The 72089-nt window shown below is 48.0% G+C and overlaps 1 protein-coding gene across 1 annotated transcript; it reads right to left on the bottom strand.

The window, feature by feature from the left end:
- Window positions 1–19870: 19870 nt before the first annotated feature.
- On the bottom strand, window positions 19871–58165 carry LOC146198863 (neprilysin-like). The gene is made up of 9 exons (XM_084591994.1): window positions 58060–58165; window positions 54442–54631; window positions 52645–52966; window positions 46447–46664; window positions 44834–45056; window positions 42764–43000; window positions 34161–34454; window positions 30498–30623; window positions 19871–20089 (listed from the first exon to the last, which is right to left on the bottom strand). The coding sequence occupies exons 1-9, from the start codon at window positions 58163–58165 to the stop codon at window positions 19871–19873; spliced, it is 1935 nt and encodes a 644-aa protein (XP_084448120.1).
- Between the last annotated feature and the right edge of the window lie 13924 nt (window positions 58166–72089).

Consider the following 72089-nt stretch of genomic DNA (forward strand, 5'->3'; position numbering starts at 1 on the left):
GAATTATTACATATTTATTGGCTCCCGCAGACGGATGGCGCTCATTCCCGCGAAAGCAAGTAGCACACGCGTATTAAGGCGAAAGTCTATTTATACGCTCATGAATATGTACAGAAAGTGTCCGTACGCAAAAAGTGTGACACTGTCCCTGTCAAAAAATAACGTGATTTATGAATAAAACAATGTCATATGTGGCAAAGGATGAAAAAAGATGTCTCTATGTACAAACTTTTGTTGATGTGGAGTAATTAATTTAATATAGCCAAAACATTCATATCGACGTCGAAATAGCTATGGATGTCGATATAGTGTGCAAGCGTCAAAACGGCCACGGACGTCGAAATTGTGCAAAATACGTCAAAATTTCGCAGAAAAACGTTCAAAAACGTCGAAAAGCTTTAATGCCAGGCCTCGTAATTGCGTTGCAGCTTCGAAGAGTCAGTCGAGAGTAAAAGAGGAAAATGTAGTATGAGAGAAATAGCAATAAAAACAATAAAAAAGAGAAACAAATTTGAGTAAAAAGAAAAAAGAGAAAAAAAAAAGAGAAAAGATGTACAAATGAATGAAAAAGACAGCAAATTAGCCCAAATATTCGCAGAACAGGTTATCGTCTTACCGCGCTTAAGAGAGATCTAAGTGCCTCCAACTATTTTTTTATTTCCACTGGCCTATTTTGCGGCTGTATTTACAACTAAACATATTGGTTTACAGAAGCCCAAACAACAAAGTAAAAGAGTGAGAAATAAATTTTCCACACCGCTAATTAGTGAGGCTTTAAGGGTTGATGTGGGGTTGTGTACGCTGTCCGGTTATTCTATATGGCACGCGATAGTCCGCTTAAGCCTGTTAATTAAGATACTAGTACAATGCATAGTCACCGGATGAAGACTGAAGCCTGATATAGACGTGCTCGGACATACCTGTGAGCTGCTCCGTTTCCTCCTGGTGAACGCAGGCTGTGGAATTAACCGTATACAAAACTTTCTGACCTACAGAACTGAAGTAGGGCGCGAAATCCCACTCAGCTGCGGTCCAGTTTACATTGAATAGACGGGACGCTGCATTGATAAGTGTCTACAAGAGCGGAATAATTCCTTGGGTTTTACAGCGGCATGCGTTTGCCAAAACACTGTCTTTCGTTAAAGATTACAGGAGACCATTTAAGCATACAAATATAATCGGAGGCACCAAGGATAAGAAAATAGGTGAAATCTTCTAAGCAATGCAGATAGATAAATATGGGCCAGAAAAGTGTATCAACGAGGCCTTGATCCTCCTGTATAAGAAAGAACTGAGTCCTTAAATATGATGAAATAGTACTGCTTGGTGCGCGTGCGCAAATATTGTCGACAGAGGATTTAGGCTGTGCTTCAATAAACAGTTGCAAGTCTGCACCCGTCCTGCTTGTTTCTTTACTGTGTCTCGCCCTTTGTGTGGTTTTCGTTATAAGTTCCCTTATCTTTTCCTGCCCCTTATTTGCAGGCCACATTTAGGATGTTTAAGATAGGGAATGCCAATTGCCACGGTCATCAATATGTAGCGTGTGCAACAGCAGCCGCTAGGCGGCAGCTCATCGAGAGTCTCGTGCGCGGACTTGAAGAAGTGGTCTCGTGACGTTTTGAGAAGAATCTGAAGTCGGCTGCTGTCTCTCAGTGCTCTCTGGACCTACTCTTCTGTGCCTTCTAGGTCAACCCCCCTATTAAAACCAACCTTCTGGTTACGGGCCTAAACGGCTACGTGACACTGGTGGAGGTGAGGCCTTGAATTACATGTCTCGGGCCTCTCGCAGCCGCTCATCGAGTCCCAACCGGCTTCCGCTCGTGTCGACACCCGTTCATCGCTGCAGCCGTCGCCTCCGAGGTCTGGCGCCGGAGTTCGCTCCTCTACCTGAACCGACGCCAGCTGATCAGCAGTTCGAGACTTCTGTAATGGCACAGGCAAGTCAGCACCAGTTGCTGCTTCAGCACCCTCGTACGCCCCCCAGTTTCCATGGCGCTACTGGGGAAGATGTCGACGACTGGATCGACCAGTTCGAGCGAGTGGCGCAATTCAATCAGTGGAGCCCTGCTGTGTGTATGTGTATTTCGCCCTTGAGGACTGCGCAAAAACATGGTATGAGAATAGGGAAGCCAGTCTTCAAAGCTGGGATTCCTTTCGCCAGCAGCTGCGGGACACTTTTTCCAGCCATGACCGCCGTGATCGCGCACGCCGCCTCCTAGAAGCTCGTGTACAACTACCAAACGAGAGCGTGGCCATGTTCGCTGAGGACGTGACGCGTCTTTGCCGACGGGCTGATCCCGACATGACGGAATCAGCGAAGTTGCGCCACCTGATGCAGGGCGTAAAAGAACCCCTCTTCGCTGGTCTGGTTCGGAGTCCACCTCAAACCGTCGCGGACTTCATCAATGAAGCTACCCTCATTGAGCGAGCCCTGCAGCAAAGATACCGGCGCACGGAGTCTGCCTGTGGTCAGCCCTTCAGCAGTGTGGCCACATTGAACGGATCCACTGACGATCACTCTCTGCGTGAGCTGATCCGCGAGGTAGTTCGCGAGGAGCTCCTCAAGTTCAACCTTGGATCACCTAACCCGACTGCCGTGGCTGTCACCGAAGCCGTGCGGGAAGAAATACGTCAGACATTGTCCCCGCCTGAGTCACCGTCGGAGCCACGTTCTATGAACTACGCAGCGGCTCTTCGTCGGCCTGCAGTGCCTCCTGCGCAACAGCTTCGATTCGAAGCACAGCCGCCACCCACTTTGCAGCCACCGTTCTACCAACCGTCCTTTCAGCCGCCATACCAGCAGAGCCTCGTCATACAGCCGTCCGCTCCTCAGCCACTATACTACCAGCCTTCCTACCAGCCACCGCCCCAGCAGAGCCCCGTCATGCAGCCACCGGTTCGGAAGGCAGACGTCTGGCGCACTCCTCGCCAACGGCCGCTGTGCTACCACTGTGGAGAACCCGGCCACTTGTACCGTCGTTGTCCATACCGTGAGGTCGGTCTTCGGGGTTTTTCTCGTGATTCCCCGCGTCCCCGGGTCGGCGAACGCCCTCCAGAAATCGAGGAATACCTCGCAACCCGTGCAACCTCTTCAGGCAGCCGTACACCGTTTTCTCCCGCGCGCTACTCGTCACCTAGCCGCCGTGATTTTAATGATGCGCCGAGGCGCCGGTCGCCAAGCCCACACCGGGGAAACTGAAGGCGGCGACCTCAGGGGGGCAGGTTGCTGACGAACAGAACCGATATCCCGAAGACCCCCCCGTGACGACTCAGTCCGATGCTGTGACCAGGATGCCGCCGCCGCCACATGAATCCGAAACTCCCAATCAACCTCAAGCCGATCAAGTTGTTAGCGCCGACCTTTCCGTTCTCGTCGACGGACACCCAGTAACAGCTTTGGTAGACACCGGAGCAGACTTCTCAATAATAAGCAAAAATTTCGCAGATCGGCTCTCTAAGGTGAAAACTGAATGGCTGGGGCCGCAAATTCGTACTGCTGGCGGTCACCTTATGACGCCGATCGGACGATGCACTGCCCGAGTAACCATCGCCGATTCAGCCTTTGTAGCCATTTTTGTTATCCTGCCACACTGCTGCAAGGATCTCATACTCGGCATGGACTTTTTACGTGAGCATGGGGCGATTATTAATGTTCCTCGCCGTACTGTAACGTTTTCGACGCCTGAAGCGATGACCGCTGACTCAGAAAGACGCCACGCACCTTTACGCATCGTTGACGCGGATGTATTCATGCCGCCGCGTTCGTCTGCTCTCGTCGCAGTCAGATGCGACGATCAGTCCTGTGCTGCCGGTGTTGCCGAACAGAACATAGAGCTTCTGTTACATCATGGAGTCTGTGTTGCACGCGGTATAGTTCATCTGACTAATGGTCTAGCTAACGTACTGATTACGAACTTCGGGAACGAACGGCAACGCATCGAGGCACCACGGTAGCTTACTTTGAAGGTGTCGCAGAAGCAGCCCACGGCTGCTTTGTTCTTGAGACCAACACGTCTGCCAGCCAAACGCCCAACTTCAACCCTGATGTGAATCCCGCTCTATCACCGGCAGAGAAGGACAGACTCGTTGGGCTACTTTTTCAGTTTCAAGACTGCTTCTCATCCGCCTCCGCGGTTAAACAGACGCCCTTGACCAAGCACCGCATAATAACCGACGACCGCACCCGACCAGTCAGACAGAACCCCTACCGAGTGTCACCGCGGGAACGCGAAGTCATTGCTCAACAGGTCGACGAGATGTTAAATGACGGTGTCATCCAGCCATCGAGGAGTCCCTGGGCTTCGCCTGTTGTCCTCGTTAAGAAGAAAGACGGAAGTTTAAGGTTCTGTGTGGACTACCGTAAGCTCAATCAGGTCACAAAAAAAGACGTCTACCCGCTGCCACGCATTGATGACTCATTAGACCGGTTGCGCCACGCGCGCTACTTTTCATCGCTTGATCTCAAGAGCGGTTACTGGCAGATCGAAGTCGATGAACGTGATCGCGAGAAGACAGCGTTTGTCACGCCCGATGGACTTTATGAATTCAAAGTCCTACCTTTCGGATTGTGCTCCGCTCCAGCGACATTTCAGCGAATGATGGACGCAGTTCTATCCGGTCTTAAATGGCAGATGTGTCTGTCTACCTGGACGACGTTGTTGTGTTTTCACCAACGTTCGAGGAACACCTCCAACGTCTCTCCGCTGTGCTACGGGCTATCAGATCTGCCGGCCTCACGTTAAAACCACAAAAGTGTCACTTTGGCTATGAAGAGCTCATGTTCTTGGGCCACGTCGTCAGCCATCGAGGAGTTCGTCCCGATCCCGCTAAAACAGCTGCCGTCACCAAATTCCCTACTCCATGTAACAAGAAGACAGTTCGCCGTTTCTTGGGCCTCTGCGCCTATTACCGCAGATTTATTGAAAACTTTTCACGCATTGCCGCTCCGTTGACACGTCTCACCCGGGATGATGTCACCTTCACCTGGACGGACGAACAGCAAAAGGCATTCGACGAGTTACGGCACCGCTTGCAGACAACACCTGTACTTGCCCATTTCGATGCGAATGCCGAGACTCTGGTCCACACAGATGCCAGCAACGTGGGTCTAGGCGCTGTACTCGTCCAGTGGCAAGACGGTGCCGAGCGAGTTATCGCATACGCAAGCCGGACTTTGTCCCGTGCCGAATCAAACTATTCAACCACCGAAAAAGAATGTCTGGCCGTTGTATGGGCGGTGATGAAATTTCGACCCTATCTTTATGGCCGGCACTTTCGGGTTGTGAGTGACCACCACTCTCTGTGCTGGTTAACAAACTTGCGAGACCCCTCCGGACGCCTTGCACGATGGAGCTTACGGCTACAGGAGTTCGACATGACCATCGTGTATAAGTCTGGACGTCAGCACAACGACGCTGACTGCTTGTCCCGTTCACCTGTCGAGGCTGCGCGGGAAGACGAAGAACCAGACTTTCCCCTTATCGCAGCCGTCGACGCGCTCACTGTTTCGCAGCAGCAACGTAATGATCCGGCTCTCGCACCACTTATTGATTTTCTAGAAGAGCGCACTACAGAAATTCCCCGTCTCTTCGCCAGAACGCATTCGTCGTTTTGCATGCGAAACAATGTTTTATACAAGATCAACTTCGCTCCGACGGGAAGAGATTATCTCCTCGTCGTACCAGAGTCTCTTCGCGAAGAAATCTTACAGGCATGTCATGACGAGCCCACCGCGGGTCACCTGGGGTATGCTCGAACTCTGGCCCGAATTAAGAAGAGTTATTATTGGCCAAACCTTGCGGCCGCAGTACGCCATTACGTGAGAACATGCCATGATTGCCAGCGACGAAAAACACCGCCTGTGAAACCGGCCGGTTTACTACATCCTGTTCAAGTGCCAAGATACCCATTCGAACAAGTTGGCATGGATTTGTTGGGTCCTTTTCCAATTTCTGATTCCGGCAACAGGTGGATAATTGTCGCTACAGATTACCTTACGCGTTACGCTGAAACGAAGGCCCTCCAGCGTGGTACGGCAATCGAGGCAGCGAAATTTTTCATCGAACGCATAGTCCTCAGGCACGGCGCCCCGAGAGTTATAATAACGGACCGAGGCACTGCTTTCACTGCCAAGCTACTGGAATCTGTCATGCAGCTAAGCGGCACTACCCATCGCAGGTCAACAGCCTACCATCCACAAACTAATGGCTTGACAGAACGTCTGAATAAAACTCTCGCCGACATGATGTCCATGTACGTGGATGTTGAACATCGGTCTTGGGATGACGTCCTCCCGTACGTCATGTTCGCGTACAACACGGCGCAGCAGGAAACAACGCAAATGACGCCTTTCTCCTTATTGTATGGCCGTGAAGTTTCGACAATGCTCGAAGCCATGTTGCCCCACGACGGCCGTGACCTCGAAGTTGGCGCCGAGGAGTTCACTCAACGCGCAGAACAAGCGCGACAGCTGGCGAGGGCACGCATCCGGAACCAGCAAGGTCGAGACGCCCAGCGGTACGATCACCGCCACCGTGTAGTGACTTTCGAACCGGGCGACAGGGTGTGGCTCTGGACTCCGATTCGACGTCGGGGACTATCCGAAAAACTTCTGAAACAGTACTTTGGCCCATACAAAGTGCTCCGTCAGCTGAGCGACGTGACTTATGAAGTGCTTCCGGACGGTTTTTCTTCTACTCGTCGTCAGCAGAAATCCGAGGTTGCTCATGTCGTGCGCATGAAACCGTACTTTTCGCGAGAAAATTAGCGCACCGCCTACCGCATGTTTCTTGCTTTATTTTTTTTTTCTTTCTGCTTTTGAATTCATCAAACTCGCATTTATTTTTTTAGAGAGGGGGGTAATGTAGCGTGTGCAACAGCAGCCGCTAGGCGGCAGCTCATCGAGAGTCTCGTGCGCGGACTTGAAGAAGTGGTCTCGTGGCGTTTTGAGAAGAAGCTGAAGTCGGCTGCTGTCTCTCAGTGCTCTCTGGACCTACTCTTCTGTGCCTTCTAGGTCAACCCCCCTATTAAAACCAACCTTCTGGTTACGGGCCTAAACGGCTACGTGACAATATCTTATCCTTTCATTTGTTTTGTTGTTGTTGTTTTTTAGAAACCACACAAAGCTGCTAGGGCTCGGTGCGCTTTTTTGGGCCCTATGTACGTGAATTTAACACATGTAACCCTATGGGACCGGCTCGCTCAATGACTGGCGGCATGACGCATCGGAACAAAAGAAGTACTAGGACTTCTCTGAAAAGGGTGCTACTGCGTGAGCTCACTTGAGATTTACTGCCTCTCATGACATCCGCTGAAAACAGCTCTGCAGAGCTTCTCAGGAGGGCCGAGACATAATGGAGGACGGCGTTTGGCAAGTAGCACCTTGGATTTCACATCAGAAGCGCCTTCGTTCTTCTTCGCGCCCCCATCTGGTACTCCGCAACAAAGGCCGGGAGGAATTGCTGAGGCGAGTATCCTCCGAAGGACAAAGGGATGGTTTGGACGTTTCCCGTCGTTGGTAACAATGCCTGTGCTTGAGCAAGCTTTCCATGCCAACATTGCGCAGTGGCTGCGCAATGTTGCGTGCTGCGCTAACTGCGCTAACTGCGACAACCTGACGACCGAAACGCTCCGCGTATGCGCACCACTTGGCACAGAACACGTTTTTTTAATCCACTCCTTGTTGCTAAGACGTGACATACATATTGCGAAAACACAAGGCACGAGGATCGAAATCGAACTTTCTAGCAGTTGCGAAAATCCGTCGACTGACAATCAACAGTAGCGTGTGTGTACTGCCGAGCGTCGCTGTACTAAACTTGAAAAAACAAGAAGAAAAAAACATTTTTCTCCAACTCTAAATGCTATATTCTGGGCAGACATCTCCAGCTGTGCAATTATTACAACTACATATTTCTTAGTTTCTTTTTCTTTTTGTAGAATGCTTGCTACGAATCAAGAGATTCTGATGTAGGTGACCTTCCTTTGCGAAGCGCTCCACAGAACACCATTTTGATAACCACTGCCACGTAAGAAGACGTGTACCGAGGTCTTGCCAGTTTTGCCTCCTTTTATTATGGAATCCTAATCCGCGACTTTCCCTGGACCCTGACCTTAACCGCACGTCAAACGCGGCTGCTATTATCAGCACACAAGGTACGATAGTAACAGCAATTGCAAGCTCCACTGAGCCGTTTAGAATCACGACACCGTCATTAAATTCAACAGTCTTCTCAGCAGAAATCTTACTGACGGAATAAGCTTACGTCCGGAAAAAAATTCGGAGGACGATTACGATGCTCCCTGAAGCGAAATTCGAGCACTGTTATGTAAGCGTTTTTACGATGTTTTGATGTAAAGAAATTGAGAGGTTGTATGTATGTATGTATGTATGTATGTATGTATGTATGTATGTATGTATGTATGTATGTATGTATGTATGTATGTATGTATGTATGTATGTATGTATGTATGTATGTATGTATGTATGTATGTATGTATGTATGTATGTATGTATGTACGTACGTACGTACGTATGTATGTATGTATGTATGTATGTATGTATGTATGTATGTATGTATGTATGTATGTATGTATGTATGTATGTATGTATGTATGTATGTACGTACGTACGTACGTACGTACGTACGTACGTACGTATGTATGTATGTATGTATGTATGTATGTATGTATGTATGTATGTATGTATGTATGTATGTATGTATGTATGTATGTATGTATGTATGTATGTATGTATGTATGTATGTATGTGCTGTAAAAACCACTCTATTTTTCTCAAGAGCCAAATAGAATTTCTCAGAAGAGAAATAAGAACCATAAGCTAGCAGAGCAGAGCTCGTGGCTCTTCTTTCTCTTCTTCTGAGAAATTTTCTCCGGCTTGTGACTCTCGCTCAGTTACTCCAGCAATGACACCAAGGGTTACGCGGCCGAACCGCTGAACGGGCACGTAAGAGCAGCGGTCTAAACAATGCTCTGCATAAGCGTACACAAAATTAGAAAAATTTCTCGTGTCCGCGCTCCGTATGAAAAAAAAAGGAGCACGTGTATCCTAAAATTATTACTAGCCCGTGCCTACAATTCGCCGTCTCACAAGGAGATATGTGCGCTTCTATGCAAAGAGCGAAACTGAAAAGGGTGCAAGACGTTTTTTTTTTTTTTTTTTTTTTTTTTTAGACAATTAAAGCAGCGCTAAAAGAAAAACCGCTGAAATTCTGCCGTGAAATTTTTGCGTCGAAAGGAAAAAGTAAAAAGAATATATATATGAAACAGATAAGGAAGAAACAATACGCCTTGCCTAACAGTCTCATTTCGAATCAATGTTTCCAAACGACAAGCACAATTAGCGTAACAAGCCACCCCAGCTCGCCGCGCTATATAGCTACAGAAGACAAACCCGTTTGAAGAGCAAACGCATGTCTCGGGCTTTTCTCGTAGAATACGAGCTTCAGCACTTTCGATAATGGCGCATAAGCTATACGCGCGGAAACAGAGCGGATTTCCGATGGGAGAGAAGGATAGGGACGAGAAAAACAAATAACAACAAAAGAAAGAGAAAAAAGGAAACGCCCGCCGCCGCGACACGATCGGCAGCAAAGGGCTCACCATACATACACAGCGACGGAGTCCTGGCACTACAAAGTGCGCCCGGAGTCCTTTTTGTAACGCGATGACCCGTAAAGCTACCACTGCGCTTCCGAGCGGGGATGCGTGCAACACTTCCGTTATCTCCGTTATGTCAGCACTGCCCCTTTTTCTTTTCGTCGTCTGGCGGCGACGGCTGCCGAGCATTGCCTTCGTTAGAGATATGTCCCGTTCACCGCGGTACATCGTTACTCCTCCTGCTCCTCGACTTAATGCCCGAGCTCGCATGTATGGCTTCCTGCCCATTCAAAACGATTGTTAGCCGCGCTCGTTGTCGTACCATTGTTAGCCGGTTCCTGGCTCTAACGCGAGGCGGCGCTGTATATGTCCAGCCGTCTCGTATTTTTTTTTTTGTTTGTTTTTTCCACAACAGACCTAATACACTTTTCCGATGCCCGCTGCAAAACAACAACAACACAAAAAAACACTCTCGTCTATATCTGCTGTTTAAAAGTCGTTTCGCACTATCAAAAGATAAGTCGTATAAAAAAAAAAGTTATTTGCTACACTTTTTAAAGCCGAGGTTTATTATTTCTTGTCGCAATTGTTTTTTGTTTTTGTTCTTTTTTTTAATGCGGAGGCAAGTTTCTCTTTAAATTGCTCTTATCGCGAAATGGCGACACGCGATGCGAAGCTGGAAATGACACACTGGAAGGCAGAGCTGGAACATCATGCATGTTCTTAATTAATGTAACGCATCATATTCACTAGACTCTTGCACTGTTTAGTTTTTTGTTAAGAATTCGCAAGGGTAGTCTACTAGCGATCAACGCCAAACATCTCGCTCTGCTTAACAGAAACTTGTACGAGTCTGAACTTCATCGCAGTTTTGCGGTGCTACCTAAATGCAGTCGAATGTTAGTTACTGCATTGGCAATTGTTTGCAAGCACCTCGCGTTTTGCCTTCTTTCCTCTCTCGCAAGGCGATGCACTAAGGTACCGCAACATTCACCAATAAGTTCAGAACGACTGATGAAAGATAATGCGAGAATTTTTTCTTTATGGAGCGGAATGACTGCCGGGTGATCGATTCCCATCAAGCTGTAAAAAGCAGGCATACAGAATGAACAACAATAACACTGTCTTGCTCGCGTAGCAGATGATATAGTAACGCCAGCTGTAAGCCGAAAAGCGGCCCTTGGCCGTACGCTCACAGTGGGAAAATATGGTAAAGCCAAGCGCCAACACTGTAGGGCAAACGTAAACGCGTCGTGTATGCAAATATGGATGAGTTCTAAAGCGACTAAAATGTGAAGGGAATGGCGGCTCGATTAGGCCAACCAGTATGAATTTCAATAAGGGTCTCTCAATCACAAGTGAGCAGTACGGTATCCTTTCGAACTTTTCTCTATTTAAGAAGGCAGAGATAAATGCGCATATGCCATAAAGCAATTTGCTAAGTATGAAAAATTCAACGTGTAAATTATTCACTTCATCTACTTTGACTTCAAAAAAGTTTGCTCCTCCAAAACACACACAAAAAAAAATAAAGTAAATGGTGGTTTAGCTAGGCCAAGCATGTATATATAAGCAGCTAAGTTGTGAACCACTCGTTTAGCTTTGTTTTCCCACTTCTTGCTGTGTTTGAGTTAAGTATTTTACGGATGCTTCAGACATTTGTTAGGATCAAGGAGGCCTAAATAAAGTATGTAGTGCAACCTTATTAAAGGAAATGATAACGATGACGTGAGAAGCGTAACGTGGAAGAATGGTAGCTTAGCATGGAAAAAAAGCTCTTCCCGAGGAGTCACAGTGGTCTGGCGCATGGTTTAACGCAGTGACCAACGAATGAGATGCCTTCGCCTCGGCCAGAGCTCGAAACCTTTGGTTGGCTTGTGGGGTTTAACTTCCCAAAGCGACTCAGGCTATGAGACACGCCGTAGTGGAGGACTCCGGAAATTTCGGCCACCTGGGGTTCTTTAACGTGCACTGACATCGCACAGCACACAGGCGCCTTGCTTTTCGCCTCCATCGAAAAGCAGCCACCGAGGCAGGGATTCGATTCTGCGTCCTTGGGAACAGTAGTCCAGCGCCGTAACCACTGCGCCACCCCGGCGGGTTTTTGGTGGAGAGTTTCGTTCCTTTAAGAGCGGACGTTGGAAGAAACTTTCCCAACTACAAGCGAATTTTAAGAATTTCCGCCACAGTGGTTCGGTATTAAAAATACAAACGTCTCATCACAGGATAACTTCGCCACAGGGATGGGTGAAGGGCGGCAGTTCCTTGCCCTACGGAACTGGGACGGTAGGTGGAGGAGGAAACAACTTTATTAAACGCATTGCATTAAGCGTTAAGAATGTCCTGGGCCAGGGTCACCAAGGCCAACTGATCTTGCAGCTGGTCAGAGGCTAACCAAGCCCGCCACGTTGGGGGAGGAGGGTGTGGAAAGTAAGGAGATTGGAGGGCGACAGGACATGAAAAGATGCAATGCTCCAAGTTTGCATAGTGTTCTGGGCAATTTGGGCATGCAGGGGAATGTATGATTCTGTATAGAAAAGATCGGGCAGGAGTAAGCAGTGTATTTAGTTGTATGCGTCTAAGAATGCGGATTTGCGTGGTAGTGAGAGATTTATCAGGAAGAGGAAGTGTACGAAGTGTTTCTCTAATGTTGTCGTAGTGAACGTTGATTTCTTTTTTGTAGTGAAAAGTAGTGTCCCACGTTGGTGGATAAGGCCAGGGAATCCCAGGCGCCCGGTGTTGAAGTTCGCGGGCGAGGCGATGCACTACCTCATTGCCTGGGGTTCCAGCGTGACCAGGAATCCACCTCAGTGTTACAGTGTGGGGACGTAGTTTGGTAAGGGCTCTGTGTAGATCATCGTGTAGTTCTTCAGGAATGCGACCCGTGTGAATGGCGCGTATAGCTTGTATTGAATCAGCGTATATGGTATATCCTGAAGGGTTAGGGGGTGCTTGTGCGAGGTCTTGAATACTGGTAACTATTGGTAGGGTCTCGAGAGTCGCTGTAGGAGGAAGATCTATGTAAGGGCCGAGGGTATGCGTCACTACATCGCTACAGCTCTGAATTGAGCAAGCAGCCGCTCCGACGTTAGTTCGTGATGCATCTGTGTAGATGATCGTGGAATCTGTCGGGTGAACATGGTTGGAAACGCGAGCGGAACGTCTGCCTGTGTTAGTGTCGGGTGCAACGTTTTTTGGAATTGGGATTATTCTGAGGTTATCCGGGAGCGAAGAAGGGAGGGTAATTATAGGGAGGTCTATAGGTTTGAGTGCAACCTGCTGTAGTATCCAATGTCCTTGTTTGGTGCTAGAAAGACGTGCCATTTGCCGGTCGCGATGTTGTTGTATGAAGTCTCCCAGGGGCAAGAACAGCCCCGTAGAGTATAGGCGCTCCGTGGACGTAGGTACAGGGACGTTAAGGGCGGCCTTGTACAATATGTGAAGCGCAACCTCAATCTGATGTCTTTGGCGACAAGTTAGTGTAAGGTAAGGAATCGTATATAAAATTTTGCTAAGTGCTAATGCGTGGACAAGCTGCCTGACTTGACCCTCTCGCAGCCCGGCGTGCTTATTGACTATGCGGCGAACTAGATGCGTAAGCTGACTGCAAACTTTAACGGTTGTAGATACATTGGCCTGATTGGTTGACTCATGGATATGAAGTCCGAGGATCCGGCAGGATGATGCACGAGGGATGGGGTGACCTGCCATTGTGAGATTGATCAGCTGGTTATGTTGGCGCTGATAGCGAGTTTTTGCAATCAGCAGCAATTCGGATTTTTCAGGTGCGGGAGATAGCCCTACTTTATCAAGGTAACTAACGACTGCATCGATACCTTGCTGTAGGGTCTCCTCTACTGCTCCAGAAGACCCAGAAGTGCACCAAAGAGTAAGGTCGTCTGCATAGAATGTGTGTTTTAGGTTTGGGATAGACGCTAAAGTACGAGATAGGGGAGCCATTGCAAGGTTAAAAAGGGTGGGTGACAGAATAGCGCCCTGAGGAGTACCACGTGTGAAGGGGAAAGGATCAGATGTCGAATCGGGGTGACGGAAATACACGGGCCTGCTACTGGCTCTGTAGCTGAGCCACCTCCACTGCCTCGTGCGGACAGGAAGAGAAAATAGACAAGATAGAAAAAAAAGAGGTAGAGAAGGACGCGCGCCGCAACAGCAGCCGTCGTCCGCCACCATCGAAGCGGTGGCGGGTGCAATGACGGCCTACAACAGATAAGAATCGGGGGCTAGCCAGCCACTGATTCTTATCTGTTGTAGGCCGTCATTGCACCCGCCACCGCTTCGATGGTGGCGGACGACGGCTGCTGTTGCGGCGCGCGTCTTTCTCTACCTCTTTTTTTTTTCTATCTTGTCTATTTTCTCTTCCTGTCCGCACGAGGCAGCGGAGGTGGCTCAGCTACAGAGCCAGTAGCAGGCCCGTGCATTTTCTTTTCTTTTTTCCTACAGCCACAACAACAACAACGTGGAAACACTCGGTTTTTCCCCTGTTGTTCGTGACAACCACTGTTACCCCATGCCTAGTGTATGCAACCGCAATACAAAAAAAAATTCTAGATGACACTTTGGACCACTAAAGTGCGATGTGGCGAAACCCAAATTATTTTTTTTTCGAAGAGTTTGCCACAAGGCATAAGTTGAACGGTGGATCGAAGCCCTCCACTACATCACCTCTTTCTCACTTCTTTCACTCTCACCTTCCTCTCTTCATTTGGGGCGCGGTTCAGGTGTCCGCGGAGAAGTGTGACAGATACTGCACCTTTTCTTTCCTATTGTAACGGGTATTGCGCCGAACGTCCAGGCAACGCCCTGAGCCTAGAAGACTGCCGAAGTCCGAGAGCGGTCCGAGCAGCGGTCTGAGCGCGGTTCCAGGCAACCAACTTCATCGTCTACGTTAACTAGCCACTGATTGTCTCCGCTTCGTCGTCGACTACAGTTTGTATCACTATTATCCAATTTGAAACGCTGCTAATGCCTGCTGTACTGCGTCTGCTTCTCTTTGCTCTGTGTTGCGGTGTTAGAGGAAGCGGCAAATGAAAGGCGCCGCACGGACGCCTGGATCGGGTGCCCGGCGGGGCCAGCTTCGTATATGCGTGAATCGCCTCGTGGCGTCATGAACAGTCGTGATAGTACATCGCACGCACCGTGTCGAACACAATCAGCGTTCCTCGAACGCATCAAAGTTCACCGCGTTTTATAATTGGTTTACAGGAAAGAAGAGGCGCAGTATCTGTCACTCATGGAATCCCGCTATCATCAACCTCACGGTAGACAAGGAGGATTATGACGCGCGTTTCACAATCCCGGGCGTGGCGCAGTTGGTTAAGGCGCTCGGCTGGGGATCCGAGGAATGGAGGTGCGATTCCCGGCGGAGACAGGATTTAGTCTTCCTCACGGTAGACATGGCCGATGACATAACCAGGTGATGAATGTAAGTACATTGAGCTCCGCCTTTCAGTGTATGACGCGAATTGCCGATCCCTGTTCGTGTACATGCATTTTGCTACGCGCTCAATTAATGATACGTACTACATACTATTTAGCATGCAACCGTAAGCTATACGTACCACATTCTGTGAAAGACCACCAGACATAGAGACATAAAACCCCGCGGGACCAAGACGTAGGAACGTGCCTGAGTGGCCTATAGCTGTAGCATGCCTGACTCGGAATGAAAGGGACCCGGAGGCCTCGTTTACCATAGGCTTACTAATAGAATTGAGAAATCCGAGTTGGCAGCTCCTGCCAAATCGACCGTGTCGCGTGGCCGCGTGACGTCACTCAACCCTACGACCAATCAGGGCAGGGCCATATGTGAGCTGCCTGGCATAGCCATGCCTGCACTTTTTCGCTAACGGCCGACGCAGGATTTCCCGCAGAACGGGACATTACCCGCTATCGCTTTAAAACAACAAGGCAAAAACAAGCTTTACACGTTGGAGTGCATTACAGCGTCATTATTCTTCTGTAAAAGGTTATGTTACAAGATACAAAAAAAAGCGAAAATGTGAATGCGCCTTGGTGAAGGCATTTAACCTCTACACTCTGTAATCATTTAAATGCAGGCCTCATCGTCTAAAAGAATGCTCACACATTCAGCAAAGTGCAATTATCCGTGTGTGAACAGGCGCTCTTATTTTAATCATGCAGAAAAAAATGAATGTCATCGTCGCTGTTAGGCCGGGACGGCAGCCGCTCGGAGTTTTCTGACGATAGTTTTATTGCGAAAGCAATACTAAGCCAGGTTTCAAGCCTTCAGCGTAGCGTGGTCCGGTAGTTACGATTTACACCACGTGACTACTGGCGTTATACCAGCGCGAGAGCTGGGCTACCAAGTCGTCTCTTCAGCGTAGCGTGGCTCGTAGCCACGGCGGGCGTTTCGCGCTTCTCCCACTAGATGCACTGTAGTCTAACAGGTGGTGTCGTCTTCCATTGGAGACACTTCGCATGTCTTCTCTCTTCGGTAACTAGAGGAGGAGAGGCTGCGCTGTATAAAGCATGCAATTTCAGCGCTTGTAAGACAGTTCGTCATACTGTCTCAGAAGCAGAGGGAGAAGGCGGTTCGCCAGTGTGAAGCCAGGAAGTGACAGCGAGCTACGGAGACAAAGGAACAACGAGAAGAGCTTTCGCAATCTCCTAGGCTTAATTACAGCTAAGGTTCTGTGAATTTTTTAAAGGTGACCTCATGCGTATAGTTGGGAATCCTCTTGTCACCGGAATCTGCATTGCACCATGCAAAAGCGGTATATTGCTAACAACGGCCTCGATGCAGGCGTAGCGCTCGTATATTTGTACCTGATCGCGATCTTACGTGCAGTTGAGTTAGCACATTTTATTTTGCTCTCTTGCGTCTTATACTTTAGCACTGTGCTTGCTTATTCTAAATACTTCTGTTTCATGCTCGGCAAAGCAAACCACTGAAACTAAGAGACTGGAGCGATAATAGACGACCGCACTTGAGAAAGTAGGAACCCAGTGGGCAAGAAAAAAAAAAGTCCGGCTAGGAAAGTTGAGGCTTGGAAAAGAAGGGTAAGTTTGTGCACTATAGACCCCGTCGGTAAAATGCACTCCATCCGTTTCACGCATATGGATTACCAGCAACTGTGAGCAGAAACAGGAAGAGAAGCCCGCGTCTACCCGCGCCGTTCAGACTCCGAGCGCGCCGCGAGTTTACGTCGCAGCGTCAGCAAGAATGTCTCGAAGCGCTCAAGCATCCTCTGCAGAGCAAGCGAAGCGAAATATTCCCGCATATATGCTCGGTGTTGCAGTCTGTGCTCGCGCTGTAGAAAACCGTGGGACGAGCACATCGTCCTAGTATAGTAACAGTAAAAATATTTATTTCAAAAAGAAAGAGGGGACAGGGATTGAGGGAAAGAGAGAATTAGAGCTTCGGCAGAGTCTTCCTAACACCTCCTCTATATGTAAAACTAGGGGAGGCATGGTCTTTCCTGTAGTCTGTGAACAACCAGTCGTCCGTCGTCGCGGCCTTGGCACGCGTCACCAGCGTGAGCTGTGTGCTCGGATCGGAGTCTGTCAGGAGGGCCTTCCACTAATCTAGACTTCGTCGAAATATTTGGTCATAAAGGGTTCTTTTCGCAGGTCCAGGTGACTCGGTACGTCGCAGTAACGTGTTCCACGTCTTGCTGCCTATGTCTGCCTTAATTGTCTTCGCTCGCGATTTCTGCCGTGTGTCCCAGCTCTACTATAGCAGTGCCTTACCAGTAGCCGCTCTTTGAAATCTGAACCTTGCCTCACTGTGCTCATCGCCGATACCTTATTACCCCATACCCATATCTTCTCCGCCTCGGTCAACGAGTTCATGGCGCACAAGGCTTGCGTATATGCCTTTGTGATGAATTTTTCCCTTTTGTTAGCTTATAGGAGCGATGTTTTCGGCCTAACACAATGGCGAGCGAAGTCGATCACATTACCTTAAACACAGCAGTTGCGAACTAGGATTTGATCCGCAGCACACAAATCCGGCGCCCAATAGCAGTCTTCTCACAACTGTGCTTAAAGGGTTGCTCAACCTAAGCGATGGCCACACGTAAATAGCACTGCAATTCGACTCTCTGTATTGAAATCTGAGCAGATGACAGGAAAAAGCGAAACCATCGCAAATCTTGCTATGCTTTCCTGGTCAAGCAATATTTCGCAACGACCTACATGTTTCCATCGGTACTTTGTTTTACACTGACTTTTAGATGGGACTAAGCACTCACCTTACAATGAAACGACGAGATTCCTGCTTGGCCTGCAGGAACAAGGCTGTGTATTCACGTTAGCACAGATGTGCTGTAACGAACCCGTGAGACGCTTTAATGAGCCTTCCACTCCACAAGATATGCGCTGCGTTCGGCTCTGGTCAATCTTGACAGCCGTCCTTTCACAGAGGAGAAAATCCTCGGCCCATGGCCACAGAAGGCGTCTAACAGCAAAGCCTTCAAAGCACTTATGTGTTTTATGAGAGACAAACTTGATTGAGAAACTGACTGTGCTCCTCGCCGCCTTACCTTTCCTATCATTCCCATCTATCTTTCTCCTTTAAACTCCTCATTCCCCTTCCCCAGTGCAGGGTAGCAAACCGGAAGCTTTCCTGGTTAACCTCTCTGCCTTCTCTTTCTCTCTCTCTCTCTTTTAAGGCTACTAATCCCAACCAGCCTTCGCTGATTGATGCGCCAAGCCGTTAATCTCAGCTCTTCTAACGCTCTTTTCCAGATAGCTACTTCGAGACTAAGTTTATCGCAATTAAAACTACTTAAAACTAATTTTTAGAGTATATTTGAAAATTTTATTAGACATTGGCTATAAAAAGTGTCGCAATCTGAAGACATCGGTCCAGGATACAGCAGCAAGGCAAACATGGCGCATCTCTTTGGCGGAGCGACTTCTAGGCCAAAGGAATAATTCAAATGTGTGGCAATAGCAATATGCTGCATGCGGGTCTGTGCTTGCATTGCACTGATGTCGTTTGAGTTTGGAATTGAGCGATAAGCAAGCAAGTCGCAAATCAAAGAGCAGCTGTAAGCGAAAGCTATTGCCATCGCCGCTGCCGTAGTCGACAGAGTGCCGAAGAGAAATGGTAGCGAAAGTAGCTATTCGAGTGCGGGCATTATTTTTGGTTCATAACTTGAAACAGATGCCGCCCGTTAAGAGACACATTCAAGAAATTAGGATAAAGACTTCAAGACAAGTTTAAAATATGCACTACTTAGGTGCACTGTTGTTGAAACTACATACTCGCATAGCTGGATAAAGTGAAGTGAGATCGCCGAACTCACTACGGCACGATGGCGTTCTGCAAGGAGTAACTTATTGAAAGGGATACTAATGTGCTGTGGGACAAGGGTGTCATTTGATGTATCTAAAAGACTTCGTCTTTTCCAAACATTCGTTACCTTCATTGGAGACACCCTGCAGTTACTTTTATTTTATTTAGAATATACTGCGGGCTGAGCGCCCAAGTAGGAGTGGCATACAGTTACATACAATTCAAAAAAGCATGAAAGCACGATGTACAAAACACAACACATTTAGTAGACTGTGAACGTTAGCTCAAGTCGACGAACAGTCCTCGGCTGGCTCGGGGAGAAAAATTCACTAAGCACAGTTCCCTTCATCGGCTATCCGACTAAGCTTCCATATCTACATTCAATCCATTTGCCGACATATTTTCCTTTCACCATATCACCACAGTACTAAGCTGAGGGACGAATGGGTAGTTCCTAACTCGGAAGTGACGATAAATCTTTCTCTCTCCAACGAGCAGCTTTCCTGGAACTGACGCACGCCACGAACAATGTTTTCAAAACAAAGGGAAACGTTCGTTATCAACAACAGTCAGCGTACGATTCTGCTTAAATTAACCAGCAGCAAAAGTTGATAATTAAGTTGTTATGTTTCCACAATTAATATCAACGAATATGAAAGAGAGTAACTCGATAAGTTCGTTTTAAAAACTCTACCTACGTAAAAATAATGATAAATGTAAATAATGTCCTGTCATATTATTTCCCAGAATGTTTTCGTGGCCGAAGATAAATAGGCCGAGTGCTTAAAATGTCACGCGCACAATGCGTATGCGACGTCCTTCGTCAAATTTACGACGTGATAAATGTGACGCGTTAGGTGACGCGCTACACAATGTCAGAAGTAGGACAGTAGTTGATGTGACGCCTGAGGCGCAGCATCGAGTCGCCGGCGACGTCACGGATGTTGCGAGAGCCTTCTGCAGGTGGCTTCACCAGAAGGCGCACCTCTCCTCCGGGTTCATGCGCGCGTTCTGCCCGCACCCGAAGGCGGCAGAGAACCAGCGGTTGTGACGGAAGGCGGTCGAGCAGGGCGCCTCGGAGCTGCAGCGGACGTAGCATCCCGCGATGAAGAAGGTCTGCTCGTTGCTGAAGTCCTGGAAGCCTAGCAGTCGCACATCGTGCGGCACGCTGCGGTTGTTCACCTGGCCCTGCACACCATGACAAGGCGATGAGCCGCAAGGATCTTGCAAAATCAGTCGACAGAAGGCGAGGGCGTTATGTGAAAATGTCTTGACGTTCCACCCACTTTTACGAAGATATCAGCGCACTTTGTGGGCGGCTTTTATAGACGATTTTACGCATGGAGGAAGGAAACAACTTAGGAGAGGCTCTTGCCACTCCCATTGCATTGGAGAAAGTGTGGCGGAAGTGACGTCAAAATTTAGGGTTAGTGGAGTCGGGCCCTTAGCAACGGCGACGCTGAATTGCTATGAAAACTCGGGCCACTAGCAACAGCGTTGCTAAGGGTCCTAGGTACGTGAGCGTCGCGGAGAAAGGGTAAAGGAGGAGGAGAGACGTTGCAGCGTCCGGTCGCGGCGCGGCCGCACCGGCTTCAAAGAAGATGACGTCGGGGCCTCTCCTTTTCCTTCCTCCATGATTTTACGGAAGGGTGAAGGGTGCTGCCATAATGGGGCGCTGGGCTGTTTTTGTAGCTAAGGAAAGAGTTGACGACACTCTCCCTTAACAGCCCAGTCAAACCGGTTTCTCCGAGGGTCGTAAAATGGTATATACTTAGATTACGTGCTGTCAGACTCAGACTCTTCCCCTGCACGATGCAACACCTGTCAACTGCGCGGAGGTGTGGTAACAACTTATATAAATTGCGCTCATGACGCTGGCAGTAGCCGAACAGTGTCAACTGCAGATCTATAGCTCGTAAGACAAGGCCAAACGATGAAAATAGCAAGAACAAAACCAATCACAACTGGCACCTCTGCAGTGCCAGTTCTGCTCACATGTGTATCGCCTTGTTTCCATTGTTCAAGACAGTTGGAGAAGACTTTCCTCTCATCTTTTTTGACACACCAGATGTATACGACGACTGCAGCTCACTGCGCGAGAATTTGTGTGCATCATATGCGCGCCAGATTACTTTACTAAGAGATGTATTTGGAGTATTTTTGAGAAAGGTGTCATTTTTTGAGAAGCGCTGTAGGTGTTTAATTTTGACTGAGCCAGTATTGGAGTCAAAAATGTGGCCCCAGAAAACTTAAAACGTCTACATGAGATAAATGAATCCTCTTAACGTCTTGAACTCGAAGCAAACCTGGACATTTTCACAATGACTAGGACTCTTCACAAAAGTACTTTAACAGTATTTACCCCAGATCACTGAGCACTTTTATTTTCTTTTTTCGAGTGACATTGCAGCATGAGTATAAAATTGGGGAAAAAAACCATACGAGGCAAAATTGAACGCGTTTGCGTGAGTTAAACGACAGCGACCAACATGCGAGCGGATATCTGAACACGAAAAAATATAGCTTGATGTTTGACGCTTTAGGCGAAGCGAAAGCGCCGTTTTGCTTGGTTTTTCTTTGGTTAGGCTTAGATTTAGACATGGGCAGACATGGGGTTTCAGCAATAAAATTGCCGAGACTATGGATTCGAGAACACCGTCAACTACATGAGGGAGCCCGTGAAGCTGTGTCTACTGTCAAAGGGCAAATGTCTAGTGGTGGTACAGCATAAGTCGTATCGCGGTTAAGCTCTATAGCTGCACTGTGATCTCTGGCTCGTTGAAGGTCAAGCTGCCGGACAGGCTGACCTTGGCTGACACATGGCGTAGTGAAGTTCGCTTCAAAACTGCAAGCATGTCTGTCACCCGCAGGAGATTTCGAACTTGCTCAACGCAGCACTGCTGAAAGTCTGATACTCAAGCCTTATAATATATATGCCCTGGCGCTGCTGTTTTTACGCTGTATAAGGCAAAGTTTGTGGCTGCATATATGCTCACAGCATAAGCAATCAGCAACATTTTGTGGAGGGACAACGCATCGCCGTGAGGCATTTAGCGCTAACGCGAGCCTACAACGCTTACGTAGCATACAGGTCACAGAAGTGCATGCAAAATGCACTTTCGCATATAATATTGAGCTTGTAATTAGCGTGACACGACCAACAGTAGCATTGCTAAAAACTGGGCTAATGTCTCGAAGAAGAAAGAAATGCAAACGTTTATCTAAAAGACATATGCTAGATAAATTTACCTCTTATCTCTGGACGATGCCTTCAAGAGATGATCGGAGAAATATGCCTTGAAAACAGTGCAGATTTATGGCCATTTCAAACACGCAGAGCGTTTCTTTGTGATGTGTTCGCACTTGGTCTGCATCGTACGGGCTATGTTTGCTCTCTTTGTGTGTGAATTTTTTCGACTGATTTCCACAACCTCTTTACATGCATAAAATGCGTAATTATGACCGTGCCAAGGATAGCGCCCTATTGCATCCACGACACAAACTTCACCTGAAAGGCGTGACACTATTGGGCAAAAGAAATACTTGTGTCAAGATGGGGAAAACACTCGAGGGTTCCAATAGGACATATCGCCCATGCTACATCATCGCTGCTGTTACGTTATTGTTTGGCGTTGCAAAGGAAAGCGTGAATAGTTTCTTGAGCGGCAACTTTCCTTGTGTGGCTGCTTGAGCACGCGTGAAATCAAAACATTGTACAGCACACGCGCATTCTTGCTGTGGGGTAATGGGGGTGCACTATATATTAGCTCGCGATTTCATTAAGTTCGCAACTTGAGCCCCAGTACTATTTCTCGAATGACACACTTTGTTTTCATTCCCGTTGAGACCTTAGAAGGGAGCGCAGAAAAGGGTACTCGGCTGATTTCTTTTTCCCTCACATCGCGCTTTTGTTCGGTTTAGTTATAGCAGCTTAGGCGGTCGGATGTTTCGGCACTCCTGAAATTGGTTCACAAACGAGTGTACGGCGTGCTCGTTAGTGAGCCACATTCTTCTCTGACCTAACTAATTTGGAGCCTTTGAAGAAACCGCGTTCAATAAGCTTTAGATTTCCCGACTTTGCAAACTCCTCGCTTCTGCATCACGAAGCACGTTGCAGCGCGGTGAAGTTACCTATACTATTTCAGTTATTGTTGTAGCGCTGCTGGAGCACGTATAATTCAATGGAGACAGGTTTCGATTATTCGTAGAATGAAGTAAACATGATGAACGGGTAGGAAGACACGAGAATGCAACTAGTTAACATTGTTACTCAGAAACTTGCCCTCATGAAGTAAACACGATGAACGGACAGGAAGACACTAGAAGGCAACTAGTTAACGTTGTTACACAGAAGCTTGCTCGCTGAACTTATTACGTTAATCAATTCCCAAGACTGGGTGAATTGGTTAACCCGCGTGGTTATTTGTAATTTGAAGAAAACACAATTTCAAGGTTTGTTGCATGAAAGTGAGCCCACTGAAATGAAAACCCACGTTGAATCAATGTTGAACGTTGGACGAGTTGCAATGTTCGTAATGAATCTAGCGAGAACGAACCACAACCTGCCATGTCTTCCTTGTTTCTATCGCAACAAAATTAATGATGGACACTAACCAACTCGCCCATTTTCGGCATTAAGCGAAAACTACGGCAGCGTGTCTTCAACTGAAGAGCTGCCTCACAGTAGGGTAAATGTGTTGTCGCTCCATGGGCGACATAAAGTTTGGTCGGTTGAATCAGGCTCCTTACAGCCAACGATAAACATGCTCTTAGTGAAAGTTTCAACTATTCCTCCTTTTTGCTTCGATGACCTTGGAACTGTGTTTGGTTAATAAACATATAATCAAGAGGTTTGGGTTTCTTCCTAAACCAACTCAATTTGCGCGAAAGCATTCTTTTGTCTATCTTATCTGTTACTTTATTCTTCAGGCTCTACGAACTGTCAACTCCCCAATACTTACTCTTTAGACTTACGTTTGTTTTTCTTAGCAGATGGTGCATTAGATCACCCCATAGTGAGCGCACAAAAATAACCTCAGCCAGCAGACTTGGAGGAGTCACAGGCAACATTGTTTTCGCCCCCTCTAGACCACAGACCCCTCTCATGAGTACAGTACAAAGTCGGCCTGTTGCAACTATTTTAAAAAAAGCGGTTCAGATGTACTAGACTACAGAGGGGGAAAAAGCCGCAGTGTTTTTTCAGGTCTGTTTCAGCGTTATTCCACAAGCAGCAAGCATGCAAGTAGTACCACTAGACTATACTGAACGCTGTAGCTGGCTGCGTGGGCTGCGTATGCCTATCACAGTTCCTCCGCCATTACCATGATTAACCACAGCCCAGAGTTGACCATTGCATGTAACGAAGCTGCCAATCAAGTGCTCACCCCATGAACCCTCTTTGGTTAACGGCTCTGAAATGTAACAAAAAAATGGCCTGAAAATAGAAGAAGTTGCGACTTCCCGCACCACGAAAGGGTGGCAAGTAACTTTGGGGTGCTTTTTTTTCTGTTATTTAATTGTAACGTTCTATACAAGCATCAGGAATGGAAGTATCTAGTACGCAAAAAAAAAATTGACGCAGAAGCATAGTAGATTGCTTGCCTGCACTATAATAATGACGTCCCCACAGTGTCGCACTTTCATTTCTCATTTCTTTCTCTGGTTAATATTAAAGGCAGCAGCTTCAATTGCAAACTCACACGTATTTGAAACTTCGCCCACATAGTAGATTAGAATATGGTCTGTCGTTCATGCCTACTCGTGTGCTGAAATGTTTAGGTGTGTGATTAATAGCAGGTCTTGCTCTTGAACAATAAATACGCAAACTTGAGTTCGTTTGGTTTGCGATATTTAACGTCCAAAAGCTACCCAGGCTATGAGAGACGCAGTAGGGCAGGGCTCAGGAAAATTTGGACCACTTGGCGTTTAACATTTACTGACATCGCACAGCCCACGGGCTCCTTGGTTTCCGCCACCATCGAAAAGCGGCCGCTGCGGCCAGGATTCGATCCCTGAGCCCAGAAGTCGAGCGCCCTTATGACTGCACCACCACGGCGGTGCACAAACTGTGTGTGTGTGTGTGTGTGTGTGTGTGTGTGTGTGTGTGTGTGTGTGTGTGTGTGTGTGTGTGTGTGTGTGTGTGTGTGTGTGTGTGTGTGTGTGTGTGTGTGTGTGTGTGTGTGTGTGTGTGTGTGTGTGTGTGTGTGTGTGTGTGTGTGTGTGTGTGTGTGTGTGTGTGTGTGTGTGTGTGTGCGTGCGTGCGTGCGTGCGTGCGTGCGTGCGTGCGTGCGTGCGTGCGTGCGTGCGTGCGTGCGTGCGTGCGTGCGTGCGTGCGTGCGTGCGTGCGTGCGTGCGTGCGTGCGTGCGTGCGTGCGTGCGTGCGTGCGTGCGTGCGTGCGTGCGTGCGTGCGTGCGTGCGTGCGTGCGTGTGTGTGTGTGTGTGTGTGTGTGTGTGTGTGTGTGTGTGTGTGTGTGTGTGTGTGTGTGTGTGTGTGTGTGTGTGTGTGTGTGTGTGTGTGTGTGTGTGTGTGTGTGTGTGTGTGTGTGTGTGTGTGTGTGTGTGTGTGTGTGTGTGTGTGTGTGTGTGTGTGTGTGTGTGTGTGTGTGTGTGTGTGTGTGTGTGTGTGTGTGTGTGTGTGTGTGTGCGCGTGCGTGCGTGCGTGCGTGCGTGCGTGCGTGTAATTTTAAGCGTCTTACCTGGTTCAGAAATGCATTTAGGTTTTGCAGATCTATTTTACAAGGCCTTTGTCATAACTGTAAGTCTTCAATAAATGTCTACTGCTCCCCCAAGGACCGCAACATTAGCACCACTGTGGACTGCAGCAGTCAAAATGTGCCCATAGTCGCAATGCCTTCCATTCTCTGATTCGAATAATATACAGCATATACGTGTCTTTAGAAGTGTTGTGTACTACTTCATTACATAAAGTATTGTTTGATGACTACGGGTTGTTTAAACGTAGTGGTCTAAATATTTGCAGCATTCATACCGGGATTCTAAATTGCTTGCACCTTTTTCTCAGCTATTGTTCCTTCTCGCTGTCCTGGCTCAAAGCATGGCCGTATAGTCTACATTTTAAAGGTTTAATTGAATTACGAGGTAATCAGTACGCGAAATTCCAGCTCTTGGTGACCTCGAATGAATATAATCTTGCTATTATGATATTCATCTCCTTTTGTTTTTTAAATAAAATGTCATCATTCAATCGATGACACTGAGACTTGTTTTTAGAGCGTTGTTAGGTCTAAGCTCGCTCCTGAGTTTCGCTTCGTCAGTATGGGCGTCTGCAGCATCATCCACGAGGCAAATAGTAAGAAAGACAGTGAGGACGAAGACTTACCGCGCTTACTCGTCATCCCTGATATACTAGGACTGTAGCTGGTCGCACACTAAACAGTCCCCACCTTGAGTTTTCCTCAGCCATCGAGGGTCCTTGCTCGATCTATCTTAGCTGCTTCCTGTTTTCGTCTCTTCATCATCAGTAAATCTCCTCCTCAAATACAATTAGTGTTTTCAGTGTCTTAAATATTGGTGTCGGCGTCGATGCCGTTCGCGGCACAAACCTTGTCATCGCGTAAACGCTATGCTTCAGTAACCGCGCACTGTGTCTTCATAGCAGCACTGTCGGCTGTGATGCTATTGGAAAAATTGGCAGCACGGACGCTGCTGTGGCAGGCTGCAGCGGCAGTGAATCTGTGATTAGAAAGCCGTTGAGTCTGTACGAAAGGGACGTGCTGTTCAAGGCCATGCGTGTTTTAGCATATGCACTCGAATATTGCACGGAAGCCAAGTAGCTTAGGCCGGAATGTTAGGAAGATGAAACGCTAAAACTTTCCCATCACACATTTGTAGCCGTACACGGTTACTTGTTTAGCATTGCGTATGACGTTTACGCTAAATCGTTTTATTATCTCGCTCTCTCTCTCTTCTCTTTCATTACAATTGCTCAAGGTGAATGGCACTTTCTGTGGCTACTAGCGAAGCGCAGTTGTTACAAGGTGATTAAGTAATCTATACAGCAAAGCTAAAATTTTGTTGCACGAGAAGTTATGCAAGTAGTGTAAGACTATCATTGTCAATAATCATATATGTTCCTGTATAATGCGTATTCGCTAATGTCTGCTGGAATCCCAATGTTTCGTACACATCGGGTCTTACTTTACCTTTAATTAAGGTGCTGTTTTGAATTTTTCAAAAAGCGAAGAATGTAGGAAGATCAGCGTCCGCAAATAAGATTGACATGGAGAGCATATTTAGGACATGGCTAGGGTATGAAGGGAATGAAGGGAATGAAGCATGAAAGAAGCATGAAGGGAAGAGCATAAACTCAAAGAGAGGCAGGTGGATCAAAGTACCGCTATGGAGTTACGATTTTCTATCATTAAATTACCTTCCCGGGCAGGGTCAGCGGTTTTTTTATGCTTGTTATGGTAAAGCAAGTACAAATATAAATTGCGAAACGTAACAAGGCTTTCCACTGCTCAGTAATATAATGTGTAGTATTCTTAATCTTTAAGAAAACATTTAGCGCCATGATGAAATTCGGAATGCTGGTGTCCTTGTAACTTCAAGTGACCACAGCAAGTCGATTACATTGATTGCCCAATTGGTGGCCTTCATAACGCTACAAGCACTCTGCCAAAAATATCAGCCAGCTACTTATGCAGCTATATATCGTTTCGACGTTCACATCTGAGCTGCAAACGACAGAGCAAACTGATAATGCTCCGGATATGCAAAATTCTTAAATAATGAAAACCGAGCCTCATACCGAACCCGAAATGAAACCCTGTGTGCTAGTGCACCTGATTTGGATTTGGCCCAAGTCCGTACTTTCTGCCCGTAACCCCAGGCTGTGCTGCGTATTTATGTGGCAGCGGTGGCCCAGTGATTTGATGAAAAGGCTCGCTTACAGAACGTGCGGGGTTCGATCCCCCAGAGTCGTCCTCGGTAATAGAATGGGTATGCAAGATTTCATTCGGCCTTGTGAAGGACTTCTCGGAATTGAATTGCCTATGAGAAGGGTTTGCTCAGAAGAAAAGCACCTTGTGTTTTGGCGCTTTTTGGAATAAGCTGTCTTTGCGGTATGCAAATTCACCGTCATATTTGGCGCTCAACAAAGAGTCTTCTATTTTGTGCGAACAACCCTGTCATGCGTTGCACATTCAATTACACAGATAGCTGAAAGGCTCACAGGAGCAGTTACACAATCAACGAGTTCTTACTAAAGGCGATGCTCACCAGTGGGCTAATGCAAAGGCTTAAAAAAGTTCCGCACAAGGGGACGCGTTGGCAGAAGCCTAGAAACGATGAATGAGAGCCAAAATATGCACCTTTCGTTATACTACGTAATTGTACGAGCACGTAAAAGTACATGCGTAAAAGTACAAATATTTGCAGTAAGTTCTGGAGCATAGTCAAAATAAAGTAAAACTTTTTTTTCGGGGCATTCTGGGCATATGGAGGGGCATACCTGTGGATCTCGTCCGAAGTGGTCAGGGCCGATTAATTGGGGTATGTCTCAACACGATCGCTGAGAAATCCTGAAGGGATTAGACTGCCAACTTTGATTTAGTTGGGGAGGCTTCTAGTAACAGGTTCGCGCCGGACGACATCTGGACTAAGCAATTAAAGGTTGCGTTCAACAGCAAGCGATCCGTATGAGTGAAATATGAGTAATAGGGGCCCATGGCTTCAAGGAGCAAATATGATCCTCACTTTTGGACAGGTATTGCTCGTCGAATTTGTTGGCGATTTAAACAAAGGAATTGACACCATGCTGCTGCTGCGCCACGTGTTAAATTAATAGAATTGGCACGCGCGGAACCTGCGCAGAACCATTTTTTTGTTTCTATCGCTCTGCCGGCATATTCAGACGCTCCTTTGATAGTTTTCCTGCGTCCCTCATAGCCTGAAAGAGTACTTAACAAGGGATGGGAAGTGGCACGTTACGACAAGGGGACTAGACAAAGACAAGTCCCCTTGTTGAAACGTTGGCTTGGCTTGCGGACTGAGACACCCACTCATCCCTCATTCAGAGCCCTTTCATAATGTGTAGCCATCTTCTTTCCTTCGTTCTACCCTAGATTCTGATAGCTTGAGTACATTTGGGACGTTAAACGCCATAACCCAAACCAAACCGAAGTTTGCCTATAAAAGCTCTGTTCAGAAGCCCTGTTACATCGATATTTGCGCGCCAACAAGATAGAAGAGTGGCTCGCTCAGTAACACTGCGCAGTCGTTCTGGTACTATGAACAGAAAGAGAGATTTTCCTGCCAATTAAAACGCGCTTTTTATATCACACACTGAGCCACACCTCTAAAAATTAATAATTTGAGAAACACAGCCATAGTGACTTTAGCCTGCGGCTCCTCTCGTGTATCCTTATTCGCGTTCACACACTTCGCTACTCGTTTAACTGGCCTCCTATCTTGGGCTTCTTATCTCGCACGTACTAATAAGCATGCCGCCTCAAGCTTCCGCATTACGCAAAGCATCGCAAAACATAGATATAAAGCTTAAGAGAACTTCTTGTTGGGCTAGTTGATAGCTCATTTCTTTTTCAAATTCAAAGACGCCAATACCACACATACACACACAAGAGAAGAAACACGGGAGAGAGCGCCACTCACAACTGTTGTGAGTGGCGCTCTGTCCCGTGTTTCTTCTCTTGTGTGTGTATGTGTGATATTGGCGTCTTTAAATTTGAAATAGAAATAAACCTCCGCGTTAACCAAGCCGTACAAACGCGTCTGCGTGGTCTAATTGCGCCTAAATTGAGATCCAAAAGTTCTTGTGGGTTCCATCCCATCTCAAATGAGATGTCCAAGTTGGCAGCAAGTTGGCAGAGCAGCAAACTGGTTGCTTTTACTGGTTAACCTCCCTGCCTTTCCCACTCATCTTCCTCCTCCTGCCATCTCGGCAATACCATACCCTCAATAACATCACACAATCCCCGACCAATTTCTGGCCATGTCTTCTGCACTCTATACCTCCTTTCGAAGGCATATCCATAATTTTTGTTGACAACGTACACGACGGATATTCGGAAGAACGCCGGGGTCTTCAACAAAATTATTTGCCTGAGCCAGAAAGACCGAAGTAAATACATTGGGCTATTTGTCCACATATATTCAATGGCGGCATTGCTATGCAACAAACTGCAGCCGCTTTAGTATGTGCAAGGATGCTGAATTTTACACGTTCATCCCTTAATCCCGAGTACACAGGCTGTTTCCAGTGTGGTTACATAAGACAGCTACCCCGTTCGTCTGCTGAGCGCAAAGTATCGCGTGCGATTTCGGCAACCCCCATTGTTTTTATATCGAGGCGGAAAGCATAAGCGCCCGCATGCTGACATTTGCGAACATTTTAAAAATCCCAAACGTCGTAAATTAATCCACATCTCTTCCCTACTGGCATGCTTCTGACAAGTTCATTATACAATAAACAATAATGCGGATAATGTCCTCGCCACGACGACAAGCATAAAACCCGCATGTGTGCCGAAGCACGCAGGAACTTGCTGTGTGTACTGCACTGTTGCGTAGCCGGTTATTTCAACAAAGTTCTTAGGGCAGCACATCTGCACTTACCTGAAAAGCGCGCCCAACTGGTCTCTCGACAGCAGCATCCCGGAGCACGGTAGTAGTGAAATTATCAGCCGCCTCATCGCAAGGCTTCGTCGCGTTCGGATTCTTCACGAAAGTTTCAATCAAAACCTGCCCGATAGAAAGACAACGTTAACCTCGCGTGAGGACTTTTTCTGCCTTCCGAAACCGAAAGTACATAAAATATTTGAAACTGTATTAAATACGTAAGCTACGTGAAGCTTCTGTGGAAGCTCAAGACCGATTAAAATTGTCAATCCACCGAGAAACCGGGCACGAACAAGTCTAAGAAAATTCCCCCATCTACATTTGTGGCCTTATTTAAGACTACGAAGCATTAAAGGGTTCATTATAAATTCGGTCCGATTCCAAGCATAGAGCGGTGTGTCCAGACAAGGTTTCTTTGACATCGAATTTGATTGTAAAACAACTGCGGCATGATACAAGATAATGCTGTTGTGAAGATAACATCCTGCAGCCGGCGAGCGAGCGCCAACTAGAGCACTGATTGTCTATCCAGCCCCGCCCTATCGATTCAGCTCGCACAAACTGACAGGGGCCAGGAGCTGCTGGGAACATATGGGACCCGCATCTAGGGAACCCTCGTTCTGGTGCCTGCGTGCACCACCGATTTATTTCGGGCAAAATAAATGTTGATTCATCATCATCATCTGATCCCGTAACTGCGAGTTGCTTTGCGTAGATCTTGAAACCGAGCTTACCCTAACATAAAGCTTGTTACGCTATCTGATGGTAATGTCGTGAGCCTTCCAACGCGCAACAAAATCTAGCTTTTAATTTTTTGCCATGCAGAGAAGTTGAGGCTGCCATATAAATTCATAAGGCCCGCGTTGTTCAGCAGAAAACCACTAGCGTAGCCGCGTAGCCGAGAGGGAGGGTTGATGGGGAAATCTGCGAGTATATTCATTGTTATGCTGCAGCATTATGCTATGTAAAAAAAAAAATGAGTTCGTGAGCATCCTCCCCTTGTAAAAATTATTGAGGCAATTGATACTCCTTAAGAGAGATAAGATGAAAGCCTTTGGGACTGATTCTACTGCAGTGTTTATTTGCCAAAACCCTGCCGGTTGCACAGTGCTTCTTCCGTGTCGAATTCGGGGTGAGCAGCTCCACTCTGCGGCGATGGCGCGCGCTCATTGCGGCGATTGGACTTCATAGACAGCGGCAGATGGCGTGCGCTACGCACGCTCCTACAGACCGGATTGAAAGCGTCGTCGTTCTGTCTCTACCTTACCATGGAGACGGCACTAAGATACGTTTCTCACGTGCCCGAAGTGGCTTAGTCGGTTAATGTGCTCGGCTGGGGATCGGATGGGTAGGAACTCGATACCCGGTGGAGGATAGGTGCTTGTAAGTGTAGGAAGTGGCAGCTCCACATGACCAGTTCCTTTTGCGGGACCTCGTTCGCGTCTATTCACATTGCTACTCGCTGAATCAGTAATCGTTTAATTGTGCCCCTATTGTGCCATGCATACTCTTTAGCACACAAACGTAAACTGTTACATTGTGTGAAAGACCACCTGACAGAGTTTCGCTATAACCAAGCCGCACGAGCGCCCTGCGTAGACTATAGGGTAGCGAGTCTCACTCGTGATCCAAGGGTCTTGGAAGGTTGGATTCCGGTATCACTCTCCCATCTCAAAGGCGAAGCCCGAATTCGCAGCGCCTGTCAATTCGACCATGTCTCATGACCTGATGACATCACTTAACCGTGCACGTACATGTCACCTGCCAGCTAGCAACTCCCCGAGCCAATTACGACGTCTAATTTCCTACCGAGCGAGGCCTTCGACGTCATCGCGTTAAAAATGCGTTTCCCCAGATTTTCTAGGTATGAAATATTCGAATTTTCGAACAGCGAATCCAGTGCACTACCACTCGTAGTGCGTGTGTTAAAATATTCCAAACTAACCGAATGTGTTGTGCAGTGTTCGAATTGTCCCAGAGTAATTGGTGCGCATCGGAACAAGTCAAACTAAAACTTTCTTTTGGCATTATTTTAAATATGGATATAATTATTACGCTAGCGATTATCTAGTTTTTTTAGGATAAAATTGCAGGGGATCTACCCGAGTTGACAATTCTTGCCAAATCGGCCATGCCACCGGATCTTGTGACGCTACATACATAACCTAACGACCAATCAGTTCCAGGCGTTGTAACCTACCACCTACCATGTGTCAATGACATTCCAGTGATTTTTCGCGCCCAATGCTAGAGCTGACGCCAAAAGCGCCGACGCGGGACATTCTGGGGAACTAAACCTTCAACGCTGTCTCGTCAAAATCGTCATCTTCATCAAACAAATCTTCGTTAGCAAAAAATATAGTACAGGTTAATTTCTGGACGAAAATGCGTACCACCACAGCTGTACCTGCTAAATTTGCTCATGGCGAGGTTGTTCAGATAGATACGCCTTGCATTTCCACAGGCTTCCCTCACGATAGCATTTGGTGGAATGCTCATGCAAGGACTGTTACGGAGGCGTTTTACAGATTGCAGTAATCACGATGCTCCTGAGCTTCTGCGTTCATCTTAAATAGTATTTTTTAGCACCGGAGAGGCACCATCAAACCCCAACGCTTCGCACTCGTCTATAGTATTGTATTGGGTTTTTTTTTTGACGCATAAGCAACCCAGGCTATCACGCGCCAGGAACAAGGTTTATGTTTATTTAGCAAATGAGGACTGATCTTTTTTTTTTTTTTTTTTTAAGTTTGTTCAGGAGATTTGCATCCCTTAGGAAATGGAGAACATTGTTAACTTCGACCAGTGTATCTTCCCCTAACAGCAGGCTGGGATGGAGAGGGATCTGTTCTGTGTAAAAATCTGTAAAAAATTTTTTCATTACCTTCTCTAGTTTAGTACATGAAAGTAAGATGGGATTTATTGTTAGTTCACCTCCGCATCCTTGACACAGAGGTATGTCCTCTTTCTTTAGAATGAAGTTATGTGTCAGTTGAGTGTCCGATGCGAAGACGACATAAAATGACTTCGATGAAACGTTTTTGGTGACTGCACGATTTCCATTCTTCAGTGATCGGTTTGACAAGGTGCAACTAATTATTTATTTCGTTGTTCCATGAGGTTTGCCATTTTACTCTCAGTTTTCTCTTTACAAGTCTTAGAACATCTTTATGTGGTATGTTGACTGGCTGTATTTTAGTATGACGGGCTGCTGCGGCACATGCATCAGCTCTCTCATTGCCGCTGGTTCCAACGTGCCTTGGTACCCAGCAGAATTTAATTGTATGTCCCTGTGTTTTTGCAGCTATTATATTATGTATGATGTCTCCGATTGGAGGTTCTGTAGCATTTCTGTGGTTTAATGCTGTGATAATGCAGAGAGTCGGTATAAATGATGCTATTTTCAGTACCGGTCTTTAATATTTTTTCGACTCGTCACCCCGTTAATTATGCCATATAGCAAACACATATGACATTTGTTATCACTCATGTGACCTGCGGGTCATATGTTGGCGTTCTCTCATCGCTTTCTTTTAGATTCCCCTTACACGTACAATCGATAATGAAACTTGCGTCTCATTACGTGAACGTCGATATCACCTTTTTTTTTTCTTTTTTTTTTAAATGGCAGACACCGATGGGGCGTTTTCTCCAGCGTACCTGGGCAATGAGCCGACCGAAAGATCCGTAGTTGACGGAGGAGGTGAGCGTCTGCCGGAATAATGGCGGCTCCAGCACAGCCATGGGCACGAGCAGTGCGTGCATCGACTGCAGGTAATGCATCCGGATGTCCAGTGGGCGCGCGAACAGGTGAAGCGTATTGTCTTCAAGCAGGGAACCCAGGGCCGCAAGGCGACGCTCAGCCAACGCGTTCGTCGCCTCCGCCAGTGATCCGAATAGTGTGCGCCGGATATCGCCTGCCGGTACAGAGTCGTAAAGCGAGTCCACCACCGCCTGGAGGGTAAAAGAGAAACGTACACTTGAGTTTTGGAAATTTTGTATATAATATTGTGCGAAAAAAATGGCGACCTAAAATCTTTGAGGGCGGCGCAACAGAAATTAGAGCCAGAAAATACGCATCGAGCGAGTCTTCCTAGATTAAGCAACACACTTGATGGCCTGCAAATGCTTGCACTTTTACGGGATAGCACGTACTGTACGGCAGCTTAGACCAAGTCAGAACCACTGCATCCAGCATGGCCGATGTATAATGGAAACAGAGCCGTATAGACCAACACCTATCTGTGACGTAAGCAAGATGTGGTGGCGTTGCTGTCGCCAAGCTGAGCCGACTGGGGGTGAAAAGAAGGCTTAGCGCACACAGGAATACATGGAACCAGAAGGTTTCAATAGAATTTTCAGATTTCACAGTGCACCTATGATATCGGTTTGGTTTGGTTTGTGGGGTTTAACGTCCCAAAGCGACTCAGGCTATAAGAGACGCCGTAGAGCAGGACTCCGCAAAGTTCGAACACCTGGGGTTCTTTAAGGACACTGACATCGCACAACACACGGGCGCCTTGTTTTTCACCTCCACTGAAAAGGGGTCGTCGAGACCGGGATTCGATCCCGCATCCTAGGGAACAGTAGTCGAGTGCCGTAACCACTGCGCCACCTCGACGGGGCGCACCTATGATATCGTCATTCTGTGCAGAGTAACTACGAACATTGTAGAAGACACTGTGAAACTATAAAACCTCATTACAGGGTGACGTATATTTAAAACTCCGCGAAACATGAGGGGATTGATTGATTTAATGTCCTCCATTGAATGGGAAGGCTCATGGCCATGGATGGGGATACATGTCGGGAGTACGGTTCATAGAAATACATGCAAGAAACACTTAGCAAAATAATTTTCCGGTTTCGGAGGGCACCAATAAACACGGCAGATAGTTGAATGCTAGCAAATGTTTACAAAAAGAAAAGTGTGCACGACAAATTATACTACGTGATCTTAAAGCCAATCAATTTTAGAGTGTCTGGATAAATGTGCATTGTAAAGACCGACATATCCCTGGAAATCTAGCTATCCGCTGGGTGCTTCGCGCAATTCCGACAGCCTCTCGTGTTGTCCGACATGCTGCCGAGCAGGTTACATTGCATCTGATACTGCCGCTCAAATGATATAAACGTTTAAGCTGAAGGCAGCCCTCACAGCACGATAAACAAACCTCGCGTAGCAACAGACGACCAAAATTTTCCGTCTGCTCACACAAGTCGCCGGCGTTGTCCGCGCACGAATCGAGCGTCGTCTGCGCCACCATCTGCTACAGTGGGCTTATTTATCTCTTTCATTCCCATCTCATGTGGTTGTTGTGGCTGTAGGAAGAAAGAAAAGAAAATGCACGGACTTGCTACTGGCTCTGTAGCTGAGCCACCTGATTGATTGAATGATTGATTTATTGATTTATAGGAAGGAAACGGCGCGGTAACTGTCTCACTTGTTTTCTGTGGACACCTCAACCGCGTCGTAAGGAAAGGGAGGAAGATGGGAGTGAAAGTGGAAAGAGAGAAAGAGAAGCCGTAGTGGAGGGCTATGGTGTAATTTCCACCACCTGGGGATCTTTAAGGTGCGCTGACATCGCACAGTACACGGACGCCTCTTCGTTTCGTCTCCATCGAAACGCAGCCGCCGAGGTTGGGTTCGAACCCGGGTACTCCGGCACAATAGTCGGGTGTCTTACCACTGCACCACCCCGGCGGGGCAACTGAGCCACCTCCGCAGGTGAATGAATGAATGAATGAAGCCTTTATTGAAAGGAAGGGATGGCTCTCGGCCGCTGTTTGGGTTCTTGGGGAGTTGGGAGGGATGGGAGTGTAACTTCTTCGTCTTAACGGTTCTTCAAGCTGTTGCTTGTTGCTTGCCATGCGGCCGATCTTCGCGCTGTGAGTCGACCTCTCTCACACTACTCGAAGCAGGCCGCTCTCACTGCCGTATGTAGCAATGGAGTGTTGTATTTCGGTGCTTGATATAACCTGACCTGCTAATGTGGGCATGTCGTCGTGTGGAATATGCGTAATTTTGTTTCTTCCTTGTGAAAACGATGGACATTGCCATATAAGATGTTCTAGGTCTGCTGTACACTGTTCCTGACAGTGCGTGCATATGTTGTGTTTGAGTGTTTCGTGTCTTCGGAGAAACCACTTGTCAAGTATGTGCGGTGTGTAAGCGGCGTTTGTTATTACTTTGTTGAGAAATATTTCTTGTGGTCGAGTGAGCCCTTTCGTGTCCTCAAACACCGGCGTTGGTGTCGCTTCATGTAATCTAAGCTTACTGCACGGACTTGCTACTGGCTCTGTAGCTGAGCCACCTTCGCTGTCTGATTGATTGTTATAGGAAGGGAAAGGCGCGGTAACTGTCTCACTTGTTTTCTGTGGACACCTCAACCGCGCCGTAAGGGAAGGGAGGAAGGTGGGAGTGAAAGTGGAAAGAGAGAAAGAGGAGCCGTAGTGGAGGGCTGCGGAGTAATTTCGACCACCTGAAAAAAAAAACTGATTTATTTATAAAAAGGGAAAGGCGCAGTAACTGTCTAACTTGTTTTTCTGTGGACGAAGTCTCTCTCCAGGAACTCACGGAACTCTTTAATAACCACTGGCACGCTGGGATGCTCCCATCAACCTGGACCCACGCCAGCATGCGATTTATACCCAAACCGGGCAAATCTCTCTCTTCAAAACCTGCGCCCTATATCCTTAACGAGTTGTGTCGGCAAGCTCTTCGAGCATGTCATTCTCAATCGTCTGCAACCGTTCCTAGAAGCAACAGGCTTTCTCTCCCATGTTCAATTTGGATTCCGCCCAAACCTCTCGGCACAAGACGTACTTCTCGCCCTTAAAGAGTCTCTCTTACACACTAAGCGCCGTACAGCCTCTACGCGCGCCATACTGGCCCTAGATATTCACAAGGAATTCGACAGGATAAGCCATGACCATATCCTGACGACATTAGCCACCACGGGCTGCGGCACGCGCATATGGCAGTATGTTCGGGCCTTTCTTCAGGGACGCACGGCACAACTTTACCTTGGGGATATTGCCTCCCAGCCTTTCCCCCTGCCTAACCGCGGAACACCTCAAGGGGCGGTCCTATCACCGCTACTTTTTAACGTGGCCCTAGCGCCATTAGCAAAGGCCCTTGCTGCTATCCCAGAGCTCCACACAGCCTTATATGCAGATGATATAACCCTCTGGACAACAGGCGAATCCCTTGGGACAGCCCAGGATATCTTGCAGTCTGCCATAGACATCACCACCACCTATCTAGAAAACACAGGCCTCCGATGCTCCCTAACTAAATCGGAACTAATGCAGCTTAAACCCATACCCGGAGATCCCCCCATTGAACTTCACATGTACGGAAACCCAGTGCGCATTGTGTCTCAGATGAAGATTCTCGGCCTTCTCATTAGCAACGCACTTGATGCAACCGCCACCCTTCAACTCTTGCAAAGACAGACCAAGCAGGTTGCTGGACTAATCAGACGTGTGGCTGCGCGCAACCATGGGCTGTCGGAACGCGAAACCCTCAATATGACCAATGAATTAATCATTAGCCGAATCACATACCTCCTCCCATATCATATACTCACTCAGCGCCAAACAGAGCAGGCGGACATCCTAATACGCATGGCCGTAACCTCCGCCCTACGTCTTCCACGGACGGTTAGCACAGAACGTCTGCTGGCCACTGGTACTCACAATACCGTGAACGAATTAATAGAAGCTCAACGCACCAACCAATTAGTCCACCTGAGTCGCACGGAAACAGGACAATGCCTACTGCGACAACTCCGTCTCAATCCACCCATCGCCACCCCAGCAAGTGCTACACCTTTCATGATCTCTCCGGGCACGCAGGACCACATATACCAGAAGCCCCTACCACGCAACATGGGCGCTTGCCTTTATAAGGGAAGGCGGAAAGTTAGAGCCAGCTATTACACCAAAAGATACCGCAACCGCTCTGATATCATCTATGTCGACGCGGCAGGGAACTCTAAAGTAGGATTTTTCACTGCAGTCGCTGCCTACGAAGATGGCAGAGTGGCGGCCGCCGCCACTATCCGAACTAATTCGCCTGCAGAAGCGGAAGGAGCCGCCATCGCACTCGCGCTTGCCCATTCAGCCATTGACAAAGACGTTACCGAAATTTGTACAGATTCTCAGGCGGCATACCGCCACTACCTAAACGGCGTGGCGACACCGTCCGCGCATCATATTCTTACCACCGCCACCTCTCTCGACCGAACGGTTAATCTAACGTGGTTCCCAGGGCATGCCTCGATCCCCGGTAATGAGCGCGTTCATGCGCTGGCTCGAGAACTCTCTACCCGAGCCCCGGATGATCAGGCACCCACCTCGGCGCAGGAGGCCGCATCGGTCCTTTCTACATACCACCAAATCACCACATTCAACAAACACAAGCGCATGACACTGCCACCACCCCACAGCACCTTGTCACCCTTATCGAGTGCTACATGGCGACAATTGCAGACGGATTGTTTCATTTCCCCCTACCGTCTCTCATGCCTTCACCCTGGCTTGCCCCCTCACTGCGACACCTGTGGCGAGCCAAAATCCACTTTTCCACTACCTGTGGGAATGTCCTTCCCCCCCAGGCAGTGCCCCCCATCCCCCATCCCACCTTTTCTTCCTGGGAGGCTGCTTTGCGGACAGCTCAACCCGCCGATCAGAAATGGCTGGTAGATCGGGCTCTATGTGAAGCAAAAGCCCGTGGACTTCTGGACTAGTAGGGGACCACCCTGGAAGACTTTTTTTTTATTAAATAAAGTTGTTTCCATCCATCCATCCATCCATTTTTTTATTGGTTCATAGGAAACGAATGGCACAGTATCTGTCACACTTGTTCTGTGGACGCATGAACTGCGCCGTAAGGGAAGGGAAGAAGGTGCGAGTGAAAGTGAAAACACGCACAGCGGTGCAACCACGGTGGAAATTGGTGCCACTGCGAAATCGCTGCATCGCGGCCAACGAAGCTTCCGCTTCAAAAGCGGTTGGTTCGTCGGCGCCGCTGTGTTTGGAGCCATGGAAAGCGAGTCGGAAATTCTTAAACAAGCCAGGCTTATGCGTTGGAATGAAAACAGGCGAAAACAACGCGGCGAAGAGGCTTAGCCAAGCAACCACACTAACCTGGTCGTGCAATCAAAATTAACCAAGGCTAACCAAGCTATGTCTTAGCTTTCGCTACGTGTATCCCGGTATAGCCGAGCTAAGCCTAAACCAATTTTTGAATGTAATTTTTTCTTGTCTGCACATCTTGAACGACCGTTATTAGTAAGAAAATTCGGTGCATAAGGAAACATATCCGCCTACAAGAGAAGCTTGCGGGACTCGGAAAAACACCCAGTAGACAACGAGCCTGTGGGCTTAATGTATGGCTTCACAACTCATTTTTAGCGACGTATTAAAAATAGATTGCCTCCAGAATGACCTAGCATACACTTTGTCACCTATCTCTTCAAAACTCTCGCCCACGCTTGACGACCGGCTCTCCTAGTCTCATGCAAAACGACAAAAATGTTGCGGTAAGTTGTGTTTACTTGGGTTTCTAAGGGTCATCCTCTTAACTCTCACTCCCTTACGTTTCGCGGTATTTTAAAGATACTGCCTCTCTGAAATGGCATTTCCCCATCTATTCTTGTATGTTCATAATTGCTGTGAGCCAGAAAACATCCTGAATTTAGAAAACTGCTTTGCAAACTTTCGCCTCGATGTATTTCTATGAGCGCTAAGCCTTTATCACGTTGTAAGAATGGCCTATTCACTCTCTTCACCCCCAGTACAGTGCCCTGTACCGCGGTAAAGGCGCGGTAACTGTCTCACTTGTTTTTCTGTGGACACCGCAACCGCGCCGTAAGGGAAGGGAGGAAGGTGGGAGTGAAAGTGGATAGAGAGAAAGAGGAGCCGTAGTGGAGGGCTACGGAGTAATTTCGACCACCTGGGGATCTTTAACGTGCACCGACATCGCACAGCACACGACGCCTCTTCGTTTCGCCTCCATCGAAACGCAGCCGCCGAGGTCGGGTTCGAACCCGGGTACTCCGGCACAGTAGTCGGGTTTCTTACCACTGCACCACCTCGGCGGGGCACTCGCGACCAGAACTGTCGCTATTCACTGGACCCCAGGTCACTCAGACGAATCAAGGGGCAATGTGGCGGCACACGCCGCGGCTGCCTTGGCAGGTGGGATGTCCACATTTACTTCCCCACCCCCCTTGATTAATCCTTGCTCGACCTTGACCCCACCTGGGTGGCGCAGTGGTTACGGCGCTCGACTACTGTTCCCAAGGACGCGGGATCGAATCCCGGCCTCGGCGACAGCTTTTCGATGGAGGCGAAAAGCAAGGCGCCCGTGTGCTGTGCGATTGCACGTTAAAGAACCCCAGGTGGTCGAAATTTTCGGAGCCCTCCACTACGGCGTCTCTCATAGCCTGAGTTGCTTTGGGACGTTAAACCCCACCAACCAACCAACCAACCTTTGCTCGACCTTGGGCGGGCTACTCACCCCTTATCTTGCCCTTATGCACTATACTCGGACCAGTCTTCGTAGCCTCAGTCAGCATCGCATGCAGGTGGCCACACCAGACCCACCTTTTACGAGAAAAACACACCTCACCCGAAGTCGAGATCTTTTTAAATAAGCTCATCGCCCATATGCGGTTTACACGCCACGTATTATGGCCCGCTGGCGTCAGTATACGGAGAAAATGATTACATGCCCCCACTGTACGACTCTAACTCGCGGCGGCATATCTCATCTACTCTGGGATTGCCCTACTTTTTCTACTGGACGCTCCGAGATCAAACCTACCGCCTGAACTACCGTTCCCTTCTAGAAACTGATGCTAACACACAGATGATATTTGCCAAGTATGGCTCGCTTAGTGGCCTGGTTAGAGCTATGTGATTCGAGTGACGACTTATACAATGAAGATTCTGTCTACTCCCCTTTATCCCCATCCATGGCCATGAGCCTTCCCATTCAATAAAGGACATTCAATCAATCAATTTCACGATCCAGGGTATGGCGCAGTTGGTAAAGCTCTGGGCTGGGGATCCGAGGGATGGAGGTTCGATTCCTGGTGGAGACGAGGTTAATTCTCACTCTCATGGCTTCACAACACATATTTTTAGCGACGTATTAAAAATAGATTGCCTCCAGACACCTCTGCTGCCAACTTTCTGTCGACAACGATGAGGCCTTCGCCTTAAAAATTAGCTGTGGTTTGACCAATGGTCATCCCGAGCAAAACTGCGGAAGCAACATATGTGGCGAACGCGGCGGTGGTGGCACCCCTGAGTCACCGCGCCGCGAGTAGGTCGGCTGTTGCCCCGGCATGCCAGCTGTGCACCATGTGACGTCACTCTCTTCTGCGCATGCGCAACTGGTGCGGCGGCGGTGGAACCTCTGAGTCACCCGGAGGAGTCGGCGGCGGCTACGACGCGGCTCTCCAGCTGGGCCCGTATTCCGAATTTGCGCCGTTATCGAAGTGTCGCTATCTCACATGACCTTGAGTCATCTGATTGGTCGAAACGCCGAAACATGATGTTGACACCTCTTCCGGTTCCGAAGTGGCAACACCCGGTCCCGGTGTTTCCACCAATCAGATGGCTCGAGGTCACGTGAGATAGCGACACACACACAACGACGCAAACCCGGAATACGGGCCCTGTGCTCCGTGTGACGTCACTCACTCCTCGCGCATGCGCCGCTTGGCTCATCGGAGGCTCCGCAAAATGACTCGGCGACTAGCGTAGTGTTGCAACAAAAACTTTTGTCTCCACCGGGAATGTTAGTCGTGACTGTGTAAGTAAGCCTTTAAGCTATCAAAAAAAATAGCAGGAAACTAAACTGTATCGAGTAGATTCCAGGAAAACGATGCATAGAATGAAAAACGGAAAAGCAAATATTCACAATGCTACAAAATGTTTAACTCTCCTTCGGACTTGAATGCTAATCAAGCCTAATTAAAAGACTGCTAGCAAATTTCATAGCCGCAGCTATTGTCACGGCTACTTCACAGCCAATCTTCACAGCCTACTTCACAGCCTCTCTCAAAACCTCATCCACCTTAAATAGTGTTTTATGTCACGTCTACAAGCTGAGCGTTTGATTGGTGGTGGCTTAGGACGCTTTAATTGCATTGGCACGGTTTTGCTGCGGGTTTGAAAAATCTCAGTGCAGCAGGAATTAAAAACTGGGTAAGCGTTTGTACACGCTGTCGTCATCGGTCACTTACATCGTCCACGGGCAGCACAAATATGCTCTGCAGGGTGCGCAGGCTTTCGGCTATGTGGAACCGACCAGACGCCTCCAACAGCTCGATCATCTTGGCAGCTACGTCGTGGATGATTATTTCAGCGGCCGTGGCCGTGCTAGCGTTGGCAGCTGTGTCCGAGGCCTGGGCGTACGCAGAGGCAACGGCCAGAGGGAGGTCGCGGTAGATCGTGTGGATGCAGTATCTGAACCGCTGCTCCTGCGCGTTCAATTAGGGTGCGGCCGCTTTTATCCGGATTAACCTGTCAGAAAACATGAGACTGACCCACAAGCTAACACAGAAGCTCTGATGGTTGGAATCACTAAGTTGTCTTTTCAAGGATTACGGAAGTTATAGAAGCTCTTGCTAAGCGACTAGTTAACGAGTTAGTCCTTCGTTTCTTCTAAGGCAGGGGTTGGGTCCTCGAACTGCGCATGACCTTCTGGTTTGTCAAAATGCGAAAGGATTGTTTTCTGCTGCGCGCGGGTTATGTAACGTCACATTATAGCAACGTTTACTGAATTAGAATATTCAAGCAAAACAAAGTAAGTTTTCCTCTTCATTAAATCATGAGTCATGGCTGGCGCCACGATCCAAGAGATCTACGCCGACGGCTAAGAGGAATGATCGGGAGTTATATGACTCCCTGTCAAATTCTCTGAATGATGCTATTTCTCTCGCTCTCTCTGTCCATCTATATCAGTCTATCGATCTACCAATTCGTCCGCACGTCTCTCTATCTCTCTACTAAAATATTGCTACCACATTTTGTCAGAAATCTTTCCTGATGCCTAGCAGACAAGCATGCCCGGTAGAACATGTAACATGTTCCATTTGCAGTGCTGTCGAATCCCAGTTAGTAGAATCCATACGAGACTCGAAATCATGACAGAATTAAGCGGAATTCTAATTAAATGCAGGAAAACTAGAAGAGCCTGCTACACTTTGTTGAATTACTGCATTGCAACTTAGTGCACGCTTGGCGTTTTTGGACGTGTGGGCCCTCTTAACACTCGGGAACTTCGGACATGCTATTATTACCTCACCTCCCTGCGACAGGTGACAGGAAAAAACGAGTGATATTACGTCTTGGTGGACGCCCTGAGATTCCATGAGTGAGGAAACTTGCGCAGCGTGCTGTTAGCGATAAGCTGTTGCGTGAACTAACGGCAGGAGGTCATGATCGATAACGAAAAGCTGCACTGGCAAGTGGCTCGAGCAGGAATTGAATATTCCAGCAGAGCAACAGTAACCATGCGCCCAATAAAATCACGTCATAAGTCGCCATTGTTACTAGCCCTGTCCTCTGGCTGGAAGGCCTGAGGCGAGTAGTCGTGCTATCGCTTTTCGCTGCTTTTGAAAGGTCCGCTGCGTGGCATGATCGAACGAATCGTAGCATGCTGTCCTGTGTTCGATCTAGCGGAGTTCGCACTTATTGAAAAACCGGTAATTAAGTACTAAAATATTCGAATTACCTGAGTTTCAACGTACTTAACAAGACATGTGCTCTCTCAGTGCGCACAAATTACAGATCACGGCAGTAAAGCATTTCCACATACCGCGTAGGTTTTCATGGGTTTTTTATCGCCTTACTGCAAAAAATTTTTTCTTCAATTCGCGTACCTCTCATCTCTATGCCGCCTAACTGGGACGTATATGCGGAACATCACCGGAGTGGGTTGATCAAAAAATGACCAAGAGCCCTCCTCGGCCGCCATTTGCTCGAAAAACACCATGCTGCCCCTATCTGTGGCGTTAACCCAAGAACATGAAACAGTATAGAAGGGGGCGCCGCCAATGGCCTGGAACATGATCACGGTGGACGTTGTTATGACCATTTTATTTCATTCATCTTGTTCGCGGTGACAGCAAGCATCGAATTGTCTCGTCGTATTTCACTTAAGGATCGAGCTATACGTCTCGAAGTTTCCATCCACACGTTCCGAGCCGAGAAGCTGAAGTAGACATAAAATGCCCGGCTATAATGACGAGGCCTATGACGTCCTTGGTCAGAATGCTTTGTGGGTCTCCAAGGCACCGAGCATGGCGCACCTCTTTCTTGTCGGGTGGAGCCTCGGTGGCGCTGAGCGGTGCGAGCTTGCGCAGCATCAGCCAGGCAGCGGCCACCGCTGCGTCGTCGGTCGTCTTGAGCACAAAGTACCCGATCATCGAGAACAGCGCCGACGACTGCACAGATGGCGCCATTGGTCGACCCACCACGTGCGACACTATCCGGCGCCAGGACTCCAGACCAATATGCGTGCCCGACCACAGGCTGCGAGGGGCGCATAGAGAGAGAGAGAGAAAAAATAAAATGTAATTGCCGTGAGGTAGATCCTCGTCATTGATACGGCGATTCTATACCGCACATTTGCCTTCGCGCCCTACCAAAATGCGGCACGTGCAATCGGACGTATACTTCGATATCATCTCCACACTTCGATCTGCCTGCCCTTACTATTTTCACCTTCTAGCCGAATCCATCAGCCACTTTCAGGAGTAACAGGTTATCTGCTTTACAATCGTAGGTCCCACCCACGCCTATATTTCCTCTTCCTGGCTCGCGTTTGTTTCGCGGCCCTTTCTGCTTTCTTCCTCCCTGTTAATGTTACCTTGTCATTATTGCCTTCACAGCTGGCTGTGTTGCCCTCGATTCGACTTCAATCTTGCTGTTAGCATCCAGATTTCTCGCTCAGGTGCGTCGACACGCGGATCTGTACGAAAGTGAACTATACGCAACATGGAGGCAAAGAGCACAGAAACGAACGAAGTAAAGTTTAACTGCCTCACTCAATACATTGTCACATTATTAGCGCATCAAGGAAAGGTGTGAAGCCTAAATCACGAACGCTCCGCAAGAAGTTACACTTACCATCGATAGAGTTTAAAGACTGAAAACGTTAATGGAAGATTGTTGCTGGAAAAAAGGCAGGGGGGGGGGGGGGGGGGGGTGCGGAAGGCCAGTTGTTTTTGGGAAACTGGCTATCCAGTGCATCTTTGAATTCCATTTCGCCAACGCTTATTTGTTCCGCTACTACATAGTCTTCCCCTGGTGTCAGCCTTGTGGAGGGAGAGATGAATGGGTTGGTGTTTAGTCTAACTTCTGTAGGGTAGATTTGGGTAGCGGTTGAGTGCACAGGGGAGGAATACTGAGTCGACGGTGGTGGATGGGAATATTTCCAGTGTGCCGCTGATTTTCTCACTTCAGTGTTAAAATAAATTTCGTGGTCGCTTTTTCGCTGCCATGTGGGTGACTTGCCTTGTGGAGAGGGAAGGGGGGAGCATGCCAGTGTTTTCCAAACGCTGGCTAAACTGTTTTCTTTTGTTATAAATGGTTTTGCTCACTCTGTTTTTCTCTCTCTCGACAAACAGCGCGCCTCACTTACCAAGCTATATCTGGCAGCACGCACACATCACCAGGTGGCGAAAGTTGTAAACTGAGCTCTGAGAAATTTGTGCGTGCGCTAAGGTTGATAAGTGAACCCTGCTGGGTTTTAAATGACAAAATAAGAAAATATCCCTACCATACCTCAAACTAATCTCAACTCGAACCTTTGTGCAAAAATAAAATAAGCATGCAGTACAGTTGACTCCTGGGTATCAGTCGCATGAGCTGCGGCAATGGCGGCTACGGCCAGCTGCTGGCAAGTGACGTCTGTTCGTACCTGGAGTTCGATACGAGCGCGCTGAGCAAACGATCCGCGCTGGTGACAGCGCGGACGACGTCTACAGACTGCTGGCGGCCCCCAGGCCATCGAAAAGCGGCCACAACCATCAGCAGCGCCTCGTTGTACTTGTCCGTGGGCACTAGCGTGGACCGCGTCTCCAGCCAGTCGGACAGCTCGTCGCTGCTCCGCACTGTCAGCACCAGCGAGCCTCCAAGCTGCGCAGTACCACAATACCAGTGCAAATTTAGACAGACTGCATTTATTCTGTCAAACCAACGAACGCAAATGCAGTGTTATTGCAAAGGAAGCTTAGCCTTCCTGCTGTAGAGCTGTATAAATACATAAGGACACCACGGCAAGGCCCTGATGTGTTTCGTCACAAGTGAGGTAAATAACCACCCATGGGTTTAGTTAACGCTCAGTGACGCATACGTGCGACTCACGTTTAGACGTATCGAGTTATTTAGCTCGCCGACGTCCACGCTCTCGTCGAATTTCTTCAAACATCGTTACTCAGCATGTACGCAGTACGTGGCGCCTGGTAACGGCGGTAATCGGTATGGTTTGCAAGCAGCAGCCCGCAGTCAGTCATCTTGTCTCATGTACTTTTTATCCCTGCATACTTTGCACAGCGAGGAACCAAGATGGTAAAAGACCAACTAGTCTGGACAGATTTTCGATCCCACCAAGGCTGCAGCGTTTTAATCAAAATGATATCACAGTGAGCTTCTCTTGTCATCTAGAAAAGGCGCGTCTGACGATGTTCCCCTTTCCGAGAAATGGCGCTTGCACATACATGCCCCCTACAGACTTTTTCAACTAGATATGCGCAAACTTCTGCAACTGGATATGTCCTGCAATCATGCTTAATAGGTCTGTGTTTCTTCATATAAAATTGGTCATCGTCTTCGTCATCGAAAGCTCTCCCGCATCGTATACTAATTCTCTGGATGCCAACGTGGACATTCTTCAAGACAGCAAGGGACCTACCAGCCCAGAAACCTGCGATAAATGACTTCCAGGTACTGACCCATTCCATCATCAACCGTTTCCACTCCTACTTCCATGTGACGTCAGACTTTCCGGTCTGTTTAAACCCTGCGCCGACGGACTGGTCCTTCGGATGCTTCGGATGCTCAATCACGGCCGTGGGAAATTTGGTTTAAGCAATTGTAACGAACGTTGCGACCAATGCAGGCAAAGTTTACGAACATGAAAGCCGTAGCTGTCGAAACAATACCATTATTCATGGCCTCGAAGAGCCAGCCACCGAAATATTTCAAACTCTTCGCGACACAGTAACCAAAGAATTTTTGCTGAATAAGCTAAGTGTCTGATTTGATAGCATAGAACGATGTCACAGGCTTGGAAAGAAATCCGCTAGCAAAACTCTTCCGGTTATTCTAAAACTTACTCATTACGGAGAAAAAGCTTTGGTATTATAACTGCTCAAAGCTAAAGGATATTTCTCCACTTAACCCGGTTCTGTGCCAGCTGCATCCACTTGACCCCCGCGAACTTCTTAACCTCATCCGCCCACCTAACTTTCTGCCGCCCCCTGCTACGCTTTCTTTCTCTTGGAATCCAGTTTGTTACCCTAAGCGGCCATCGGTTATCCTCTCTTCGCACTACTGTCCTGCCCATTCCCCTTTCTTCTTCTTTATTTCCACTAGAATGTCGGTAACTTGAGTTATTTCTCTGACCCACTCTGCACGCTTCCTATCTCTTAATGTTACCCCTATCATTTTTCGTTCCATAGCCCTCTGGGTTGTCCTCAACTTAAGTAGAACTCTCTTGGTTAGCATCCACGTTTCAGCCCCGTTTCACCTTACCTGCACTCACCTATGGGGCTGAAACGTGGGGCAGTACATCACAGATTTCTTTAAAAAAATACGCGTCATTAGAAAAATTGTGGGACACTGCTAGCAACAGGGACCGTAAAAAACGCGTGAAACTATAGTATTTGATAAAATATCAGTCAATGGAAATCTTTACCGATGGAACGTCGATAAATTAGAAAACCAGCCATTCTGAATCGTACAGCATTGTGAAAAAAGAAAGCTCGTACCCATTGAAGATCTTGAACGTTAACTGCCGGAGCATTGTAAACAAAGCTGCTGATTTAGAATACTTGATTACCATTCATGACCCTGATGTCGTAGCACTTACTGAAACCTGGTTGTATGATGAAGTATATGATAACGAATTTGTTCCTCCTGAATGCGAAGTCTATCGCCGGGATCGCAAAAATCGGGGCGGCATCGTCGCCGCGCTGCTAAGAAAAAAACTGAAAGTTATGTGCATGAATGATCCAACTAGCATTGAATGTTTGTTTTGCAAGAATTTTTGTGATGAACACTGTAATTGTTGGTGTTGTTTACAGACCGCCAGATTCTGGTTTAGATCTGCTAGATAAATAAATTGAAAACCTACATTATATAGAGTGCGCGAACATTGATGCAAAGATTGTGCTGTGTGGCGATTTTAATCTTCCAGGTGTAGATTGGCCTGCACTTTCATCAGGTAGTAGTGATGTTGCCCATAAGAAAGAGCTCATTGACATTGCGTTTTGTTTCGATTTAAATCAGTTGGTCGAAAATTAAGAACATATTCAGGGTACCATTATGTCTGTTCTAGATCTTGTCTTTGTACGTAGCAACATCCCCGGTGAAGTACACTGTGAGGTCGTTGATAGCACTTCAGACCATACGCCTGTCCTAGTTCAATTTAGCTCAGTTACACAATCAAGGTCAACTAACGTAGTTCGTGTGCAGGTTTTTTCTGCTTATGATGTTAACATTATAGATAGACTGTAACTATCAGTTGGCGAGTTTTTAAATGGCGCTAATAACGATTCTGATGACGTAAACTCAACGTGGTTGAAATATCAGAACACTGCATATGCCTGTATTGATCTATTCGTTCCCTTTAAACTTAAGAAAATTAATGTGACTAATGTGACACTTTTGTGATAAGCAATCGGCCAACATCTGACGAAACGGTAATCTCCGATGCTTTCAATGAACATTTTCAAATCAGTCTTCATATTTTATGACCCATGCTCATCTCGTTTTGCTAGATTTGAAAGCATACCTACCATTGATGACTTCGAAATAACTGTCCCTTGGCGTGCATAACCTTTTATTGAATTCAGACGAGAGAAAATCCCCTGGGCCCGATGAAATGCCTAACACCTTTTTGAGGAGGTATGCCGAATGGTTGTCATCAAGCACGTTGCCTGAAGACTGGAAACTGTCCAAAATAAAGCCGTTATATAAAAGCAGAAACAAGCAACTCATCTCAATTTATCGACCAATAGCCATAACCTGTAATTTCTGTAAGTTAATGTAACATATCATTGATAAACACATTACCGTAATTATTGATTCTCATTCAATTCTTTCACCAGCTCAGCACGGCTTTACGAGGGGTTTTTCGACTGTGACCCAGCTTTTTGAAGCAATTCATGATTTTTCATCAGCTATAAATGACCGAAGTCAAATAGAAACGTTGTTTTTAATCTTAGCTAAATGATTTGACAAGATATCGAAACTACTAATTAAACTTCATAGCATATTAAAACGGATACTTTACTCTGCAACTGGCTTCAAGCGTATACCTGACATATAGATACCAATATGTTGTTTATAGCAAATTTTCTTTTAAATTTTTGTTCCAGGGATCAGTATTCCTGGGATCAGTATTGGAACCTTTATTTTTTCTGGTTTATATAAATGACATTGCTGATGGTTGTAATGCGAAGGTTTTTACTTTTTCTGGTTTATATAAATGACATTGTTGATGGTCGTAAGGCGAAGGTCTGGCTGTATGCTGACAATCTCTGCTAAATCTGTTACTAATTCACAAGAAAATCAAACTAAGTTGACTGTTATCTCAACTGGCTTTTGAAGTGAGGCGAAACGTGGCAGGTACGTTTAAATTATGCCAAAATTTTTGTTTTGACTGTGGTAGATAACAAGCGTTCATTGACTTTTGATTTTTCAGCTGATGATAACCAACTTGTCCGAGTATCAGAGTACAAATACCTGAGTCTACACGTAACACAAGATTCGCGTTGAGGCAGTCAAAATGCTACAAAAGAAAGTCCGGTTTATCTTCAGTCAGTCTGGCAAAACGTCCGTTACGGGACTCAGAGAGAGAGAGCAGGTTTGATGGCATTATCAAACAGAAATAAGATGGCGCGCTTGCATTTCCTGTTTAAAGATGGGAAAGGCTATTTAGTTAGCAACACTCATGAATACGGCTACCCTACGGGACGCAGAAAACATTTTACTTTGCTTCCTTTTAGAATAAAAAATAACGTTTGTTTTTCATATTTTCCTCACATGGTAGGGGAGTGGAAATGTCTTGATAGTACGTGGGCTGATATGCAATTTCAGGCTTTCATTGAACTTAGTGTTCGAACTCTGGTCATTGTCATTTGCAGTTTTTTTCTCTCCTTCGAATGCATTGTAGTTCCATTCATATGTCTAATGTTTCATGTATTGTATCCTTTTATAAATTATATTTTTACTATTTTTATTATTTTGGCATTCTGGTTTTTTGATGTTCAGTGTTGTCATTCTCACCCTCACACGGCTCCTACCTTGGGACTAGCAGTATTGTAACTTAACATGAGCTATTGAGAAAGATGCAAACATGCGCACAGAGCTCGCGCTAGCGCTTCCACCTGTTCATGTAAGTGCATGGTGCAACTGTCAAAGAAAAATTATGGAGGACACCTAAACTCTGTCTTTAAGGGCGTGGTGCAATAGCGTAGGCTACTTACTGCCTCGCATATAAAGTTCTGCTTTAACCAAACCACATGAATGTGCATCTGTGGCCTAGGAGTAAAGTGTCTGACTGTTAGTATTCTGGCAGGCTTATTCCTATATCACCCTCCATATTAAAGGAGAGACCCAAGTTGGCAGCTCTTGCCAGGAAACTTAAGTCCAATTAGTGCGCAGCCATGCCAGTTGGCAGTTACCGCCTGCTTGTACCATGAGCGTGAATTATTATTTTTTTTTTTTTTTTTCAGGAGAGCAAATACAGCATCTGCAGCAGGGGCAGAGGCTAAAGGCTGTGGCACCTGACGAAGGCCTCTGTCCCTTTGCAGTCGACTGAAGTACAGTCATATTGCCGCATAAAGAAAGTAATGCCCATAAATAAAAAATCTGTATAAGGTAAAACTAACAGAATCACAACATAACACTATACGACACCATGGCAATATGTACAACGACAATGAAATGATATTTAACAGAGTATTCCTTCAGTACAACTATACAATTTATAGCTAGACACTTACAGTCGCCTTCTAGCCCCGACGTGCCAGCCCTAGCAGACAGAGCTGTGACCCCCAACCTGTGGTGCGAGAAGTCGCTACTGCGGCGGGTTCGAGCCAGAGGGGACAAACACCGAGTTACGTACTCGAACAGTTTATTATGCTCGAGTACACGGCAAGAAAAATGCACTCAAGAACAACCGCCGTGTAGCGAGCGAACGCCGAGTACGGGGGTGAAATAAAACCACCTAAGGGGGGAAAGCACGCGCAAGGAGCTGAGAGGTAGTCTGCTCATCTGGTGCTCACGGCCCGCGGCGTTAAGTGCGTGCGGAACTGGGAGCAGAGGGTGAAGGCGGCGGTATCCCCGACGGAAAATGCTAACCGTCGGGGATACCGCCGCTCAATGCACGCTCAACCGTCGAATTACCCCGAGCAAGTTGCGACAGGCACGCTCCTCGACTCGGAACGGGAGGGGAGGTCTCCGGGTTACTCCGCGAGGAACAGGGTAGCCAGCGGCAGCGTCGCCGCGGGAGACTCGAAGGCGGTGGAGGGGTGGCCAGTGTGCCCTCTCCTCCGCCAACCTCCTTACAGCGCGCGTAATCACGCGTGTTAATTACGCGTGGTAGTTATAATGGAGGTAGGGGATTGTGAATCCCCACAAGCCACCGAGAGATGTGCATAAGGTAGTTGTTCACTTTTGCTTCGAGTGTTGTTATATCATGCGATTCGAGAAAAAAAAAAATATTTGTATCTGCATACATGATAACTTCTGGTGATTCGGGCATTTTGACGATGTCATTTATATTCGTTTCCAACACCGACGCCAGAATTTCTAGTGAACGGGTTAGTTACCGCTTTTGCTTTAAAAAGGCGGCGCCCAAAAAGCGCCTATTGCAAAGCTATGTACGTACCTTCTGCTCTGGTTCGACCTCACAGTGTAGTAGCGTGTGGAAGCCCCAGCGCAGAGAAATCGCCACAAGCTTGGCGAGCAGTGCCTCGGCCTCGCCGCGGGTGGGGGTGGGAGGCTCCTCGACGAAGCCTGGCAGCGGCTGCTCAGGAGGCCAGCCCAGGCCCAGCTGCCGGAGCAGTGCGAATAGCATGGGTGCCGCGTCGTCCTCCAGAGAGGGGAGGCCAATGCACAGCTGGAACAGGGAGGCCGCCTTCTCCAGCGCCGTCAGATTGCCCGACGGAATTCGCAAGTTGGCCAGGTGCCGTCCAGCGATTTCCAAGGCCCTGCAACCATAAAAAAGCATGTGTTTGCATTATTTTAAACTTTTCTTTTTTTTTTTTTGAAGGCTAATGGTCAGACATAATCCTATAGTAAAATAATAGGAAGACATAACGCCAAATATTAACGCTAAGAACTATTCTAAGGCGAAAGCCTTTATAGGCTCATGGGTGTGCGCAAAAAAATGTTCGTCTGTAGAAGGAGTCCAACCGTCACTGTCGAAGAATGACGTGATTTACGAGTAAAAGAATGGTTGTATAACTCTGGGTAGAGGGTGAAAACATGTCTCTATGTGGAAACTTACGTTGATGTGGAGTAATTAGTTAATTAGTTAGAGCCAGAAAAAAAGTCAATTCCACGCCGAAATAGTCATGAATGTCGATAATGTGTACAGACGTCAAAACAGCCAGGGACGTCGGAATTACGCAAAATGCGTCGAAACTGTGCAAACAACCGGCGAAAACGTTGCAAATCTTTAATATCAGGCCTCGTCATTACGTTACAACATCGAAGCAATTAGTCAAGAGTAAAAGAGGGGAAAATAGTAAAAGAAAAACAGCAAGAACAATAATAGCGAAACACCCAAAAGAGCTAAAAAGTAGAAAAAGTCGGCGAAAGCTCTGCAGGACTATAAATAATGTTGTTACCAACCAACTTTGGACGACTAAAGTGCGATGAGACGAAAGCCATTATGTCGCAGTGGATCATAGCCCTCCACTACAGCACCTCTATCTCTTCTTTCACTCCCACCTCCCTTTACGGCGTGGTACATGTGTCCGCGGAGAATTGCGACAGATACAGCGCCTTTTATTTCATGTAAATCAATTTGAAACGCCGCTGATGCCTTCTGTACTAACGCCTCCTAGACATCTGGGTCTGCTTATGTTTATATTTTATTACGTTTATTAAAATTGTTTTACAATTTTATTAGAATTTTATTAATTGTAAAGGAAGATGAGCTTTGGGAGCAGCACCGCGAGCACACGGCGCGAGAACGAGTTGTTGGCGCAAAAGCCTACGACGATCGCTTCTGCGAGCTCTCTCTCGGGTCCTCTTCGTTACAAGAAACCCCGTTACATAATAAACATAGGAACCACGGTGGTTTCGCTCATTAAGCTGTGTTTCGTAATCGTTACGGCGTGGAAGGAATCAATAAAATAAGCATGAAAAGCAACATTGTGTCTCATATCGCTCGACATTCAGTTCAACAGAGCTGAAGCCTTTATTTATTTTTCTAACAAGAATAAAAGGTTTTTTTAATTATCAGTTTGAGAAGTCATCGATCACATTAACAGGCATTGTAGCCAAAGCAAAATTTTGTTGCATTTGGACTCTGTGTCACATGTCATACCATATGCCAATTTTACCAGATAAGAGCAGAATATGCGCGTAGCCATGATCAAGGCTAAAAATTTGGCAAACACTCGCAGCTGAGCGCTTCCGAACATGCATGTGCCTGCCTCATTTCACATCTACTCACCTCCATTGCATGTCGCCGAACACGTCCTTGGAAGCCGAATTTCCGCAGACGAAGCTCTCGAAGTCCGTGCACGGGTCTACGGCGCGGTTCATGGAGTGACGGTAGGACTCGGACAGTTTACGTTGGTCACGTTTCCACGCTAGGGCCTTGAGCAACAGGTCGCGGTTTAGCGACCCCTCTCCATCAATGTCTGCTCACCCCGGCAGAGAAAAGTGGACAAGAGAAAATAGTACATGTGAAAGCACCTTACGTACCCAGGTAGCACCGAAGTACTATAAAAAAATACCGACCGTTTAACTCAATCACGGAATATCGTGCAGCAGCTGGGGGTTTTGACAGGATTGTGTTTGCTGTGTCTCAATTATTAAACGTTATTTTGCTGTGTTTATCTGGCAGCCATGCTTCCAGACCACACATTGCATGTGCTTCACAGATACTGTCGTCTTAAAGTAATGTTTTTATTAGCTATGGCGTTGGATACAAATCACACTTTGTACTTAGTAATGCTGCAGCACTAAATGTTCCGAAGGCACAGCATAATATGCAGTGGAGAAATGAGAAAGTCTGAGCGTTGCTGCTGCACATGCATGGTACATCGTGCGCCTTATCGAACACAACCAGCGTTTCATCGAAAGCATCAAAGTTCACCGGCGTTCTATGATTGGTTTACAGGGAAAGAAAGGCACAGTATCTGTCGCACTTGTTTCTGTGAGCACCTGTACCTGAAGTCTCTCGGAAAGGTCAAAGGCGGAATCAGCTTCAGACATGGGGATTTTGCGAGAATGCGGATATTAGTGCTGCAGCACTAAAATGTTATGTCATAGTTTTGGTCAATTTCGCTTTGATGTCTCAAACGTGCAAATAAACCTAGAAATATCAAAATATTTCACTAAGTGAAATTTTATACAGCATATGTGCTTTCAACGAAATGGTAAAGTACGCAGCTTCAATCAGCAAACCTCAACGAACGACGACGGCGACACGCGACCGCCCGCAGCTTAGCATAACATACGTATACTTCACGCCCTCACTGAACGGATATCCTTGCTTGGTTTGGTTTGGTTTGTGGGGTTTAACGTCCCACAGCAACTCAGGCTATGAGAGACGCCGTAATGGAGGACTCCGGAAATTTCGACCACCTGGGGTTCTTTAACGTGCACTGACATCGCACAGCACACGGACGCTTTGCTTTTCGCCTCCATCGAAAAGCGCCCCCCCCCCCGCCTCCGTCTAACTTCATTTTGCCCGATAATTTGGAGGGAACCTTGTCGACCTGCAAAAATACCAGTTCCCCGGCTGAAGCACTGCACTGGCTCGGGCCTTAGGGTAGAGCCTGACTTCGGGTTAAGCAAAGTGATTTTATGTACAACTCTGAGCAATGCCCGGGTTTTGGCAGGCTCAAGAAGATCGTACACACCACCCCGGTTACGAACACAGAGCTGATGGAAAAGCTCAAGGCCAGGCACCTGCTGTGCACGGATGAAGTTTGGTTTGGTTTGTGGGATTTAACGTCCCAAAGCGACTCAGGCTGAGAGACGCCGTAGTGGAGGACTCCGGAAATTTCGACCACCTGGAGTTCTTTAAAGTCGTGGAACAGGCGCAGTATTCTGGGCTTCCGAATTCTGAACTGGACATCCCAACTCACGAAAAAAGAAATGAAAGCAGAGATCGCGGTCATGAAAAAGAATGCTGCCCGAGGTCCAGGTAAAACAACAGCGAAGCTCTTATTTAACCTCAGCGATGACACCCACATCGTTGGTATATGCTTCAACGAGCAGCATTGGTCTACAGGAACGTTAACAATATCCTAAAAGACAGCCGCGGTTCGGTTCATTCCGAAGCCGAACGAACTTCTTAAACTGGATAATCTAAGAATGATATTGCTCACCTCGTGTTTGGGGAAGCTTATAGAAAGGATCATCAATACGAGACTAAGTATATGCTTAGAGGGTAACAACCTCGTACCTAGCACTCAATTCGGCTTCCGCTCTCACCTGTTGACGCAGGACGCCCTCTTGTACCTGTACAAAGACCTCCTTGAGACACCCAAGTCACAGACAAGGGCCATCCTGGCACTTGATTTGTAGGGAGCATTTGATAATGTACTGCATAAAAAATACCAACTGTGGTGCAAGGACCTACAACTACAAAGAACTGCTCATCAGCCAGGCAAGTCACTATAACCTTCGGTGGAATAAATTCGCATCCCATCACTCTAGGCCCTAGAGGAACACCGCAAAGGGCGGTACTAGTCACCCCTCTTGTTCAATTTGGCTATGAAAGACCTACCAGGTCTCCTCTCCGAAATTCCGGGCATCAGAGACACATTTTATGCATACGATATAACTGACTAGTCAACTCGGTGAACAATACCGAGATCGAGGAGTGTCTTCAAGTAGCAGCGGACACGGTGGACCGGTACGCCATGGAGAGAGGCCTTCAGTGCGCGCCGGAAAAGTCCGAGCTGCTCATCCAGAAGAACCCGAGGGCACCCCTAGCGCAAAACATCTCGGTTTTTGGTTGGTTTGTGAGGTTTAACGCCTCGAAGCGACCTATGAGAGACACCGTAGTGGAAGACTGGAAATTTCGACCACCTGGGCTTTAAAGTGCACTAACATCGCACAGCACACGGGCGCCTTGCTTTTCGCCTCCATCGAAAAGCGACCGCCGAATCCGGGATTCGATCCTGCATCCTTGGGAACAGTAGTCGAGGACCGTAACCATCACCTAGGCGGAGACACATCACTGTGTATGTAGACGACCATCCAGTTCAAAAACCCACGGTGCTCAAGAACCTAGGATCACGCAGGGGTGGCAAAACGCCACCACTCTGCGGAAGCTTACTACGTCGACCGAGCAAATCCTCAGCATGATACATCGTATCAGAAATAAGCACCATGGTATGAAGGTTTTAAAAGGACACCATCTGTTTAGTGCAAGCTTTCGTGATCTCGAGGATAATGTACGGGACGGCGTTCGTTAACCTATCCCGGTCGGAAACTGAAAAGTTGGAGAAACTAATCAGGAAAGCCTACAAGACGGCACTGGGGCTACCGAACTCGACGCAAACGGCAAGGCTCATGTCTCTTGAAGTACATAATACCCTCAAAGAGATGTGAGAAGCACAATGGCTCTCACAACAACAGGCTCGCCCTCGTAAAACCAGGCACAGAACTGCTCAAAAAGGTTCATGTTAAACTCTCCTGCACAATCGACCAAAGAGAAGAGGTACCACGAGATGTGAGGAGACGCATCAAAGTGTACCCGATTCTGAGGAATATGCATCCCGAATATAACATCGTAAGGAGAAAAATAAGAGGAGAAGCCTGCAGATGAAATGGGACGAGCGACCCAACGCACTTTACGTGGACGCAGCAGGACCAAAGAATGGAGTGATGGCTATTGTACTCTGAACGCCTTCAAGATCGCTGGTTAACTGCGCCTCGATAAAAACGTCCAACCCCAATTACGCAGAGGAGGCAGCTGTTGCATTAGCTGTAGCGTGTAACCCCAACGCCGTTGTGCTCATGGATTTCCAGAACGCCTGTCGCAACTTCAACAACGGTTGATTCATAGGTTAGGGATATCAATGCTGAGTAAGCATCCATCCAGCCAAACCTCGGTCATCTGGTTTCCTGGTCACCTGGAAACACCAGGAGGAAACGCAGCCGCCCACAGGCATCTCCGAGCTCTTCTTTACCAGACGTTCCACCCTGATGACCATGGAGGGTGCTCTGACCTAATAGCTTCAGCAGTGTATGCTGACAGTCTCAAGTCATACAGAACAGCCAGGGCAAGTGTGCCCAACACCACATAAATCTCTCAAGTTAGAAGAAAACACCCTTAGAAGACTACGAACAAACACAGCTAGGTTACACCAGTGGTACCCTACAATCTCTTCGCAGTGCCCACACTATGGATAGGTAGCTAACACACCACATGGTGTGTGTATGCCAATTCAACCCCATAGTAGACCCCATTCCAAACCCACCAGAAAGCAGTAGGAGGCTATTCTGCTCAGCGATGATCCTGACCGTCAGCCTTGGCTAGTGGGGATGGCCAACGCGGCAGCAATATCCAGTGGATTACCGGACTAGGCGGCCCACTCACATGGTCTATAAGACTGTAAATAAAGATGTTTTAAATCAATCAATCAATGTATGTGGGCCCAGACCGCACGCTTGGGCCTGTTTAAGTGCCTTGGCCGGGCTCGGACCTGTATACTAAAACTGAATTTGCTCATTTTATGTCGTGGCAAGGTTAACAAATGGCAGCTCGCGAGAAGGCGCCAGCTTTGAATAATTTCTAATGTGCGAGCTTCTTTGGTCGTGCTACTGTAACATTATTTTCAAAATTAGGCATTCTTAGCTTCCTGGAAGCACCAATTTCAGTGAGTGCTTCGACGATCACTACTAGAAGGAAATGTTAACTAGGTAGTTAAATATTCAGATATCAAACTTCTTTTAACTTTTTTATCCCGCACTTTTTGGGGCATAATGGATTAGCCTAATTGAATATCTGCCACTACTTACTGCCTTGCACACACAAAAACGAATGACAAAATCGCGCGGGGCGCAGATTAAATGGTTTTATTAATGCATTTTCACAACGGAGAGCATAATGAGGGCAGATAATATCAGCATCCAGTGCGCCTGTTTTATTGCCCGTTTTTACTTCGGATCGATTATATCAAGCTATGTATCCAATTTTCTATTCCAAGTGCCCCAAAAATGCCGATTTAGAAAGGTAATAAAAGCTTTGTTAGATGATGTACTAATTAACAAGTTTTTTGTTGTCGTTTTTTTCTCTTTCTCGTCGCGGCCAGATATCAACTTTGGGGCCTTCATGAAGCTAGCTCAGCCTGATTTTATTTATGCATTAGCATTACAATGGTCCTGCGAACGAAAATCCATCTGTCTTCAGTATGGCGCCAATATAAGAGGACATATAGTATGGTGAGGATAACCAAAAAGAATAAAAAAATAACGTGCATATGCCCATGCCACTGAGTTAATGAGCTTAATATACGAAGACAGGTGGTAGCACGAGCAGCGTGCTAGAATGCGAGTTTAGAACTATTTTCCACCGATGTAGAAGGTCCCTACACCCCCCTCCCGCCACGCAGGCCTAAGAAACTTCGCCTGTTGTTCACTGAGGCTTTGGTGCTATAGAATGCGACCCCTCAGAGCTTAAAATGTGCCCACGTGGTGCGCATTCCGACAGTCGCGTAAGCGTGCTGTAAAAGTAATGCTAACGCATGACTGTCGCATGAACCCCACTGATCGCACTTGATTCTTTTTCTTTTTGGTGCAGTATAATATATCATTGAATTCATTCCTAAAGTGCAACAAGGCGGATTGGGAGGATTGCGTACCACAAAAAGAGAAAGGGCCCTACGTACGCATTAGCTTAGAACCCTTATTTTGAAGCGAAAGCTTCACTACGCCATGCATCAGCCAAGGTCAACCTGCCAGGTGACTTGACTTTCTAAAACCTGGTGTGACCTAGACCTGATTAAGAGTGGGTATCCACCATTCCGTAATATACACGCAAAAGTATACTACGCTCTCCTTTCCCCAAAACCTAACCAAAAGAAAAAATATGTCGCCCCGCAGTGGCGGCGCAGTGGTTAAGGCTCCCAATTACTGTTCCGGAGTACCCGTGTTCTAAAAAATTGCCCACGATTACGTTACTTCCTAATGCGAAATTTGAGCGCAGCTCATCAGCTGTTTCACCTTTTTGATAGATTGAGGCAAAGATTTCGAGCAAGTCCCGTATGTACAATTACAGACTTTTTTTAATTTTTCGCACCTATTCCATCAAGAAACACTCCACTAACTGTTCTTGGCTGTCATGAAAGAAGCTTTGTGGTAGAAGAAATGAAGAGAGCAATTGAGTTATCGGAAGGTTGCGGGAAGCAGCGCGTGGGCCTATAGGAACGTTGCGCGACGAACAGAGTAGCAGCGACTGACTGATGCCGTTGACGCCGTTAGCGAGTGAAGCGAGTAAGAACGGGATGCACCGTGATCCGCCGATAGCGAGCCGGCGTTTCGACAACCGGAGGGCACCCTCGCCGCCACGCAGGAAGGGGGGGGGGGGACCCCTCCTCCTCTTTCTGCCAGGCGGCGACGGTGTTTTATGCAGTCACGTTGTCTTCACTCGCTAGCGGCGGCAGCGGCATCAGTCAGTCGCTGCTAGCGCTGCCTCCATCGAAACGCAGCCACTGAGGTCGGGTTCGAACCCGGGTACTCCTGCACAGTAGTCGGGCGTCTTACCACTGCACCACCCCGGCGGAACTCTGATTTCCCCTGATTTATTTATTTATTTATAGGAAGGGAAAGGCGTGGTAGCTGTCTCACTTGTTTTCTGTGGACACCGCAACCGCGCCGTAAGAGAAGGGAGGAAGATGGGAGTGAAAGTGGAAAGAGAGAAAGAGGAGCCGTAGTGGAGGTCTACGGAGTAATTTCGACCACTTGGGGATCTTTAACGTGCGCTGACATCGCACAGCACACGACGCCTCTTCGTTTCGCCTCCATCGAAACGCAGCCGCCGAGGTCGGGTTCGAACCCGGGTACTCCGGCACAGTAGTCGGGCCGGCGGAACTCTCCTCATGCGGACAGGAGAGAAAGTAGGCCGTCATTGCACCCGCCACCGTTTAGGTAGTGGACGACGGCTGTTGCGGCGCGCGTCTTTCCCTCCCTGTTCTTTTTCTTTCGGCGGAACTCTCCTTTTTTTTTTAACTGATTTATTTGTAGGAAGGGAAAGGCGCAGTAACTGTCTCACTTGTTTTCTGTGGACACCGCAACTGCGCCGTAAGGGAAGGGAGGAAGGTGGGAGTGAAAGTGGAAAGAGAGAAAGAGGAGCCGTAGTGGAGGGCTACGGAGTAATTTCGACCACCTGGGGATCTTTAACGTGCGCTGACATCGCACAGCACACGACGCCTCTTCGTTTCGCCTCCATCGAAACGCAGCCACCGAGGTCGGGTTCGAACCCGGCGGAACTCTCCTCGTGCGGACAGGAGAGAAAGTAGAGAAGAAAGAAATAGAAGAGGGAGGGAAAGACGCGCGCCGCAACAGCCGTCGTCCACTACTTAAACGGTGGCGGGTGCAATGACGGCCTACAACAGAAAACAACTCGGTGGCTGACTAGCCCCCGCCGCAAGCGACGTTGACCTACCAGTCCCAGCCCCGTAGGGCCAGGAACAGCCACCCTTCACCACCTCTCCCCACCCCCATGGAGGCAAAACGAAGAGGCGTCCGTGTGCTGTGTGATGTCAGCGCACGTTAAGATTCCCAGGTGGTCGACATTACTCCATAGCCCCCCACTACGGTTCCTCTTTCTCTGATACTGCGCCTTTCCCTTCCTATGAACCAATGATATATGATTATATATTGTCACGACTCAAGCCACAGGGAGCCGTGAGCGTACACGGTACCGTGAAGGTAAGACCCGAGAGTAAGGTAGGCTTCTAGCTCTGATGACAGTGTCCAGCACCAGCGCGCCTCCCGAGCCAACAACCGCTTCGTCGTCGTCGGCACCAAGCACGGCGGCCGCGCGGCGCTAGGCACGCGGCAATATTGTAACGTAACGTTACACAGAAGGCGCTCTGACACCGAAGAACACCAACAGCCAGTCAGGGCAGCACGAAAGCGGAGCACAGTTTTCGCTTCGTCGTCTTCTCCGAATCGCCGGTTCAAATCTTCGTCTATGATTGGCATGTGTCGTTGCCCCCCTTCTTGGCAGCATCGCCTCGATACTGCAAATGCTGCTTGATGCGATGAGCTGGCAGATGTTATGCTAGGTTCGTGTGGGATACCACAACACAAAACGGGGCACCATCAGTCTCAAGAACGGGGCGATCGTGGTAGGGTTTCATCCGGACGACGTGCACAACATCAGTGAACTTGCGTCGTCTGCGGCTTGAGGGATCTTGGGTCGCGGATTCAACTTCGTAAGTAACGTCGCTGAGGCGGCGGAGGACACGATATGGGCCGAAGTACCGGCGCAGCAATTTTTCAGACAGCCCACGATGACGAACGGGCGTCCAAATCCAGACATAGTATCCAGGCTCGTAGGCAGCGAAGCGCCGTCTCTTGTTGTAACGGTCAGCGTCTAGTTGCTGTTGTAGGTATATGCGCTGCCTTGCCAGCTGCCGTGCTTCCTCCGCACGCTGGGTAAAACTAGCGATGTCCAGGTCAAGCTCATCTTCGTCGTCGGTGTATACGGGCAGCATTGTATCCAGTGGAGTGGTCACTCGACGGCTGAAGACAAGCTCGAAGGGTGTGAGCCACGTCGTCTCCTGAAGTGCCGTATTATATGCGAACGTGGCATATGGGAGGATTTGATCCCAGGTCTTATGCTCTATATCCACGTACATAGACCGCATGTCGGCCAGAGTTCTGTTTAGCCGTTCCACCAAGCCATTAGTTTGCGGGTGGTATGCCGTGGCCCGTCTATGGCTAGTGTGTGTAAGGTTCAGTACAGCCTCAGTCAGGCGGGCCGTAAAAGCTGCCCCGCGATCGGTAATGATAACAGCCGGAGCGCCATGACGCAACACGATGTCGTGGACAAAAAACTCTGCGACTTCGGTGGCAGTTCCATTTGTGAGCGACGCGGTCTCAGCATATCGGGTCAAGTAGTCTGTCGCGACAACAATCCAACGCTTTCCATTACTTGACTTCGGGAAAGGACCAAGAAGATCCATCCCCACTTGTTGGAAAGGAGTTTACGGTGGAGCGATCGGCTGAAGAAATCCAGCTGGTTTCACGGGTGGAGTCTTTCGGCGTTGACAATCACGGCAGGTTTTTACGTAAGATCGCACTGAAGGTAATAATTTCGGCCAATAGTATTTCTCCCGAATTCTTGCAAGCGTACGACTAACTCCCAAGTGGCCGGAGGATGGTTCGTCGTGACAAGCGCTTAAGATGTCAGGCAGTAGGTGCGTAGGCACTACGAGTAGAAATGTCTCTTTGGATCTTTCAAAATTGCGCTTGTAGAGAACTCCACTTCGTAAAGCGTATGACTGCAAGCCACGACGAAAAACAAGCGGCACTCTACCACCGTGTCCTTCCAGATAATCGATGAGCGGCGCCAGCTCCGGGTCCTTGCGTTGAAGGTCAGCCATATGGGATTGGGTAATGGCCCCAATAAAGGGAAAATCGCCGGCGTTTTCCACTGCAGTGGAGTCCAATGGCGCGCGTGACAAGCAATCCGCATCTTGGTGTTTATGTCCCGACTTATACACAACAGTAACGTCATACTCTTGAAGACGGAGGCTCCAACGAGCTAAGCGTCCAGACGGGTCTTTAAGGCTTGCCAGCCAGCACAAGGAAGGATGGTCGCTGACAATACGGAAGGGTCGTCCATACAAATATGGTCGAAACTTGCTGATGGCCCAGATTACCTCAAGGCACTCCTTCTCCGTTGTCGAATAGTTCGCCTCTGATCGTGAGAGTGTTCGGCTCGCGTAGGCGATAACCCGTTCTATTCCGCCTTGCCACTGAATGAGTATCGCGCCGAGGCCAACGCTGCTGGCATCAGTATGTACGTCGGTTGCGGCGTCTTCATCGAAATGGGCGAGTATTGGGGGTCTGTGTAGGCGGCTTATAAGCTCCTGGAAGGCTTGTTCTTGATCGTCTCCCCACAGGAAGGGTATGCCTTCTCTGGTTAGGGCTGTCAGTGGTTCAGTTATCTTAGAAAAATCTTGGATGAAGCGTCGGTAGTATGAACAAAGACCTAGAAATCGTCGAAGTGCCTTCTTGTCGGTGGGGCGTGGAAAATTTGACACTGCGGTAGTCTTCTCGGGATCAGGGAGAACGCCCTGTGCACTGACAACATGGCCGAGAAAGCGTAGTTCCTTGAAAGCAAAGTGTCATTTCTCAAGCTTGATCGTTAGTTGCGCGCCTTTGAGTGCTTGAAGCACGATGCGCAACCGGTCCAAGTATTGCTCGAAAGTAGGCGAGAAAATAACGACATCATCTAAGTACACCAAGCACGACTGCCACTTCAGACCTGATAAAACCGTGTCCATCATACGTTGGAACGTGGCCGGTGCAGAGCAAAGACCAAACGGAAGCACCTTAAACTCGTATAGGCCGTAGGGCGTCACAAATGCAATCTTCTCTCGGTCTCTCTGATCCACCTCGATTTGACAATCCGCTTTTGAGGTCTAATGAGGAGAAGTACCTGGCGTCGCGTAGTCGGTCGAGGGCATCATCAATCCTGGGCAGCGGATAGACGTCCTTTTTAGTCACGTTATTTAACTTTCGGTAATCGACACAGAATCTCAAGGTGCCATCTTTCTTTTTGACAAGGACCACTAGCGATGCCCATGGGCTCGTCGAAGGCTGGATCACGTCGTCCGCAAGCATTTCATCCACTTGCATTTTAATGGCGTCACGTTCCTTAGGAGAAACCCGGTACGGGCGCTGGCATACCGGTAACGTGGTCTCATCGGTGATGATGCGGTGCTTGGCGACAGGAGTACGACCGACCTTAGAGCCTGTGGCGAAGCAGTCTGCGAAATCGCTCAGAAGAGCCGAGAGAAGATTCCTCTGATCGGGCCTCAAGTCGGGGTTAATTTTAACGGTCTGCAGAGCATGACAAGGTGCGGCCTCCTCTTTAGGGTTCGCTCCGGTGTTGCATAAATGAGGCAAGGCAGTAACGTCGTGAAGGACGGCAACAGCCGTGTCCTTGGCGAGATGCCGCATCTCCTTAGCAAAATTTGTCAGGAGGACAGTAGCACAACTGTTCTGGAGTTGTACGAGTCCTCGAGCAACGGCTAATTCCTTCTCAAGTAGTAGTGGAAGGTGCCCCATCCGCGATGCCCTCGTAATCGTGGAATAAGTCATGCTTTACAAGAACCAACACACTAGAACGTGCCGGAACCCTCACGTCATCGTCGACTATACGCAAAACGTTCAGACCCGGATCTTCATTTTCAATGCGCGCCACGGCTCGTTTCGTCGAAAAGGAAACACGCGCTTCTTTCAGGTCAATGACAGCGCCGTTGATCTGCAGGAAGTCTAGACCAAGGATCAAGTCTTTGGAACACTCAGGAAGCACGATAAATTCTCCGACATACACAAAACCACGGATTCCGACCCGCGCTGTGCACTTGCCTGCAGGTTCGATCAAATGGCTTCCCGCCGTGCGAATTTTCGGGCCGGACCAATGTGTCAAAACTTTCTTCAATTCTCGGGCGAGACCACGGCTCATTACTGAATGATCGGCACCAGCGTCGTGTAACGCGGTGACATCCACTCCATCAATCGTTACACATAAATCGGAGGTAGTATGCCGGATGCTGTCGCTACCTGACACAAGCGAAATCTCGTCGGGTCGGCATGACGATGACGGAGGATCTTCACATTTCCCGACATCAGCGACCCTGCCTCCGAAGGCCGCTGGTATTAGTTTTCCCGGCTAGGGCTGGGAGAGGAGCGGCGTCGGGAAGAGTGGGGACTTGTCGAACGGTAGCTCGTCGGGGACGTACACCGACGCTCTTGGTAACCGGACGTGACGGGACACTGTCGCGCTGCAAGGTCGCTTGCAATCTCAGTAGGCCGTTCGTCATTCCGAGGGTGGAGTTCCTCCGCGGCGAAACCCCGCATGTTGGCGCGGCGGTACGGGCACGCCCGGTAAAGGTGACTGGCTTCCCCGCAATGATAGCACAGGGGGCGACTGTCCCGGGGCCGCCATACTTGACGGGTCGCTGGTAGATTGGCGGAGGGGAGTAGTGAGGCCCCATGCGGCTCCATGCGAGGCCCTCCATGCGAGGACCCTGCGGCTCCATTGCTGGAGCTGCGGCGTTGATACTATGGTCCGGCGGGGGAGCCCTACGTAAGACGGACGCGTAGGTGGGCCTCGCGTCGATCGTCTGGTGGGGAACGCGCTGCTGGGGAACGTCAGCAACTTGCTGAGCTGCCATACGCACCTCGTCCCGGACGACTTCAGCCAGTGAAGGAAAAGCTGTTGTGTTGCAAGGCATCCGGAGCGCTTGCAGTTCCTCCCGCACGACAGAACGGATGAGATTTTGTAGTGCGTCCATGTCGCTGCCGATATGCACAGGAGGTGCGTCGGACCCAATGATGTTCGCGTCACGGTTGTACTGACGGGCTCGGTGTTGCAGCGTTGTCTCCATGGTCGCTGCCTCGCTGAGAAACTCCGCCACAGTGCGCGGTGAACTGCGCACCAGTCCCGCGAAAAGTTCTTGTTTAACGCCCCGCATCAGGTGACGCAGTTTCTTATCTTCAGGCATTTGTGGGTCTGCACGCTTGAAAAGGCGTGTCATGTCCTCAAAGAACATACGCACGCTCTCGTTCGGGCGCTGATTGCGCGAGTGTAGCGCAGCTTCTGCTCGCTCCCGGCGGTCGGCGCTAGGAAAGGTGGCTTTGAAATCACGACAGAAGGCTGCCCAGGATGGGAAGGCAGCCTCATGGTTTTCAAACCATGTCCGTGCAGACTCTTCAAGAGCGAAGTGCACGTTGTGGAGCTTGCGCTCATCAGTCCACCCGTTGTAACGAGCAACTCGCTCGTAGTTCTCAAGCCAGTCCTCAGCGTCCTCGAACACGTCGCCATGAAAGGAGGGGAGTGTTCGCGGCTGATGACACAGGATGTGGGTGGGAAGCCTGCTCTCAGATGTCATTGCAGCCGGTTCTACGGCCGTCTGAGGGTGCGTCGTCCTGGTAGCGGCAGGAAGGGGTCCGAATTCAGGGGGCTCTCCACGTAGGCGGCGGCCGAGGCGTTGATGTAATGGGGGTAAGCTCCGTATTGACAGGTTGATTATGCAGGACTGGATCGATACCTGGCAATTCCTCCACCAGATTTGTAACGTAACGTTACACAGAAGGCGCTCTGGCACTCTGACACCGAAGAACACCAACAGCCAGTCAGGGCAGCACGAAAGCGGAGCACCGTTTTCGCTTCCTCGTCTTCTCCGAATCGCCGGTTCAAATCTTCGTCGTCTATGAATGGCATGTGTCAATATTATATATATATATATATATATATATATATATATATATATATATATATATATATATATATATATATTACTGCGCTGTTTCCTTCCTGTGAACCAATTATTATTATTAAGTATTCGGGCCCCGCCGCGCTGGTGCAGTGAAAAGACGCCCGACTAGTACCCCGACCGCCGGCGGCTACGTTTCGATCTAGGCGAAATGAAGTGGCAGCGGTGTGCAGTATGCTGTCAGCGCACGTTAAATATCCACAAATGGTCAAAATTACTCCGGATCCCTCCACTACGGCACCCCTTTCTTTCTTTCCGCTTTAACTCCCACATTCCTCACATCCCTTAGGGCGCGATTCAGATGTCCACAGAGCAAGTGTTATAGATACTGCGCCTTTCCTTTGCTGTGATCCAATTATACGGAAAATTATGAAAAGACCACGGTTTGAAAAGGCAGTGTTACAGAGACTATCGCTGCAACACTCATAGCTCTCGCTTTATCACTAGGTCCAAACCATGCTTAACCCCCCCCCCCAAAAAAAAAAGTTTTTTGCGCTATAGGGCGTCATTATCATATCGCTCCATTTTGACATGTAACGTTAGGGGAAGATTTTTTTCACAACGATTTTCAAGCGAAGGCTTCATTACACCGTGAAAAGCCGAGGCCACCGTTTGGAGCCAGAGCCGACAGTGGTGTGCATGCACCATAACCATGGCAGCCATGCAGCTGCACCCTGTGGAACGGAACCATGCAGCTGCATGGTTCCGTTCCACCCGTGTTCCGCCGTTGCGCACGCTGCAGAAAGGAGGAAGGTAGCGGCATCCCAAAGAAGGGCAGTTCTCGCGCTGCGCATGCGCGTGGCGCCGCGGAGAGCTGACCGAATGGAAGAGGAATGCGTCTGCTGGCATTGCATGCGCAGAGCATGAAAGTGGATTCTGCTGAGAACACCGGTGAACTTTGATGCGTTCAACGGAACGCTGGTTGTGTTCGAAGCCATGCTCGGTCGTCCGGAGCCAACGCTTTCACTCCACACTCGATTAAGTCGCGTTGATCCCCTCTAATATAGCATCATTCTTATGCTCAGTGCTATCTGGTTTTCTAAGAATGAGAATAGGCTTGTCAATTTTAAAGTTTATCAACGGACAAAACAGCATACAAAAGCAAGGAAACTAGACTTGGCTGAGACACTAGAATTTTTTTTTTTTTTTTATGAGACTCGGTCCGCGCATATGGCGAATATACCTTCATAAATTTCAATACATGCGAAATTGACTGCCAGCTTAGCGTAATTCAGCGCCAAGCTGAATCGAACCGGCAGAACCTAAACACGAATCTCACGTAAAGCCTCTGTCGTGTTCATGAAAATAGATTTAAAAAAAAAACGACCGAACGGAGCATATTCGAACTTACAAATTTCTCATGAGAAGTGAGTAAGGAACCTCGTAGTTAGCCACTTTTTTTTTTCTTTATTCACGAGGCTATCGCCACAGTTGATGACCCCGCAAGTTTAATTTCCACTCTCTCACGCTGCGCATTTCATGTCGTCGTCTCAATCAACTTCCATCCGTGCAAAATCGATCCACACACAGCTCTGTCGCATTGCCCTTTTAAAGTGTTAAAGTGCGTTAAACGTGAGAGACGGCTTTACTAACCGACTTAGCCCATTACCAAAATTTACTTCGCTCAGAACAAAATTGAATTGACCGACGTTCAAAACAGACATGGGAGGTGCACCCCAAAATTACGTCGGAAAGTAGATAGGTACGGCAGTCAATGTTCGAACGCTTTCGCACAATATTGCGTGAGTTGCTGGAGGCAAACCGTCTGTCTTCTCTTCACTTTTTAATATGTAACGTAAACTCTGCAAACCAACAAGGCTCTCCGCAGAAGTTGATTACTAAGGAGATTCATTCTTACATTATCTAGCAGCAACCTGCTAACAATATGGACACATACTCCAAACACCTTCAAAACGCTTCATGGAAATAAAAGCAAGATGTTATCTATTTCACATTTTCGAGCAGTTAAGTGACACTGCAGGAACCGTAATAAATTTTATGCGTGCACTGCAACACTGACAGATTGTTATAGTATAGCATCGGTCAGACACAGAAGTCCTGTTATTCCATTTCATGCTTTCGTCAAACAAACCGAAACATGCCATGTTCAACCTATGAGAACTCAAACCAAAACATTTAAAACCTACTAGAATATTAAAACAAAAGGTACACGATGCGCGCGTCAATTACGATTAGTTAAAAAAAAGGCCTGTGCTTCCTACTTACCAAATCTTCATGGTCCGTCCTTAAAGCGGCGTTTAGCTCCTACATACTCGAAACTGTCTCTACGAGCGGGCAGATATGAAAATCGCTTGCCTCTAAATATGAAGCTTAGCAGCAGGATCGTTGCTGTCCCCACGCCAACAATGAAGAGAAGCAAGGCGGCCTGCAGGCGTGGGTTGTCCACCATGTCGCGACGCTCCGGGACCTGCGTGCCCGTAGAACTCCCCCCGTTGGGTGTGCCGGTCGGTGGAATGCGAGCGCCCATACCGAACTTGACCCGTCGAAAGCTGCAGCCCTCGCAGTGCGCTTCGGTGTTTCTGCACAAGGTCCGACGCTGCAGAGCTCCTCGGCACGCGTAAACGTCGTCAAGCCCCCACAACTCGCAGTCTGATCAGAATAAAGGGTCCCGTTGTCAGCAAGCCGGCGGTCGTTCGTGAGCACGAGCCAGGCAGGTCGCTGCGTAGGAACGCCGTAGAGCAAGAGCTCGTGCCTACGTTGGCAGAATGAAGCGAGAAGAAAGATGAAAACAAGTTTCAGTTATTTATGTGTATCGCCTGTGGAAATTTTCATATATTTGTCACTACACTTTGGTCATTCCCCTGAAGCTGGTATGTGCCATGTATAAAAAAAAAAAAACAAGTAGGAGGAAAAGAAGTTACTCGCTCAGTTATTGACTCATGTACCCTGGCTAATCCCCAGCCGTGGTTACGTGCAATTTTAACAGATGACGTCATCATCATCATCATCATAATTAGCAGCAGGTAGGCTAGAGATACAGACTAGAGAGGTAGGCGGGACAGACTCCGCCACAGTAGGGAACTTACTTTGCTAGGACCTTTTATGATCCACCTGGTAAGAAAAGGTAAGCCTCAGTACCAATCCAATCCAATCCAATAGAGGTGACTGGTTTGTCGACGGATAATTTGGGTATATCTAGCGGCCGTTTTTCTAATACTGTTCACTATCATTTACTGAGGTCACTCCAGTGCGCGAGAGAAGAGCGTCAGTGCTGAGACTCGTGAGAATACGATAGCAAGCACCAGGCGAATTGAGTTGTGCCTACTTCGAAGCCTAGGAGCGAAAAATAGTAACTGGTTCACAGGAAAGGAAAGGCGCAGTAACGCTTGTTTTGTGGACACCTCAACCGCGCCGTAAGGGAAGGGAGGATGGTGGACGCAAAAACGGAAAGAGAAAGGGGTGCCGTAGTGGAGGACTCCGGAATAATTTCGACCACCTGGGGATCTATAACGTGCACTGACATCGCACAGCACACGGACGGCACAATTCGTTTCGCCTCCATCGAAACGCAGCCGCCCGTGGTCGGGATCGAACCCAGCTACTCCGGCACAGTAGTCGGGTGTCTTACCGCAAAAATAGGTTTTGAGGGAAAGGTATTTCTTCCTGTGCACCTCAATTCCTCAGTGAGCGAATGGCCGCTGTTGTCGCGACAGGTTTTGTCACACAAGTTGGCTATGGGTTAGTTACAGTGCAAGGCTACCAAGTCAGACTACCCGTGTACGAATCCGGCCACAGCGGCCCCAAATTCTGCGCATTTGCAATACGTATTTTTCTGCAAGCCGACAGATGTACGTACGTTTCTCTATAGGGAAGTCGCAGAATTATGTTTCTTAATAATAATAATAATAATAATAATAATAATAATAATAATAATAATAATAATAATAATAATAATAATAATAATAATAATAATAATAATAATAATAATAATAATAATTGGTCCACAGGAAAGGAAAGGCGCAGTATCTGTCACACGTTCTGTGGACACCTGAACCCCGCCGTAAGGGAAGGGAGGGAGATGGGAGTGAAAGAGGAAAAATAAAGGTTGGTTTGTGGGGTTTAACGTCCCAAAGCGACTAAGGCTATGAGAGATGCCGCAGTGGAGGTCTCCGGAAATTTCGACCACCTGGGGTTCTTTAACATGCACTGACATCGCACAGCACACGGACGCCACTCCGTTTCGCCTCCATCGAAACGCATCCGCCGAGGTCTGGTTCGAACGCCTGACGCGTATTTGGGTTTGCTCGGTACGGTGGCTCCGCAAGGGACAAAGCAACAGAAGAGACGAAGAAAACGGGCTGTTCCGACTAGCATCTACCGCCCCCAGGAGCCGAGCAGCCTAGCGATTAGCGGCGCACGCGTGTTCAGTGGGCGTCGCGTTGGACGCGGCACTAGCTTGAGAGAGCCTATAGTACTACTACTACTACTACTACTACTACTACTACTACTACTACTACTACTACTACTAAATAATAATAATAATAATAATAATAATAATAATAATAATATACAGTAATAGTTCTCTGCTAATTACTATAAATATTATTATTATTATTAGTAGTAGTAGTAGTAGTAGTAGTAGTAGTAGTAGTAGTAG

This window comes from Amblyomma maculatum, chromosome 2 (genome assembly GCF_055883805.1).
Source record: "Amblyomma maculatum isolate TAMU_Amacu chromosome 2, ASM5588380v1, whole genome shotgun sequence".
NCBI classification, from domain to species: Eukaryota; Metazoa; Arthropoda; class Arachnida; order Ixodida; family Ixodidae; genus Amblyomma; species Amblyomma maculatum.

Excerpts from the sequence above, each read along its gene's own strand:
- LOC146198863 (XM_084591994.1), bottom strand. The coding sequence starts at position 58,165 with ATGGTCATCAGGGTGGAACGTCTGGTAAAGAAGAGCTCGGAGATGCCT. Across the intron at positions 54,632-58,059 it reads CAGGAAACCAGATGACCGAG|ACATTGATGGAGAGGGGTCG; the intron begins GTTTGGCTGGAT and ends CGGGGTGAGCAG. Across the intron at positions 45,057-46,446 it reads GCGCTCGTATCGAACTCCAG|CCTGTGGTCGGGCACGCATA; the intron begins GTACGAACAGAC and ends CGCCCCTCGCAG.